Raw genomic sequence first — 51,964 nt, forward strand, 5'->3', positions numbered from 1 at the left:
GGTTTATTATATTTCAGTTATTTTTAGGTTGTACTGTTTTTTTAAAAATCCATTTTTATAAGTTATTATTTCGTTTTGTAGGGTCGATTCAGAACCTCCATTGAAGAAGCGTGGTCCTAAACCTGGTTTTAAACGAAGTCGACCTGTTAGGTGTGAAAATTTGTTTCTATTTAATTCGCAAAAAGACATAGCATTCTGTACTTGTTGTTTTATATAGAATCTTTTTTCTTGGGAAACATACCATATCTGGTTATTATATTGTAATTTGATAATAGATTATTTTTGTCAGGATTTACAATTACTTTGTCAGGAATTCTATTTTTTCTATCAGAAATTAGCTTATTATTCTGTGATAAATCATATATATGCAAATTAGCTTGTCTTGAATTTGATTATTTTATTTTGATAATGGTTTATGTTTGTCAGGATTTAGGTTTTTTTGGTCAGAAATTAATTTCTTTTTGTCAGTATTTAAATTATATCAGTAAGGAATAATATTTTTTCAATCCGAAATAAGATTACTTTTATCAGTAATAAATATATATGTGACACATTACATTAGTTAGGAATAATAATTTTTTCATCAGGAATAAAATTATTTTGGTTAGAAATGAGTTTATTTTTGGTCAGGAAAAAGATATTTATGCTCAGAAATAAGATTACTAATTTCAGGAATAACATAACTATTATCATGAATAAGAATGTTTTATATAGCTCTCAATTTTAATGTCATTTTTTACTTTTCAATTTTTCAGTTCTCTTACTGAAGATGATATTTCAGACTAAGAGCTTGGTAATAAATCTGGTCCCAATCATCTTTGTCAAATTCTGGAAGATTTAAGTGATAAGCAAAAGAAGGATTTAAGAGACATTGGTTTTGGTGGATTGCTTCATATGAATTTGAAGGATAATATTAGCCATCAGTTGTACGGTTATTTAGTAACTCATTATAATCCCAAGGCAAGAAATGTGATAGTTGGTAAAAAGGAACATGCTATTCATATTGATAGTTCTGATATTGCTGATGTTTTGGGTATTCCTTATACTGATCTAGCTGTGAAAGAGATTTCAAAAAAAAGAAAGGATTTAATCCTGATGACAATTTGAAGTTAGAGTGGAGGAAGTTTTTGTGTTTGGATATAGTAGATGAATCGGAAAAAGGAAATGACTCTGAAACTAACAAGAAAAAGAAGAGGAAAACTGGTGATGAATCTGAAAAAGGTTTTCAAAGAGCAGTTCAAAGTAAGAAGAAGAAGACATATGTCAATTTTCTTACTTATCAAACATTGTTTGAGAAATATAGAGAGGGAGGTTATGAATTCAAGAGACTCTTTGTTATGTTTGCTGTATCTAATTTTTTGGCTCCAATTGGTGACAAGTCCCCAAAGTTTAACATCATCAAGTCTTTGGAAGATGTACGTTTCATAAAGACTTACAACTGGGCTGGTTATGTGATGGATTGGTTATGTGATTCAATAGCAGACTTTCAGGCTTTTGTTTTGAAGAAGAAAGCAGGAGAGGTATTGAAAACTAAATCAAAACAAGTAAATGGCTGTCTGGTTGCATTTGTAATTGCTTTTTTGCAAAAGTTTGAGTTTGGGACCACTTTAGATAGGAAGCCATTTGTAATGAATTGGTCTTGTGAAAGTCTGAATGAGAGGATTAAAGCCGTTGCTGAAAATATCGATTACGGTACTGTGAAATTGTATCCTCAGACATTACCATTACAGTATGCTGGGAAAAGTGAACAGGAGCTTCTAAAATCTTTTTAGTTGGATAACATTGAGTTAAACTTGAAGATATTGGTGATGAAGATTCTGGTGAAAATAAGGAAGTTCAGGGTGTACAATCTGCTACCATTGATTTGAAAGTTGAAGATGACAAAGCTAGATATGTAATGTACAGGATTCCTAAAGAGTACCCCACTGATGATGAGATTGATAAAATGGATATTGATGTAAGTTTAAAATCTCATCTTTTTATTAATTTCGTAAAGTTTTTTCTTCAAGAATTCATATTGAATAAGCTGCTGTTATGTACTAACTCTTTTTGTCAGGAATTAAGTGATTAATATAGAATAGAATATAATATGAGTGAGGATTAATTGCAGTAAGATATTAGTTTAGTTTTATCAGGAGTAAGAAATTTAATATCAGGAAATAAATTATCTCAATCAACATTAATATTGTCACTCAGAAATTAGATTACTTATATTAGGAATATGATAATATGGTCAGGAATGAAATTATTTTAATCAGGAAATAAGTTATATCTCAATTAGGAACAACATTATTTTAGTCAGAAATTAGATTACTTTTATCAGGAATAACACAATGTTAGTCAGGAATATGATAATTTTAGTCAAGAATGAATTCTTTTAGTCAGGAAATAATTTATTTCATTCAGGAATAATATTGTTTTAGTCAGAAATTATATTAATTTTATCAGGAATTAGAATGTTGTAATTCCCTTGTAGGTAGGATATTTTATTATATTTTACTCATTCACTCTTTATTCTTTTTTTTTTATTAGGCTGTGAAGAAGAAAATGATGAAATTTGGTCGTGACTTGAAGATCGTATCAGAGAACCAAATTCACTTTGTTATTGATTTGAAGGATGAAGCAATAAAAACTTCACAAGAATCTCAATATCAAGGAGAAGATGATGTATATTCCAATCCTCAATTCTTAGCAAAAATTGATGAAATAGTGTTAGCTGCTATGCAGAGCAAAAAGTTGGCCACTGATTTGGATAATATTGATCTTAAGCTTAAGCCTGATGAAATTGTAAGTTTAATTACCATTGTCATCATTTTATATATGAAATTAATTTAAGATTTGTGTTTGACATTAATATTTATTTTACATAGGTGAATAATGTTATTGCTGATCGTAATTTAGAGAAAGACCAAAGTCAAGATATACCTAAAAGAGATAATTTAGAGGATGCTAATAAAGTAAAAGAATTCAATGTAGAAGAAGAAACTGATATACCTGAAAGTGATATGCCTGAAGATATACCAGAGAAAAATACAGATGAAGGCAACTTCTTGACTGGTGTAGAAGCTGGTGCTGTATATTCTGAACCTGGCACAGCACCATCAGAAAATATGGTTAGCTTAGTTAGTGGGGAGGGTGTTCTTGGTTCTACAACCATGGTTGGTCATGAGCTGGTTATAGGATCATTAGAAACTTCAACATCACCTCCTAGAACACCAAGGAAAGCCAAGGGACTCAATGAATTTTATTCTGCTAGTTTGAATGATAATCAGGCTAGGGTGTGCAAGAAGGTAAGAGTTTTTCCACGGGAGCTGATTCTATGCCAAAGTTTCAATTAATTACTCCTACTCCTCCTTCTCCTCAATCATCTTTACTACCATACCAAGAACAAAATGCTGAAGTTACTGAAGAAGAAGTTCTAATAACTAATGAAAAAGAAAGAAAAAATGACAAGGATGATGACATCACATCTAAGGTCTAATATCTGTATTTTATTTGAATAATTTATTAAAATAATTATTGTATTTAAATTTGATATTTTATATAAATAAATATATATATTTTTTATTTCTGTTATACATATGTTTTCAGGTTTTTACTAAATCTGATGATGTAATACATAGTAAAGTTACAGAAGAACATCATTTACCTATCGATGAGGTGCATCAGGTAATTTTTTATGTTATTTTTTTTCATGAATTAAAGTATTTTGGTCATAAATTAGATTTATTTTGTCATGAATAAAATTCATTTTATCATAAATTTGTTTGTTTCTTATTGTCAGGAATTAGATTTTTTTTTTCATTTATTATATAAGTTTTGTCAGCAATTTAAATATTTTTGTCATGAATTAAAATATGCCTGAAAGCAATAGGGTTAGAAATTAGATTAAATATATCAGGAATAAGAATATTTTAGGAAGGTATTAGACCAGTTTGGGCAGGAATTAAATTATTTTTGTTAGGAACTAAATTATTTCAATCAGGAATAAAGTTGTTCTTGTCAGATATTAGAAATTAACTTATTTTTAAAATTAATTATAATTCCTGATTAAAGTATTCTTATTACAATACGTTTTTTATCAGGAAAAAGATGTATTCATTCAGCTATATATTAGATTACCTATATCTGTAATAAGAATTTTTGATTCACGATTCATATTATATTTATATAGGTTATTATTGTTTGGATTTAGATTACTTTTGTTTGATTTTAATACATTTTATTTTTCTTCCAGAAAGCTCAGCCTAGAGATACAACTACAGTTTTAGATTTAATGAGAAGTAAATATGTTGCAAAGGAGTCTGTTGCAAAGGAATCTATTCCAAATGCAGTTTTAGAATCTCCTACTTCTCCTAATGCTGAATTAATTCTAATAGATAAAACTCCTACTCCTCTTATTGCTGCTGATTCGTCTCAAGATGAGCTCATGGAAATAGGAACTTAGCCTCCTAAAACACACATTCAGTTAATTGATGTAGACAAAATTCCTACTGGTGCAAATGATCCACCTGAAACTACCTTTATTGTTGCTGATAAATATGCTAAAAAAAGGGTTGAGAGATGGCAATATTTAAGAGATAAACAGCAGTTGGAATTGCAGGCTAATTTGGAAGCAGCTGGTGATTCAGATTGGGTATATCCGCCTATTGATAAGATTCCGATTCAAAATCGAGAAATTTTTGTCTCTAGGAGTTTGCAGGAAAATAAGCCTCTGTATCTAAAAAATTTAGGTGAGCATGAAAGATATATGTGTGACTTCCTCTTTTTTAGGCAATATGACGAGGAGAAAGAGTTAGATCCTACAGGAGAAGACGAGGGAGTTAAGTCGCGTAACAACAGCCGGTATGTGGAAGATACTGGTACTGTTATCTGTCAATTTGCCGCTGAAGATATTTCCCAAAGCGATACTATTTTGGTAAAACAGTAGTTCTGTTCACTGCGTCCCTCTGTCTGGGTTAATAGTGTTATTCATGATGCTTGGGCTTCTCTGCTGAATATTGAAGAGAGCAAAATAACTGACAGAGATATTTTTCAGTACAAAAGATTTGTTTTTCATACTGGAGTTGCTGTAAGTTTTTTATTTTTCTTTACTTATTATCATTTGAATTTTTATGTATATATCATAATATATTTTTTAATTTTTTGTATTGTAGGAGACTATACAGAGATATATAACAAAGAGAGAAAAATATAAAAAAGAAGTGAAGTACATCAAAGAACAGGAAAAAATTTTGAATTCTTTGGAAAATGATCTAGAAGAATATGCAAAGTTTAGGGATCAGTTGACAAAAAAGGAGCTTGATTTAGAATTGAAAAAACATGATTCTCATGATGTTTATGTTTCCATTGATAAGTGGGTTAAACGATTTCCAACGCTCAACATAGCTGAAGTAGAGCTGGTAAGTTTTTAACTTTATTTCTTGTTTTACTTAGGTAATATATTTTTATTTTCAGGTACTAGCTTTTATAGTCAGGTATTAATTTATATTTGTCATGTATAACAATATTTTGCCATGGAATACTCCATCTTTTTCTTGGAAGACGAGCACAGAAAATTATGATTGTGGGCTTTTTGCATTAATGTGTATGCAAAAGTACACTGGACTAGATGGAGGACTTCTTGATTTAAAACTTGTAAGTGTTTATTTTTTTTTTTGATATTTGTTGTGATTAATATTAATTATTTTTTAGTGTTCTTATTTTTGTATTTTTGTATAAATTTCCAGAAGCAAAATCGGAAGTTGTATAGATGCAAAGTAGCTTATGATTTGGTTAACAGAGAAGACAATTTTTTGAGCAAGAAATTGTGGAATGATTGCATTGCCTTTTCTAATACCAAAGACAATTTTCAAAGCTCAGCCTACAAGGAAGAAGCTTGAGGCTCAATATCAGAAGCAAAAGGCTTCTATAGAGAAAGAAAAATAGAGGAGATACAAGATGGAGCAGCAAAAACTAAAGGAAATGGAAGAACAGCAAAACATTGGCAATAGTTAGATAATTTTATTTTGTATATATATTTCCTTTTTGTAGTTAAATATTAGGTTTGTTTTGGTTGATAAATTTTGTTTTTACAGTTATTTATATATGTATATATTTTTTTTCTTTAATATTATCAGTCAGGCATACATGCTTGTTTTTGCATAAGTTAGATTAATTTTATCAGGAAAAACAAAAGACAGTTAGGACATAGTATTAAAAAAATAAAAGATTTTTATTAGGGAATAAATCATATTAGTCAGGAATAGCATGATTTTTTTTTCAGAAATTAGAATAATTCTGTCAGGAATAATAAAATTTATCAAAACTTAATTTTGATTATAAATATAAAATATCAAAATCAAAATATACCTGAAGAAAATATAATATTTTTTACAAATATTTTTAATGAATAAAAATTATTTGATGAATGTCTCAATATTAAATGAGTTGTGGATTTGGAGTTTTTGTACCAAACTCATTTGGATCTCTAGTTGATGTACTTCTTCTTTCAAAATGTCCTCTAATTCTTTTGTTTTTATTTGGCCTTCCTTTTGTTTTTGGTCGTTTTGGATCTTTTACAGCATCCCTTCTCTCTTGTTCTTCATCAAGCTCACGAATTTTTTCTTCATTTGTTTGGAACACTTTTCTTACAGATTTGTACATTTGTTCCAAAGCAACGTCACATAATTTTGTTACTTCTTCGTTCCCTTGACATATTGTTACAAGGTTGTAGAAATTCTTTGTTATTGATTGCCTCCAAGGAGTGTTTATTAATGAATGATTCGTAGTTGCATTTCCTAAAAAAAAAAAAAGATTACTACATTTTTGTCATAAGATAATATTAGTCAGGAATAAATATATAAATATTAGGAATAATATTGTAATTGTCAGTAAATACAATAATATATCAGGAATAAAATTATAATGTCAGGAATAAGATATGTTTGGTCAGGAATAACAATATTGTTTTCTCCTTGGGCCATAACTGTTTTTGCATCATGAAAAGTTATAAAAATCTGAAAATTTAATATATTTCATTATGAAAAAGTCATACAAATTTAACTAAAGTCATGAAAAGTCATATAAAACTGAAAAAAGAATTTAATTGCAACTTCAAAAAGTCATACAAATCTGAAAAAACTGAAAAAGTCATATCATTTCAAAGTAATTTATTGCATCATGAAAAAGTCATAAAAAATAGACAAAAGTCAAAATTTCTTCTGTTAAATTACATGTTAATTATTGTTGTTCATACATAACTGTTTTCTATTTAAAGGCTGTTTAAATCAAGTTTTTCCTATAAAAAGACTTAAATTAACAACCTCTATTGTTTCTATATAAGGTTGACTCTTATATCATTAAATTTGCATTAAGTTATATTTTTGTTCTTTTATACAATCTTGAAGACAATGGCTGATTTCTATGAAAATTTGGCAAAATGTTCTGTTAAGTTTAGATCAACTTATCGGCTTAGTTTGGTAAATACATTAAACTTTATACTTATACATTTGTTTTGTGTCTTAGTAAATATTTAATGTTTTCATCCTTTTGTGTGTGTGTGTGTGTTTTTTTTTTTTTTTTTTAATTTCAGCCACTTCCTGCAGATTGGAAAGGTTTTCTTTTAAAATTCAGAGGTCCAGTTAGAGTCTACGTGGGAATAATGGCAGATTTTGGGAGGTTAGAGTGTTAAGCGTACCACAAAATATAGGAACCTGTGGTGGTTGTTTTATTGATGACGCATGGACAAGCTTTGTATCATCCAATAATATTGTTGAAGGAGAAAGACTAGATGTTTATCATGATAATGATTCAAATTTTTACATTAGAGTTTTTAATGCTAATGGTAATGAGAGGGTTCCTACTGAAGCAGAAAATGGTATTAATGTATAAGTTTTTTTCTTAAGATTATGTTTGTAATAAATAAGTTTATATTTATCAGAAATAATAGTATTTGTATCAGGTATAAGATTATGTTTGTCAGTAATAATATAATATTTGTCAGGAATAAGTTCTTATAATTAGGAATAATAATACTTTTATTTTATATTAAATTAACAAATAGTAAATTTTTAAAAAATAAAGTATGTACGTACCTGATTCATTCTCATCCCATATCATTGATTTAGCAAGCTTTGTCCAACTTTCAGAATTTATCTCTCTGGTATAGCATGTATGCTGTACATTTGCATTATCTTAAGGATGTGAAAGCATAGCAATCTGGTTTCTGTGAAGCACATACAAGAACACAGAAACTCATTGTTTTGACAGTGATATATGACTTGATAAGTGTGCTTATAATCTTCTTCAAGAGAAACATCAAAGAATTTGACATAATGCATTAAAGTTGGCTTTTCTCTTGCATATGCTCCTAGACTTGTGTCAAATTCCAACTTAAAATCCTTGTATAAGTTTAGAGTATAAACTTCAGCAGCATGTTTTAATATTTTTGTTGTTGTTTTTGGTTTCTCAGTAGTGCATCTGAAGTTGTCACTCTTTTCATTGCTTCTCCATCTTCTCACAGTAGCTTCAAATATGTGAAAGAACTCCAAAAGTTTAGTGGTTCTATTTGCCTTAAATGAAATTGCTCTGTTTGTTACTTATACTCTTTGAGATGAAAGAATTCTAGCAGAGAAAATATCCTTGGTCAATGCTGTGCACCATTTTTCTCGTAGCCCGAATAACCTATCAAACCATTCTTTTTTTTTTTTCTAATCCATGCTTTTGAACCATCTTGTTCCAGCAATCTTCAAATTCAGATTCTGAATCACAGCCACTTAAGCACTTGTGAAACATATTCTTGAATTCAAGATTGTTTTTTAGAGTTCCAAAGTGTGATACAAAATTCTTTTGCAAATGCCATAGACACAGTCTATGTCTTGAATTTGGATACACCTGCAATAATAATAGAACAATTTGATTATTTTCTTCACTTTTTAACATTTTTATATCAGAAATATGATTATTATGATCAGGAATTAAATTACATTGATCAAGAATTAGCAATTTTTAGTCATGAATTAGAGAATCTAAGTCAGGTGTTGTATTTTTGAAAGGGATTTTAACATCTAAGTTAGATATTAGCATTTTATAGTCAGATATTAGATAATTCATGTCAGGTATTAATCTATTTTTGTCAGTCATAACAATATTTTAGTCAGGAATTAAATATTCTCAGACTTAGAGTTTTGGATTTAACATTTTTAAGTTTAACATAATATAAACTTTACAATATTTAGTCAGGTTTTAAATAGTTTTTTTTAATCAGGTTTAACATAATATAGGTTAGGAATAAGATAATATTAGTTGGTACAATTAAAAAACTTATATCATCTAAAAAAACTTAGACCCCTAAAAAAATTTAAACCACTAAAAGCATCTTCTGACTGATTTAATTGGTGACCTTCCAGAAAGAGACACGTGTGCGAGGAGAATTGGAAAGCGAAAAGCTTTTTTTATAGGGGTAAGTGAGAGGTCGTCTCCCGCCCTTTTCATTTCATACTCTGTTCTTCTATTAAACCCTCATTCTCTCTCGAATTTTTTGTGCGATTGTAGGGAATATTTCAAGCATCCAACACTTGAGCCCCACTGTGATCATACACTTAAGCATGGTGGCGTCCAAAGGGAAGGAAGTTAGAGCAAAAGAGTCGCTAACAAGTTTTAGGAACTTGTAAACCGTTCACAGGGTGAAGGTTACACCCCTTAACGATCCATGAGATCGTCAACTCCAATAGGTCTTGAACCAAATAGGGTTCGGGGATGAAGGTACAAATCCAACCTAAAAGAGATTGAACCTGCCCTAAAAAGGCCTCTACTTCATTCTTCTCGTATTCATGTACGCTTTCTGACTAACATACAATCAACAGATTAACCCTAAACCTGTTTATCTATGTTGGTTAAATTTAATGCACAAGCAAAACTATTATTGGCGATCACTTGAATTATAATCATATTAACCCTAAACAAGATTATTAATTATCTTATTAAGCGTGATTACAAGTACAAATTCCCTTTAAACCTGCAAGAGAGGGCGTGATCAAGCAATAACAATAAATAAACATCAAGCAACATGATAATCAATCATCATAATCATAACAATTATAATCATGATAATAATAAAGCTTAAATATAATAGAAAGATCCGAGACATGATACTAACAAGATTAATAACAAATCCTAGCATGTCACTAAGCATTAAAGATCAAAGCTTTAAACCTAACATGATATTAGAAAAGAGTAAAAGGCACCCTAAACATGATACTAGAAAGCAATAATAACATCCTAACATGATACTAGGAATTAAACAAATTTAAACATGCTTTCTACAAGAATAGAGCAATAAGATCACATACTTTGATGCCTCGTACCTCTTTCTAATAACAAAATACACGCGTTAGTAACTTCAAGGAAAAGTATAAATCAAACAATCAAACTAAATAATTGAGAAGTTTAGACTGGATTTGGGACCAAACCCTCAGAAATTATAACCTTTCACGTATAGGGCGAAGGTAACTTCGAACTTGGCTAGGTGTTTCTAGATCTCGTGTATGCAGAATTCTGTTTGTGAAAAGCTAGAGTGATGAGAGCTTAGAGAGAATTGAGAATTAATTGTGGACTGTAGATGAGAATTCCTAATCGTTGATTGTAGATCAATAAAAACTGAGGTTCAGGACCCTATTTATAAGAAAACAGTCTGGAAATAGGTAGAATTTGATAAGGAATAAAACTCCACGATGTCGCCGCAAAACCAAACTTGTCACGTGGCGACAAGGCTTGTCGCGTAGCGACAGGCCTGTCGTTTGGCGACAGCCTGGTTTCCTACGCACTTTCAAACACGGAGTCCACTTATCAATCAAAATTGACTCGTAAAGTCCGTATGAAAACTGAAATCGTATTTTTCATAAAATAATATTTTATTCCAAGTAAAACTTATCAAAATATAATTATTAATTCTAATTTTATTAGGACTTAAGAGAACCTTCTAGAGAATTCTAGAAGACTATAATTAGTTCTAATAACTTTAGGAATAATAATTAACATTGGGCCCTCCCCTAGATCATCGGGCCGCATGTAAAGATCAACCGGGCCCAGTTTAGTATTTTGGCCATAACTTCCTCATTATTCATCGGAATTAGGCTTATAATATATCGTTGGAAAGCTCTTTGCAAGCCCCATCCAACTATACTATTATTGGACCCTTGTCGTGGACCAAACTAAACTAGATTGGCTGTTTTCATAAAATAGAGTTGTTTTTCGAAAACAGAAAGAAAGAATTTTTAATAAAAACTAACCGCAACACCTAATCTTTCACACTTTCACTTTATTCGATTATCATTCGACGCAAAAGGTATTCATCACTGGGTTTGGTTTTGGGGAGACACATTTGGGTGTCTACAGAAGCCCCCACTTTGACTGAGTTTGGAGAAACACATGTTTCGAAAACAAAAGTCAAAGTATCGATAGGGACGGAGAATGATTCAGAACGTTCTGCGATCCTAAATCATTCTTGTAACGCCAATACCTGCAAACTAGCGTTAGTTAAATAGATAAAAGAGTTAAGAAACGCGTATCTTGCACCGTCGAGCACACGTCTCTGGAGTAACCGATTTTTGTTGTTGCATTGTTGTTGTGACAACCTTCCACAAACTAGGGAAAGCCATCTTGCCGTTTTGATGTTGTGGTCGTGCTTCGTAGCCGTTGATGTTCACTCGTCTCTGAAGAAAAGAGCTTCTTTTTTTAGGGATGTTCACTCGTCTCTAAACAAAGGAGCTTCTTTTTGAGGAATGTTCACTCGTCTCTGAACAATGGAGAATTTAGAGGGATGTTCACTTGTCTCTGAACAATGGATCTTTTAGAGGGATGTTCACTCGTCTCTGAACAATGGAGCTTTGATAGGATGCCCACGCATCTTTGAGCAAAAGAGCTTTGATAGGATGCCCACGCATCTTTGAGCAAAAGAGCTTGAATAGGATGCCCACTCGTCTCTGAGAAAAGAGCTTGAAATGATATGCCCACGCGTCTCTGAATAAAGAGCTTTGAATGATATGCCCACGCGTCTCTGAGCAAAAGAGCTTTTTGATATGTCCACGCGTCTCTAAACAAAAACTTTGAATGATATGCCCACGCGTCTCTGAGCAAAAGAGCTTTTTGATATGTCCACGCGTCTCTGAATAAAGAGCTTTGAATGATATGCCCACGCGTCTCTGAGAAAAAGAGCTTTGATGATACTTGAATGTTTGTTGCGATAATATTCCAAAGAAAACTCCCGAAGACCAACGCTTGTCGATCTTTAAAGCTCGCTTGAACTTTTCTTCCGCTATGCCAGTACGTCGGCGCTTTGCTGCTTGTGAATCATTATGTCGGTGCCTCTGTTGTTTATGAACCAATATGTCGGTGTCTTGCGATGAACCAATGTTTAGGCGCTTTAAGCTAAGTGAGACGATCTTTCGTCAGGTCGATCACTTATTGCGATTGTAATCAAGCCGACTACTTAATCATGTCAAATTGCTTATAGGGGCTAACTGGCGTACCAAGGAACCCGAAGTTGCTGAAAGAGGTTGAAATAATTGCTCTGAGTGGTTGAGCATTCTGGCGCCGCGGCAATGCCTCTGGCGCCGCGATTTGGCTCTGTCTCCAGACGCTGGGATCTAGCACCAGGCGCTAAAATCTGTTGCCAGACGCTAGATGTTGTCGTCTGGCGCTGGAGTAGGGTCTTCCCTATTCTGCTCTTGCTGCCGCTGGGATGCACCTGTATTTATCTTTGACTATAGGACTTTGCTAATTTCATTAATTATTTTAGGGTTGACCTAAGGTTTGATGTCGCTTGACTCATTGACTTGACACGACTCGAGGTATAAACTTGACTCGCTGTGATTGACTCGAGGTTGACTCGACTCGAAGTGAAATGACACGTGTGACTCATGACCCGTGTGTGCATTGTATTGTGATTGTGCGACTCAAAAAATGCAAAAAAGCAAAAAATTTCCGTCATTTTTTGTAAAGGGTACCGAATTTCTCCCGAAAAAGAAAGACACAAAAAAGAAAGAAGTTTTTGATGGTGCATGTTGAATGAGCTTAGTCAAATGTATGCGCCCACGTTGTATCTCATAGTACAAGGATTGTAACATCTTAGACTATCCTACTTGACTTGATAATGAAAGTATTTAGGTAACTTAGGCACGGAGGTTAAGTGATTCATACTTTGTGATGCAATGATGATTATGATTGATGAGTGATGTTGATATGAAAAGGCATGCTTCAGCATTGTGTTAAGATTTCATGACAAAGGGTTCCTAAAGGTAGGATTATTTGGTCATGTATCTGTGATGTGTGTGATAGTGACACTAAATTTAGGCCGCAAGGGCTAAGTGTGTGGAAAAATATATTGAAAAGAGTCAAATGGCAGTAATAATAATGTAAGGATCAAGCCCCCAAGTCTAGCTCTAAATGGAAAAGAATGAGCATTGGAAATTCCTTGATATGATCAATTATGAATGTAAATATGAATGCATTTTTATTACGGCCGCACCCCAATGTGAGGTTGCCTACGTATCCGTTAGGAATCAGGCCAAATGTAGCTCTAGCCGAACCTCACACAAGTATGTGTATACCTCAAAGAGGTCTTTTAAGGGTTGTAACGTGGTTAGGATAAAGGTTGAAGAAGAAAGGGATAAAGGCTCAAGACCCTACATAATCCCCCAAGGTGTGCAACCTTGCTTTTGAATCTTTGTATTATTATGCTTGAGGTTTCTCACTTTTGAGCTCTTTCTTTTTTTATTTTTGCTCTCTTTTTTTTTTGCTTTTGCATTTTTTTTTTAATTTGAACCTTTTTTAATAAGTGTGGGCAATCCCGATCATGCGGTCTATCACTCACTTGGCATTCATGTTTCTCAGACACGGTACCTAGAACTCGATAAGAGACGCAATCTGAGACATGTTCATATCAAAGACGTGTTCATATCAAAGACATTGGAACACTTGCCCTTTCGCCACTTGTATTGTTTTTGCTATTTTAATTTTTTGATTCACTCAAGCTTTTGAATTTGCATAAGTTACACACCATCCCATCCCAAGGTTAGGTAGATTTGGGTTGAAGAAAGAAAGGTCAATCGTTAGATGAGGCTCAAAGTTGTTTATCAAGAAAGGATTGCATATTTGAAGGGTAAAAGATTATATGATATGGCTACAAGAGGTGCCTGAAATCATTGATATACCTCATGCTTAGTTTGACATGGATTTTTTTTTTTTTTTAAAATGCAATGCAATGCGATGATCATATGTAAGGAAATAAATGCTCATTTTATTAAAAGGGGAAGAAATAATGATCCTACAAAATAAATCTAAGGAGAATAAAACGGTGCCTATGCTAGACTTATTGGGGAAAGGAATAAAAAAGAAATAGAAAAAGAGGTCACGAAATCTTGTCGTTGAAGCTCGCCTCTTATCTTGTGCCTTATCATCACTCGATCTTCTTGCCAACTGGAGGTATAGGAAGCTTGTTATTGTCGATCAAATATTGGATTGCTTCCTTTAGCTTCCAACAGCTCTTGGTAGTATGACCCTTACCTTGATGGTACTTGCAGCGTACATTTGGTTCCAACTAGGCAATCTCTTCTCAAGTGGGGGATCTTGAATGGGTCCAATAAGAGTAATGAGTTTCTTTGCATGGAGTCGATCGAAAGTATCATCGTAGCTAATTCCAATAGGGGTGAAATCCTTCCTTATTTGCTTTCTAAATCCTCGATTATCCATGGCTAAGATTTTATTAAGGTCGAAAGTACCAACACTGTTGCTAGAGTAGGTGTTTTCGGAAGAAGAAGGATAATCGTTCTTCTTTCCTTTACAGCCACTGTTGTTATCGTTACTAATCCGGGCCTTCTTGTCGCGCGGAGGAACATGAAGGAGACTTGAATCAATGAGGTCTTGAACACGATCTTTGAGAGCGAGACATACTTCGGTGGTGTGACCACGACCTTTATGGTATCGGCAATAAGATTTTGGGTCCCAATTGGGATACCTTTTTTAGGCGGAGGGTCTTGACTGGGACCAATGGGGCGAATGAGACCTTGATCGTGGAGACAGTCAAAAGCTTCATTGTAAGTCATTCCTATTAGTGTGTATTCTTCAATGGTCCATTTTGCCCGTGGCTTAGGAGCATTGAGTTCTTCATTAGATCCTTGGTGAGAATTTTGTTCAACAACCATCATCCGATTTTCTAATCCTTCTACCACATTCAAGAGCATGGCAATGACATCTTGCAGTTTTCGAACGTCTTCTTTTTGACTTGACGAGTCTTCCCTGATATTATCTAAGAAAATACTTTCATCCTCCTCAATCACGACCACTTCATCAAGAGAGGTTATATAAGCTGTCTCGATCATGGGCTTACCTACAGGTGTGATAAGGAGTGAAGGATCGAAGGATGTTTTATCTTCTGCGATGGCTAGAATCTCAAAAGTTTTATTGTCATCGATCAGATCTTGAATAGCTTCTTTGAGTTTCCAACACTCCTCAGTGTCGTGACCCTTTCCTTGGTGATATTTGCAGTGCTTATTAGGATCCCACTTGGGTGGCCTGGCCTCTGGAACTGGATCTTTGATAGGCCCTATGGGCATGACTAGTCCTTTGTGGTGTAATTTTTCGAAAGCTGTTTCATAACTCATACCAAGTGGAGTGAACACTCTTTTCGACCTTTGGGTTCGTGGTTTGGAGGTGATCGTAGCATGTACTTCATTAATGGGAGAGGAAGAAGAAGGATGGTCGTTCTTCTTTCCTCTCGCATTATTATCTTTCAGAAGGTCATCTTCAATGTCAATGCCTATATTATACACATCCTTGAAAGTATTCAATCTGTGTTGATATTTTAAGTGCTTTGCATATTTTTCTTGAAGATTCTTGATGAACATCCTCACAGATTCTTTCTCGGTAGGAACCTTGACCATATTAGCAAAAGTTTCCCTCCATTTGTTGAAGAAAGGAGTGAACCCTTCGTTTTCTTTTTGTTTTAACATCTCAAGTTGTCTGTGGTCTGTTTCGTCTTGAATGTTGCACTTATATCTATCTATGAAAGCGTTTACAATTGACTCCCAAGTAGAGGTTTTCTCTTTATCAAGAGAAAAGTACCATTGTTGACAAACAGTTTCTAAAGATAGAGAAAACACAGAATGAAAAGCTTTCTTATCTATTCCCTTAATATTCATTACAGTTTCAAAGGCTCTTAAATGAAAATAAGGGTTATCCATTGCCTTGAATTTTGTGATGTCGTTGGCATTGAATTTCTGCAGAAGAAGATCCTTGTCCACCGAGACCCCTTGTGAGCTAATGCCCTGGAATCTATAGTCATTGGATAATCTGCTCAAACTTTCCTGGATAAGCTCCATTTGCTATTGTCTCACAGGGTCATTGATTTGAAGAGTCAGATTCTTCAACATTTCACCCATGTTAGCCACTTGTCCCTTGAGTTCGTTGACTTCTTCTTGACTTGCCATTATCTTCTTAGCTTTCCTTTTTTGACCGAATGGCTTATCAAAAAGTGAGACTTGAACGAAAGTGTTGTCCTTGATTAATCGTCTTTCTCTCCTTGACCAAGTACTGTGGAAAGGGAAATTAAGGGATATTCATTGTTAATTATTTGACTCAACTCTATTCAACATGCAATAGATGGAAGAAAGTAGGAAGAATGAATATTGTGATATGGGGAAAGCATGTAGAGAATGGAAAGATGATGTAGATGGAGAGATATGAAAAAATTAGGAATATAATGTACCCCCAACTCAAATGACGGAAAAAACCAACTCATGCATGAACCTAAGACATGGTCATGGTGACTATATAAAGTGTGTGCTAACACTAGTGAATGCATGTGACATGTTAAGGCTCTTGTGTATAACCATGGGACTAAGTGCCTAGACTCAATTAAGGACTTAAATATGGCTAAAGCCATTAACAAATTGGTTAAACTGATTAGCAGACGGTTTAATTAGACTCGTCGTGATGACTCGAGTAAGAATCTGGACTGTAGCCGGAACAACAGAACTGTCGCCACAGTTTGAAGCTTGTCGCCAAACGACAAATTTGTTGTCAGGCGACAAACAATAAACTGCGGCACCACAGCCCAAACTTCTGCGCCATTGCTGGAACATTAACTTGGGACTGTTTCCAGTAAGTTTACTCTAAGGGGACATGCCTACAGTCGTACTAAGTCAGATTGATTACTTTATTAGTCTTTAATTAGTCAAATTAATTAATTAATTAGTTAGACAAAGTCCTTTTTAGTCATTAATTAGTTTATTTAGACTTAAACACAAGTCAAACAAATGGTTAGCACATATAGGGTATGCACAAGCAAAGAATGCACAAATAGTTCAAATAGTCACAATATGATGCAATGAGTTTGCAACCTAACCATGGCTCTAGTTCTCTAAAGTTCAAGGATATGGGTTAGTCAAAGAGGGTCCATGGATATGAGTCCGGATGCATCGCGCGGAAGTCTTACCTTTGGAAGGGTTGGCGCGTATGGATGGGACCCCGCAAGTTAAAAAACTTGCTTCCACGGTTTGGTGGATTCACAAACTCGGATGTACCCATTGTTTCCAGGAGCGTTCGATTGGGTAGATGGAGCGTGAACCCCCAGAGGGTTATGTCCGTATGTAAAACACATATGGGTTTCAGAAAAGAGAGAAAAACTCAATCAGGAAGTAGAATCGAGCCAACAATGCTAGAAATAGTCAAAACAAGAAGGCAGAGTTCTGGCTCGGTATTGGAAGAACTTGGCGCCAGACTACAGGGACTGTCGCCGCAAAAGTACTCCTGTCACCAAGCGACATAACTGTCGCCAGGCGACAGAAGCACTTTACAGGCGACAAGCCCTGTTTTCTAGACGCTAGTTCCTACATGCCTCAGCAGGTATCTACGTTCTTAGAATTTTCCAGATTTCGCAGTATTATTTCAATTCTAGTTGTGAAAGATATTTCTCAAGTTTCCTACGTGTAAAAATCCTATGCTTTTGACTAATTTCGGATGGTCTATCCAATGAGGACCTTTTTTATGCATATGACAATAATGCTTATCAAAATTACGCACATGAAATACTTAGAACTTTAAACCTGCAAAACTATTATTGGCGATCACTTGAATTATAATCATATTAACCCTAAACAAGATTATTAATTATCTTATTAAGCGTGATTACAAGTACTTCCCTTTAAACCTGCAAGAGAGGGCGTGATCAAGCAATAACAATAAATAAACATCAAGCAACATGATAATCAATCATCATAATCATAACAATTATAATCATGATAATAATAAAGCTTAAATATAATAGCAAGATCCTAGACATGATACTAACAAGATTAATAACAAATCCTAGCATGTCACTAAGCATTAAAGATCAAAGCTTTAAACCTAACATGATATTAGAAAAGAGTAAAAGGCACCCTAAACATGATACTAGAAAGCAATAATAACATCCTAACATGATACTAGGAATTAAACAAATTTAAACATGCTTTCTACAAGAATAGAGCAATAAGATCACATACTTTGATGCCTCGTACCTCTTTCTAATAACAAAATACACGCGTTAGTAACTTCAAGGAAAAGTATAAATCAAACAATCAAACTAAATAATTGAAAAGTTTAGACTGGATTTGGGACCAAACCCTCAGAAATAATATTCTTTCACGTCTAGGGCGAAGGTAACTTCGAACTTGGCTAGGTGTTTCTAGATCTCGTGTATGCAGAATTGTGTTTGTGAAAAGCTAGAGTGATGAGAGCTTAGAGAGAATTGAGAATTAATTGTGGACTGTAGATGAGAATTCCTGATCGTTGATTGTAGATCAATAAAAACGGAGGTTCAGGACCCTATTTATAAGAAAACAGTCTGGAAATAGGTAGAATTTGATAAGGAATAAAACTCCACGCTGTCGCCGCAAAACCAAACTTGTCACGTGGCGACAAGGCTTGTCGCGTAGCGACAGGCCTGTTGTTTGGCGACAGCCTGGTTTCCTACGCATTTTCAAACACGGAGTCCACTTATCAATCAAAATTGACTCGTAAAGTCCGTATGAAAACTGAAATCGTATTTTTCATAAAATAATATTTTATTCCAAGTAAAACTTATCAAAATATAATTATTAATTCTAATTTTATTAGGACTTAAGAGAACCTTCTAGAGAATGCTAGAAGACTATAATTAATTCTAATAACTTTAGGAATAATAATTAACATTGGGCCCTCCCCTAGATCATCGGGCCGCATGTAAAGATCAACCGGGCCCAGTTTAGTATTTTGGCCATAACTTCCTCATTATTCATCGGAATTGGGCTTATAATATATCGTTGGAAAGCTCTTTGCAAGCCCCATCCAACTATACTATTATTGGACCCTTGTCGTGGACCAAACTAAACTTGATTGGCTGTTTTCATAAAATAGAGTTGTTTTTCGAAAACAGAAAGAAAGATTTTTTAATAAAAACTAACCGCAACACCTGATCTTTCACACTTTCACTTTATTCGATTATCATTTGACGCAAAAGGTATTCATCACTGGGTTTGGTGTTGGGGAGACACATTTGGGTGTCTACAGCGATCTAGGTTGATCAAGGAAATAATTCTAACTTGATTCTTCAACAAAATTAAGGCAAATTTTTTTATCTTAAATTATGGTTGTTTTTGAATTAGTAGCAATAAAATTTTAGGGTTTAAACTTTTTTTTTAGAATTACTGTTCGATTGTTTGAATTTGGGTGTTAAATAAGTTTGTATATGTCTGGATTATGTTTATTTGTTTGGTAATTGATTCATTAACGTGTATTTGTTTGAAATATGTATGTTTGGTGATTGTAGGAGATAATGGATGGTCTAGAGGATGCACACCCTTTGTTATCGTTGGAGGATATCCTTGCTGTCCATGTTTTTCCTAGACTTAATCCAGCATGGAGATATTCAGCAGCGAATGTTTGTAGGAGGTGGAGGAGAGTGATTCGGTTCGGGTTAGAGGAAACCAACCCTGTTCTGGGCATGGAGCATATAATGGTTCTCCATGTTTTCTCTAAACTAAACTTTTTTAAGCAAAAAATTGCCTCTTTGGTCTATCAAGATTGGAGGAGGATGATAGTTGACTGTGCATTTATCCCTTGGCGCCATTACAACCAAACCAATAGCTACCACACATGGGTTATTGATGATCTTGTCAACAATGAAGGGAAGGATTTCTGGGCTTATATCAATGAGGATTGGTCACCTTATTGTGATGGTTTCCCTCTGTTGTTTGGGGAGAACTAGGTTGTAAGTTGGGGTTGGACGGGGTAGTTTTTGGTGGTTGTTAAGCTGTAGGGTAGTAATTATATTTTGGGTTGATTTGGATGTACATAGTGATGACATTGTGGAGTGTATCAGTTTTTGCTTTGAGCTAGGAAGTAATGTTGTTGTCAAAGGATAGTGTGACATTGTGAGGTTGTTTTTTGTAACACTTTGTCACATCCTTGACAACTATTTTGGAAATTAATTGAAATGTAGATAAATTTCAATGAAATTGTCTTGATTATGTATTTGTTTTTTACTTTCCTTCATATTCTTAACTATACTGTACATTATTGTGAATGTTGTTCTTGTTTTGCTCTTTATTAGGTATGGATATGGATGTTTCACTATGCATAATGCTATACCATGATGTGAATACTTAGAGTTTTGCATTTAACATTTTTAAGTCAGAAATAAGATTATTTTAATCAGGAATTAGATATTATTAGCCAGGAATTAGCATGCTATAGTCAGATATTAGATAATTCATCTAAGGTATTGGTGTATTTTAGTCAGGCATAACATTCTAAAAGTCAGAAATTAGCAAGTTTTAGTCAGATATTAGATAACTTATATCAGATATTATTAGATATTAAATAGTCAATTCATGATGTGAATAGTTACAGTTTTGCATTTAATATATTAAGCCAGAAATAAGATTATTATAATCAAGAATTAGATATTATTAGCCAGGAATTAGCATACTATAGTCAGATATTAGATAATACATTTAAGGTATTGGTGTATTTTAGTCAGGCATAACATTCTAAAAGTCAGAAATTAGCAAGTTTTAGTCAGATATTGGATAACTTATATCAAATATTGGTCTATGTTTATTAGGCATAAAAATATTAAATAGTCAATTCATGATGTGAATACTTAGTTTTGCATTTAACATTTTTAAGTCAGAAATAAGATTATAATAATCAGGAATTAGATATTATTAGCCAGGAATTAGCATGCTTTAGACAGATATTAGATAATTCATCTCAGGTATTGGTGTATTTTAGTCATGTATAACAATCTAAAAGTCAGGAATTAGCAAGTGTTAGTTAGATATTAAATAACTTATATTAGGTATTGGCCTATGTTTATCAGGCATAAAAATATTAAATAGTCTTAGAGTTTACTTATAGTGGCTGTGATTATTTAGTGTTTTGGATAAAGATATTTAAAATAAAGATATTTACTTAAGAGTTTTGGATAAAGATCACAAAAATGTAAGAATAAGAAATTGAAAAATATTTTAAAAGTACTTTTTTTTAAATATTTTTAATTTGTCTATAAAACCACTATTTGCTCACATATTTTGCATGTTTGTGTTCTTGTATATTCTCTCTCCTAAAATAAATTTTTTTTTTCTTTATTACTGAAATATGGAAAACAATTCTCAGTCTTCTACTTCATCAAACGATCCACTCGAAAATTTTATTGACAACTTTGAAAAGAGATTAAATGATCTATTTGAAAGAAGAGATAGAGTGAAGGATGGATTGATGAAGTCTATGAAAAAGTGGAAAAGAATGAAATCGAAGAACTGAGGAAGAGAAAGAGGGCGTAGGAAAAATTCCAGGAAGAGCAAAACAAAAAAAAAAAAAGAGGAAGATCAACAAAAGAAGGAACAGAAAGAAGAAAAAGAAGATCAAAAGAAAAAACAAGTTTAAAATCTCAAGAAGAAGATTAAGATTCTAGGGTTTTTTTTCCCTCTCTGTCTCTCTTAAGTTCTAAGCTCAATCAATATCGTTAAAATGTATGAAAAAAAATGATATGTAATAATTAAAATTTCCAATATATTATATTTTATGATATATTTCTTCATTTCGCTGAATTGATTATCAAATATATGAAATATGTAGCCTATACATTACTTAGTATTTATTTAGTATCGTACTTTAATTTTATTTTGTTTTGTTAGTGTATATTTTTTTGAGTTTAAATTGGTATGTTTGATTCATGAATTACATTATTTTAGTCATGTATTGGTTTTTTTTTTCAGGTATTAAATTATGATAGTCAGGCTTAAATAGTTTTTGCTGAAAAATTAGTATATTTTAGTCAGGAATTAGATTTAAATTCTCATGTAATGGTTTATTTTTGTCAGAAATTAAATTAGACTAAATTCCTTATATTACAATATTTTATATTAGGGCTAAATATAATACGTGGACAAATTAACAGTCAGGAAATGATGAATTGATTGATTGAGAATAAAATTACTTGGGGAAGCGCGTAAAAATGATTGATTTAATTTAATTGAGTATTATAAAAATCATTTTTTCCAAAAAATCTATCCACCCTTTCATATTTCTCTTATGTACTTTAAAAAAACCATCCATCTCCAAAGCTTCAACAAAGGCGATTTAGTATTTTCTTATTCAATTTCTATTCGAATTCAACAAAATTGCAAGGTACATTGTTTTCTCTATTATTTTTATTGTTTTATTATTGAAATTAAGTTGAAAATATTATTGGTATTGTAGGGTTTAGAGTGCTATGTTGATCATCAGTTTTTTTGTGTAGTCATACAAAAACTGTTATAATGTGTGGAATATATGTATTTTGTTAGTTCTGATCGAATTTTCAGCTTTGTTACTCAAGTAATTTGATGCTTAGAATTGGTTGATGTTCATTGTTAGTATTTTTTAAAACAGAGTATTTTTTGGTTTGAATTATTTTAAATTGTGGTTGTGTTAACACCATGATTATTGGGTGTTTTGTTAGGGTGAATGGACCCAGTAGACGACCCTCACTACATGGCTGCTCTAGAGGATGCCCCACATGCTTTATCTGTTCCTGAAATCTTATGCATGTATATCTTTCCTAAGTGCACCCCTCGAGCCTAAGCGATGTGCAATTGCGTGTGTAAGCATTGGAATGATCTGTGGTTTTGGAAAGCCTGGATTCCTGATGTTGTTAGAGCTAGACAGGCCAGTGAAAGGTGGTGGATTGCAACTGATATTATGAGGCATAATGGGTATGGCTTTCATAATTCAATGGTTCAGGATTGGGCTAAGTTTCTAGATGGTTTGCGAAGGCTATTTAGGGATGAGGAAGACATGTGGAGTAAGAAAAGGAAGAGGGAGGAAGCTATTCAACTTGGTGGGCAGCAGAAGAAGATTAGGCTAGAGTAGTGATGTAGATAGTGCTAGGTTAATTACCCTGTTAGTTGGTTTTTTCTTAACTAGAGGGCAATCTTTTGTATAGTAACTGACTCTAAGTAATTAATGCATGGAATTTTTTGCTCTTGTCATAGTTTAGTGTGAAATTGTTCTTTTGCTTTTGTAAGGCAATGTCACCAGTATGACAAAGTATTAATGTACTTATTTGACAATCATTAATGAAATGAAGAAATTGAAGTACTGATTTTGACTTAATTTTGGTTTTGGTTTATATTCTGTATCTTTTTATTGTTTATTCTTTTTTGTTGCATAATGCTGGTGAATGGAAAAACACCCCTCAATTAGACTATGTTATATTATTTTTCTCATGAAATAAATTACCTCAACCAGGAATAAAATTCTTTCAGTCATAAATTATATGAATATAATAAGGAATAAGTACATTTTAGTCAGGAATTATTAATCAGGAATAATATTATTTATTTCAGGATTATTATCCTTTTAGTCAGGTATTAGATTATTTAGGGCAGGAGTTAAATTATATTTGTCAGAATTTATTTTTGTTGTAGTTTTGTTAAAGATTATAATATTTAAGTCAGATATTAGATAATTCTTGTCAGGTATTAATCTATTTTTGTCAGCTATAACTATATTTTAGTCAGTAATTAAATAGTTTTAGAGTTTATTTAGATTGGTTGTGAATAATTAGAGTTTTGGATTTAACATTTTTAAATAAGAATTAGATATTATTAGTCAGATATAATTTCTTTTATGTTAGGCATTGGTCAATTTTAGTTTGTAAGTAAATACATTTTAAATTGATAATAAGATAGTGTCATTCAGGTATTAGATTACTTTTGTCAGGATATAAAACTTTATTATCAGGAATAAGATTGCCTTCATCATGATTAAAAAGTTTGAAGTCAGGAATTAATAAATTTAAATCTATCATTAATATCTTAGTCAGTTATTGCATTATTTTTCACAGGAATTATATTATTTTTGTCAGGAATTAACCTACATTAAATTATATAATACAAATCATATAGTAAATTATACAACACAAATATTATGAAGCTAAAACCGCTTACCTCTGGTATGGCGTTGCTCATTGCAAGATCTTGATCAGTGAAAATTGATTTTGGTTCAATTCCACACATTGACTTTTTGAAAATTGAAAGCAACCAAACAAATGTTTCAGTCTTTTCATCAGTTATGAATGCACATCCAAACATTGTTGTTCTCCAGTGATTGTTTATACCAACAAATGGAGCACATATCAACCCATATTTGTTTGTTCTGTATGTTGTATCGAAGATTAAAACATCACCATAAGCTTTGAAATCTTCAAGCATTTTAGAGTCACGCCAAAAATAGCTCACAACATTATTTTCTTCTCCAAATTTCAGTCTATAAAAGAATGAAGGATCTTGATCTGCTCTTTCTTGAAGGGTGTCTAATACATTTTGCATGTCTCCACCTTCAACCATACTCATTTTCACCCCTGATACATAGTTAAGGTGATCTCTCTTAAAATAACCTACACATTCTTCTCCTCTAGCTTCATTGCTTATATAATTATAAGCATCCATTGGTTGAATACCACTCTCAATCATGCTCTCAATTAGCTCACCCATTGGAGCTGATATTTGCCTTTCTAATCTTAGATGATATCGTTGAACTGTTATTACCAATTCATGATTATGTTCCAACTCATGTGTAAGAACAGCAAATCTACCTTCGTCATTTTTCTTGAAACGAATATGAGCTTTGCATCCAGTTCTTGTCTCATTTACTTCCCTTTCTTTTCTCTTTCTTTCATCAGTTTTACCCAATATGAGTATTTCTACTGAATTTTGTTCACCTACAATCTTCATTTTACCCTTTGTCTGTCCTTCCTTAGAACATCTAAAATAAAACTCATACAGTAAATCATTATTATCTCTTCTCTTTGTTGATTTTCTGACGCTGAAACCAACAGATCTTGAATGAGCTTTGTATAAAAAATATCCATCATTATAGTCTGATACTGTATAACCTGCTAAACATCTACTTATGTTTTCATCCTTGTCATATTTGTAATAATCTGCAGCAAAAGTAAATATAAATTATACAAATGTCAAGAATTAAAATATTTTTGGTGTAAGAAATTATAAAATTTCAGTCAGGAATTAGAATATTTAACTCAAGAAATATATCACTTCAGATAGTTTGTAAGGAATTAAAGATATACAGTCAAAAATTAGATTTTACATATCAGGAATTATAGCTATACTGTCAGGAATTTATTTTCAGCAATAACATCATTATAATTACAGAGCATTTAATTATTAGTTGGTTGAGTAGGTGAAATATTTAATATAGTTGGTTGAGGGTCATTTATTCTTACCCTAAACGCATTGTTCTTCATTTATCTTTTAGTCAGGAATTACATTATATATGTCAGGTATTACTCTGTTTTTGTAAGCATTAAAATATTTTTCTCAGGAATTAAACTGTTTTTTGAAAGTCAAAGTCTCAGGAATTTGCATGTTTTAATGAGGAATTAAACAATTTATGTTAGGTATTACTCAGGAATCTAATTATTTTTCATCGGGTTTAAGATAATATTGCTCATCCATTGGTATGCTTTACTCAGGACTTAGATTATTTTAACACTGCATAAATCTTCTAATATTTATAATTTTCAAACAAACATACCTATTATATTTGCAGCATCTTCATCTCTTTCTTCATCATCTCTTTCTTGATTGGTGTTCTCTTCTATAATTACATTATCTGCTGCATTCATTCATTATAAGTCGAAATTTACAACAATCTGAAAAGAAATTAGCCTTGGTTGCAAATTATAAGTCGAAATTAACTCGAAATTAAATACGATCTAAAATTAAATTAACATTGCATGCAAATTATAAGTCGAAATTTATTGTATGCAAATTTAAATTGCATCCAAAATTGAATTAATTCTTTGCAAAAATTTATAAACTCGAAGTTGATTATGAACTAAATATGATCTGAAATTAAGTATAATCTGAAATTAAATACAATCTGAAATTAAATACGATCTGAAATTATGAAATTAAATTGAAATAAATTGTACCTTTTTCAGCAGTAATTGAGCTCGAAATTGATTCTATAGGTGAATCAGATTCTTCTTCAATTATCATTCTGTTGTTTGATTTCTCCATTTTTGTGATTTGAATTTTCTGAAATTTGAAGATTTGAATGCTCTGAAATTTGAGTAAATGAAGGAGTTCTTAGTTTCGTGAAATTTGACGGCGCTCGAAATTTGAGGAAAATGATAAATGATAAAAAATTCACACATTTTATAAAATTGGGCGCGGGCTTTGGTCGGGTATCTCAGGCCCGCGCCCTTTTGATTAAGAGCCCGGTCTCACGTGAGTCTAGTCTCACACAAAACGCTTTTTTTATTTATATTTTTCTATGGTCCCCTACAGTGGGATTTGGCCCGTATGTGGTCTGGTTCAAGGTGTTTTCTGGTTATTGAGAGTATTCAAGTTTTTATACTTGTTGGTTTTATTCGAATTACACATGTCCAAGGCTAGGTATAGAACAAAGAGCATGGCACACTTATGGGATAGATGAGTTAATTGAGTAAAAGTTCATATTGATATTCAAGGTTGAGTTGACAAAGGTTATTTCCAGATTACAATGTGTAATGTAGTTTCGAACTACATTGTTTAATTGATCTAGTAATGTTTATTATTATATTATTCTTTGTATTATGATATGTAGTGATTACCCAGCTTTTTGCTGACGTGTGTGTGTTATTTTGTTATGCTACTTGTGTTTGTGGCTATGTCTTTTTATTATGGTGGCCCTGCGACGATCTATTTTGGAATTTGTCCTTAATGGTGAGCAGTCAAGATTGTGTAAGTAGGTTTATCAAGTGATCGTAGCTAAAGGAGTTCAAGTGTTTCGATTAGTACGTTATAACCAGTTTATAAAGTTGTAAAAATAGCTCACCTAGTTTATTGAGTTGTAATTATTGGGATTTAGTAAGCCTTAACACTTGAAAAGTTGTTGAGTGTGGCGGTAATACCTCCGATTTAAGTGTATGTTTCCGCCATTTTATTTAAAGGTTGTTTATTTTTCCTTTAATTCTTGCTTATTATTAGTTAGTAAATCGGGGGTGTTACACATACATTCTATAATGATTAATTAAAATAATACGATATAACTTTTTATCACCTGTTAAACATTAAATAGCAAAACAAAATCACTAACAAACATAAATGTTGGTATAACGAAATTAATATTGAATTGTACATACCTTTGATCATATTATCTTTGATTTATTAAAATAAACACGTATTGATGATTATTTATTGGTTAATAATCTTATATATCATTTCCTAATAATTTCAACACTTTATTAATTAATAAATATCTATCAACTTTCACTATAATTTTGTTAGTACACACGTATATATAATTGTCATATTTTTAAAGAACTATTAAATTTTCTTATACATATAAAGTAGTGATTAGCAAGTGTGAAATCAAATTCATTGCAATATTGAGAAATAGAAGAAATACTAAATTATTTATGCGATGACTATTTGGTGGTGAAAATATTGAGTTTTAAATTACTCTATGTTATGTTTTATATAAGACAAATTGGACAAATGCTCATATAATATTTTCTAATGCAAAGGAAGTGAAATCAAAGTTTGAATTAGTTCAAAGAAAGTCAAACATACACGAAAAATTATTAAACATTTTAAAATTTCTTTGGGATCTAAATGCCATATTGTCAATTGATTTCATTTTTTCTTCCTTGAATACATTTTAAAGTTTTAAGAGGCATGACACTTATTAAACAACATGCAAGAAAAAAAAAATCCAATTTGCTAACCATGGTATAATTTGAATTAACTATAAATATTTTTAGATAACCTAACAAATTACCACCTTTAATTTATTTATTACTTTTTTAATACAAGTAACCACATGGAACAATTTTTGACAATTCTCTCAAATTATGCACCATTAACTTTATATTTATATACTATGTCACAAAGATAAGAGATTCATATGTATACAATATTACAAATCATTACCAAATTAAAATCAATTTACTGAACTCACAAAAAGTCCTAGAGCTTCATCAAAATTTAGGCAAAAATTTATCATATGAAATTCAAATAAAAAATCTCGAAAGTAAGACAAGATAAGTTGAATTCCTTGAAGAAACCAATTATTTTATATTTAATCTAAAAATCTATAAAAAAAAAATAAAATAATGGATGGGAGTAGGAGGACTAACCATGGGTTATTAGAAGCTTACAAACTTCAGCGTTGAACTAAAATCACTTCCTAGAATTGAGTGACTTTTTTTTTATCTTTTCCGTTTTCACTTATTCTTTGGAAATTGAACTCAACATATAGCTCCTTTCATCTAGAGAGAAAGAAAGTATATATTCTACGAGTATTAGTTTTTGGGTTGGTGGCTGGGTGGAAAACATCTAATTTATAACGGTTATAAACTTTTTTTTTTTCTCTTAATTGTTCTGGGAAAATTGATTAATTACAAATGTTATGAATGTATCATTAAGATTTATCATATCCTACTTTACAATATAAATGCAGCATATCATGTATGATTTATTACCATATTTAGTGACTCTCTAACTGTACCATTATTTGAATAATGCATTAGTATTAAAGTTTGCAATAATTTTATTATTTATTACCATCTACTCTATCCACCCTATAGTATAGAGCTTCTTTGCACTTTCATGGTCAAACTTTCAAACCATTTGACAATATTTCATCAAGATATACAAATAAAAAACATAATTATTTCAATGTGTAGTTTTATTATACTCCGTATATGTTTTCATGAATATTGTTAATACATAATTAAAAAAAATAATTGATAGTCAAAAATACGTCTTGAAAATAGCGCAAATAAAAATGGGATATATATTACGAGTACTAGTTCTACGAATTTTTTCTTATTTTACTTTGACCATATCTATTACTTATATGTAAAATAAAAGATGCTACGTACGGAGTACTAATTAATTTATGCTCAATTAATATCAATTCAATATAAACTCACATGTTAAGTTCCCATCTCAATTACGTTGATCTAATATTTAATTTTTATTATATATTCTTTATTGTTGTATATGTGTGACAAAACCTAGATGAACTTGATATTGTCATTCTTCGTGTCACATAAGTGAGGATATTATTTCGACTAATGAAAAGGAGAATTTTTTTTGGTAGAAATTGAGATTAGATTAGAAAAACATAAAGTGCGACAATTTTTTTTTTCATTTTGTATTGAAAAAGGAGAATTACGTGTTAATTTGGAATGAAAAATATACAAATGCCACATAAGTAGAGTTAACGAAAAAGATTTAAATAATTCAAGTGTAGAATTAAGGAAAAATATTTAAATAAATTCAAGTGTCATGTAGGTTGAAAACAACAAATAATAATTTTGGATTTAAATTATTGAAAAAAAAAGGTATTTTGATATTAAGAATTTTATCCAAATACTATCCAATGAATTAAGAAAAAAAGTTTTTATGAATTATTTAATTTATAATAAACTCACGTGCAACATATTAAAACAAGAGTTGAATCTACTACTAGTATTAATTGAAATTATATTAAATCAAATGTGCACGGGCTTATATCTAGTAATAATAAATTCAAATCATATTAAAACAAAAGCAAACCCATCATTGTGCATCAAACGTGCATGCTAACAAATAGCTCAATACAAAGAATGTTTCCATATCAAATATGGGTCTAATCATAAAAAAAAAAAAAAAAAAAAAAAAAAAAAAAAAAAAAAAACAAATGTCTTAACTCTCAATTAAAAAAAAAAATAGTTCAACTGAAAGAAGAAAACCTGAAGAAATTTGACTAGCTAGTATAGTTTAGCTAGAAAAAAGGATATCAAACTCTGAAATCAAATCATCTCTGATCTTGGACATGTTCATTATAAGTTGCAGATGTTTGGACAAACATTCTTGAACCACCAAAAACTTATCAACCATCGTTGTAATCGTGACAACTCGAGGATTATCATCATGAATTATTATGCGGCCTAGATTGTATGCCTCTGTATAACCTTCAATGAGCAAGTCATTCACATTGTTGAAACAATCAATCAAAGTCGTATAAGAACAATAGTTATCCTTCTTGACCTTCATCCAAGCAAGCCTTAAATTATGAGGTATCATTGAACTCACACCCAGTGTTTGCATTGTTGATGTTGCCGCGTAACACAAGTTGTGAAATGCCTTGGAAAATGTCCTTACTGATTCTCTTAGGAAGTATGTGTCGCGGCTATCAGTCAATGTCTCTAGCTTGATGTGAAACATAAGGTAGTGCCTGTCGACTATTGAAGTATTAATCAAACATTTCAGCACAATCATCTAAGTAGGGTTTCATCTGTAGTAACTCCTCGAGGGACGCTTCCTTCAGGAATGTCTTCACTAGGCTAGTGTGGAGTAAATCAACTGCATTGCTAGCATTACTTTGATCTTCGAAATAAGAAATAAAAGCTGATGCTCTAGCGCGTTTCCTTGATTTTTCAATATCAACACTCTCAGATCTATACGCTTCATTTGTTCCTTCAAACACCTCTGAAAAGCTCCTGATAATCAGCTGCATGAAACAAAAAACAAAGAACTTTAGTTGAAGAGTTGATCATAATACTAGATCAGATAAGGCGTAGAAAATTAATTATAAGGTAGTTTTTCACAAAAAGTGCTTAAAAGTACAATATATATAGAGCTATACATAGAAGTTTCTTACTTTAGCAAGGACTAGCCGAGCACTCAAATTTCCTGCTTTCGCGGCTTTGAATATATATCCACCCATTTGATTGATCACTTGGAATTGAAGCATAAGTTGGTCTAAATCACCACTGTAAGAGATTTGACAAGAGTAGTAAAATTTTAAGTACAAGTTCTAATCTAGTTTAGGCTCAAAATAAAACAAAATAAAAGTCACAAATTTCAAGATAAAAATAAGAATAATGCAATTAATGCAGAATGGAATTGCATATATACATACCTTCCCCAAGAAATTACTGGGTTTGGTTCAAGAGAATCAGGAAAATAAGATCTTGGCAAGTCTCCAAAAACCGCGGATTTTAGAACGCATTCTTCTTGAGAAAGTTTCGAAAATTCCTTGCAGCTGTTCAAAGATTTCATATATATAGGTGTGTAATTCTAACTAAAAAGTCATTACAAATATCATCAATTGTTGGTACCATCAAGAACAAAGTGAGACTTGTATATATATGCTATGAAGTTCATAAATCTCCATCATTGTCACTATAATGAGTATATAACTTCACAAAGAAAGAAATTGAAACCAAGAGAACAACTTAGCTTATTTATTCATGTTGTGCTTGCCAAAAAAAAAAAAAAAAAAAAAAAAAAAAAAAAAAAAAAAAAAAAATCCTAGTGAAAACAAAATGTACTAGCAGCACCAACTCGACAATAATAAGTATAGCTAAATAATTGGTAAAATTAAAATAAGTTAATGGCTCTTACGTGAAAGATGAATTATATACTTCAAATCCACCGTTTGTTGGTGTTGCAGCCACACAAACCATGATTAATTTCCAAATATCCCGAGGCAACTTCGAAATTATTGCTGACATTAAGGGCAAGTAGTGTTACTATAATCAAAATTATAGCATGCAGTTACTGATTTACATATATAAAACATTGGTAGAAAATTAATTATGTAGTAGTTTATAACTTACAATTAACATGCATCAACCGTATCAATTATCTATTAAACTTACTAAGAAAAAAGAAGGAAATAGCAAAATTTACGGGAAGGAAGAATCTATAGGTTTATCTAATATATTAATTTTAATTGATTGCATTAATCAATCTCTAGCCATCTTAGATACGAAGTATATTCTATCATTATTTGGTATTGATCGAAGATTATTGAGCTTGACAATGCCTAAAATAATTATAAAAAACAAAAATGATGATAAAATTGATAAGATGGACTCTATACTTTTATAGTTAGTTCAATCAATGACTAAGAAAAAACAAGCACGAACAATAATTTTCAAATAATGGGCAACTAAATAAGACTTCAGACAAGTGTTTTTTTTCCAAATTTACTTCTCATTCCTTTTCCACTTTCACTTCTAGTGTACGAAGAAGAAAGAGACATTTCAATACAAAATATATATATTTGTATGTACTGTATGTCTGTATGTAGTAATTAATAGCTAGCTAGTACAATAGTAAATTGGCATAAACATGCACATAATAGTTGGAAAATTGCAAGTTATTAAGTAACTAGTAAATCCATTTCCAATATTGAACATTTGATGAAATAACTAGGTCATTAACAATTTTACTTTAAAATTGAAATGAATAAGTGATAACGACTTGAATGGTATTTAATACTTCATGCGTAAATTATAATTAAAGATGACAATATTGATAAAAAAAACAATTTAGTAATCTACCTTGTCCTTGCACTTAACCTCCTATTAAGGGTTTTCATAGTTTTATATTTTTTCCAATTTGCTTCTGATCTTGATAAAGCTACTCTTTTAACCTTTTTTTGGCACCTCGTCCTATTTTTGGTTGGAAATTTCACTCCAAAATTACTACAGTTTATTTCATGTTTCATTTCTTCTTAATGATCAATAGAGTCATGGAAGGTATTTGGGATGAAATAAATTATAACATAAAATCAATGAGATATAAAAAAAAAAAGTATACTTAAGACAATAACCCTAAATTGATAATTTCATTTACTCCCTCCTTTTATTATATATATATATATATATATATATATATATATATATATATATATATATATATATATATATCTTCCAACTTAGTGCAACAATGAAATGAAGGAGTTAAAGCCTGTCTCTTATTTACTATTTGGGTAAGCTAGAGAGAAAGTTGTATGTTTAGAGACATTGGTATTAATAAATAACATTGTGTGGATTATGTGGTGGGGGTAAAGTTGGCTAAAAGTTAGAATTTCTTTATCATACGAACAAGAAACAAAAATAAGAAGATAGAAATATATATATATATATATATATATATATATATATATATATATATATATATATATATATATATATATATATATATATATATATATATATATATATATATATAGAAAGTAGGAAGATGAAAAAAAAAAAAAAAAAAAAAAAAAAAAAAAAAAAAAAAAAAAAAAATTAGAGAGAGTAAAAACAAAACAAAAAAAAAAAAAAAAAAAAAAAAAAAAAAAAAAAAAAAAACCCTAATTTGAAAAGAGGAGTTCGTGTAACTTGCATTACCAAATAATTTAATCTACTATGTATATACTTATATGATCGATAGATCGATTGATCTTTATTAGAATTAATTATTCTACTGGTGCAAGGATTATTAACATGTGTATTTTAGGAAATAAATGAATAGAAGATTCTATTTATGATTTGTTACTTCTATTTGTAATTATACAGGGTAATTCAAATTATTCAAATTATTATATATAATGCATATATACTTGAATGTTATGTTTATGTTTTTATTATTATTATTTTTTTGAATGTGTAATATATGTCCTTTACTTTTTAAATTGTTTTGGCGAATTTCTAATTCCTCTTCTCTTTTCCCTGCATTTCTTAATTCGACTTAAGCTACATCTGAGAAGAGGAGATTGAAGATATAGGGTAGCTAGGGATAATGAGTATCAAAGTGCAATAAAAGAGGGGATGTAATAACTAATAGTTCATTTTTATATAGATCTTCTCTAATATTTTATGATAAATATCGGGTATGGATTGCGTCACAAAATAAGTATCGGTATGGAAAGGAACAAGTACAGGGAAAACAAACATTAGTATCGGGCTTTATTTTATGTTCGTCTTTATTAATTAATCCCTCTTTGAATCATTATTTCTTTTCGTGCCCAGTGATTGTTATAGCTACTTTACATAAATTATTGCCTTTAAAGGGGGCCAATAAAATTAAGAATCATCTTAAACTTAAATTTCGCCACAAGAAATTAAAAGAAAATACATCAAAATAACATAGAAAAAAAAGATCATTGAATTGCAACATACCATAACTAGCTCAACTTAACGAGTGTTATTCCCAAGTTTGAAGACATGAAGTTATTATTTACCCCTAATTACTTAATTAGAAACACTATTTTTATTAACCAAAGAGGTTTTTATTAAAACAATGCATGAGTAAATTTGATTGTTTTTTCTCTTATTCAGATTATAACCTCCCCTTGAAGGACTTTTTTTATATGTGCGCGGGCATGGAGGTGAGTAACAAATCCTAATATAATTGTCCCTTGGATTTGATTATTTTGGACATTCTAAAAAAAAAAAAAGGTTTAAGAAACTTATTAATTTAGCTAGTTTTTGTTTTGACCGATTCTTGTTATTAAGATAAATGGTTATTGCTTAGATACTTTCATTGAGTAAGTTGTGTCCAAATATCAATTAAAAAAAAAAAAAAAGAATTATTATTATTATTTTTTTGACAAGTAAGAATGCCTTTAGATAGCCTTTTTTTTTGTGCTCTACCCGGTTCACCCTTTAGGCTAATCCGGATTTTGGAATCAGTTCTAGATGGTTAGGTTTCAATTCCCTCCCAATTGTTGTTGCGGGGGATCGATTAGATAGCCAATTTGTGATCTTATGGCATATACACATGTAATGTTATATGATTAACAATATGTGTAGCATAAGCCTAACATTTTATTATTCAGATAAAAATCGAAATTCAATCCAATCCAAGTCGAATTATTAATTCGGATCGGATTCAAACTTTAAATCGAATCGGATTGGATTGAAATTATTTAAAATTTCAAATTTTCGGATTGAATCGGATCGGATCGGATCAAACTTATCTTGTTTGAATAAAAAAAATCGAATAAATTGAAATGAAACCACAAATAAGGATTGTTTGATTTATATTAATCGTGTAAAATTAGGTTGATAATTACATTAATCTAAATTATGTAAAACTATGTTTTCAATAATTATATTAATCGTGTACAACTATGTTTAAGATTAAATTTTTTATATGCATTTTTACTTTAATAATCATTTTAGGCCCTAAAAATTTGCAATGTATTAAATTCATGTTTTCGGATCGGATCCAAATGACTGAATTCTAATTCGGATTGAATTGATGAGAAATTCGGATCGGATTGGATTTGAAAGTTAAGAATCGAATTTTATTTTGAATCGGATTAAATTTGGCCTAAATCCAAACCGAAAACTGAATAGACACCCCTACTATTTTAGGCGTTTCCAATTGATTTTTACAATCCTTTCTTATAATATATAATATTCCAACTTTTCCCTATATGCTCGTCATTTATTTTATAACCAATGAAAATAATTTTTTTAAAATATTTAATTTATCCAATATTATTTTTACATATTTCAAGACTTCCTTTTAATTAAACTAATTAGTATGTGGCCCGGACGTTGCACCGGGTTGCTACTTTAATTGAACCTTGTGATTATATGTATTTAATTTAACTTTTTTTGGGTCTTTTTTTTCTCTTTTTTTATTAGTCTTTGTGATTTGCAATTATATATTTATAATATGGTTGCTAATTGATTTAAATGTTAAATAATCATTTTTTTAATTACAATTAATATAAGTTTTAGCACACAATGAGGAAAGCACGTTTTAGACATTTTCTTTCTCTTTTTTTTTTATAAGACCCCATTCTAGACAAATTATTTTGGTTATTTTTATCATCTAGAACGAGTAAAATTGAATTAAGACAGTAAAAATTACTCAAGTCTAAAATTGTATTATCAAGGATTCAATTTATTTTAATTCCTACTAGTACTAATTTTGGTATATATTATGAAAACCTGAAGCCTCAAATTTTATAAAACATTGTAAGAGTTGTAACTCATCAACTAAAATTTACAAAAATAAATAAACAATTTATAAGTCTAACTGTTTTTTAATGAAAAAAAAAAAACCTAAAATCATTAAATTGTACCCATTAACAAAAACAAACATTATTGAAATTTTAATTTGAACCTTCACAAAAGTATTTGATGAGACAGCTTAAAAAAATTACCACCACTAGGCCGAGCGCACATATTCAAAACCACCCTTACTATTTCACAAATAAATAAAAATAAAAAATAAAATTTAGGATTTACCACAAGTTGGAAGATCAGCAACTTCATGAGTAGGGAGAACAGCAACTTCACGATTAAAGAGTTTATCAAAAAAATTCTTCATTTTTTTTCTATATTTTCTTGATGTTGAGAATGTGGTTATTCAACAATACACTTCCTTTTATATCAGGAAAAAATAATTGATTTTTTCTTTTCAGCTTTGAGTGATGGGCTGCAAAAATTTGTAACAGCAAAAATCTATAATTTGGCTCATAAATGTTAAGACCCTAATTTTGTTTTATATTAGTGACTGTTTGGGAATACCATATTATTGGAAATAATATTGTACATCCCTTTGTATATAGCATCCATAAGGTTCTTATACTGTCCTGATAATACTTGTTCACTTTAAATTACTAAAAATAATTTCAAATCAGTTCCGTAAAATTAATTCCAACTCAGTAAAAATCAGCAGCTTTATAAAAGAAATACAATAGAAAACCAGTAAAAAAATTAATTTTAGTTCAGTAAAATTAATTTTAGTTCAGTAAAATTAATTTTAGTTTAGTAGAAAATAAATTAAGTTCAGCAAAAATAATTTCACTTTAGCAAAATTAAGGTGAAGTAAACATGATCTAACACGAGTATAATATAATTATATAAGTTGAAAAAATAATTAAAGAGATTTTTTATTTTATTTTTTTCAAAATTGTTATGAGCCCACCACATATTTCTTGAGGAGGTGTATGTGAGTCGGATGGTAATATGGTATCCCATTGTATCAAATATTTATTACTTTTATTTATGTAATCTTTTTTTCCATCTAATATAACATGCCAGATCATTTACAAATTATTGATTATGAGATATTATGTTTTTGATATTTTCCAAAATCAGTGATCATGAAATATTATATGACTGGTTACCAAATTTGTTGATAGCAAGATATTACATTCCACATTCCTAATCTTTTTTTACCATATTGGTTGATACTTTGAATTAAGCCTGTTTACATATCAGATATCACATTTTGGATCGGATATCCGAATACTCAGATATTAGAAACTGATATCCAAATCCGATTCGAAAATTTCGGATATCCGATCCGATATTCGAATATTCAAAAATTTTGGATGGGATGCTTCAGATATTCATTATCCAATATTAAGTATAATTGATTATGATTACTTTCTAAATTTCGCTAGTTTTTCCGTTTTTTATCGTTGTACAACATATTTTAACAAAATGATAATTTTTTTTTTTTTTGCAATAAAATTTATCATAAAATATATTAAGAATATTATAATAAGTTAATAATACAGAGAATGAGGGATAGCTCAAGTGGTTAAAGCTCAAAAAAAAAAAAAAAAAAAAAGTCAATTTTATATAAATAAGTTTTTGAAAAAAAAAAAAAAAACTCATCAAAGCGGTGAAACAAAGGAAAATTGAATGTATGACGCGTCTAATCATGAAATTTCATATGATATATCTTTAAGACTTTTCTTGGATTAAAGTATTAAATTTCGATGGTCAAGTAAGAAGCATATATAATACTCACGCTATCTATCCCACAATAAGGGTTTGTATTCCTTTTTTGAGTCTCTCAAAATATGTTTTCCATTTGAAATTATTTTGCTTTAATCATAAAATTATTTTTATCAAAATACGATCATTACATAGTAAAATTTTTGCCCATATTATATAAGGAAAATACACTTTATTAATCCCAATTTTGGCCAATTTACTTTAAATAATCCCAATTATCGATTATTTTACAATAATCTCAACTTTCACCTCCGTTTTCTTTTAACAATCCCAAAAACCTGCTATGAAGGTTATTTTTTTAAAAAAAAAATAATTAAGATGCCACTTGTCACACATTTATTGGCCCAATAAAATAAAAACAAAAAAAATCAAAAATTGAACCACTCATACACTGACACGTGGCCAGTTTCGGGGGTGTGGCTGGGAGGGAGAGTCGTTTCCGGTTGGCGTGGCTAGATAAGTGGGTGGTTTAGGGTTGCAGCAGGAGGTGGAAGTGGCTGTTGGGACTGAAGAAGGTGGCTGCCAGATTTTTTATTTCTTTTTTTTAAAAAAAAAAATTGAACCACTCATACACTGACACGTGTCAAACAACCTACAATAATAGGAGGTTGACTTTTGTTCACCGGTTTAGGATTGAAGAAAGAAAACCAAGGTGAAGTTGGGATTATTGTACAATAATCGATAGTTGAAATTATTTAAAATAAATTGATAAAAGTTGGGATTATTAAAGTGTATTTTTCCTACTATTATTTATTTATTTTTATAAGACCTAAAATTAATTTTGAAAAAAAAATTTCTTTATTTAAAATAGATCTGTTAAATGAAATGTCACATTTTTTTTCATTGCAAAAAATCAACACAATAATCCAAACTTCATTAATTATTATTTTATTTTATTTTTCACCCTTATTGGTTTCTTAGTGGATGTCGAGATTCCCAGCCTTCCAAGTTATTTTAAAGTGTTGTTTGGTTGATAAATAAAAACATGAAAATTTGAAATTCTTAAGAATTGAAATTGTTTGGAGTTGTTTGGTTGACAAATTCATGGGAAATAGAAATTCTCATGAATTCCCACTTCCCATAAAGTGGAGGAAGTAAATTATCTAGGGGGGACCTAGGTAAGTGGAACTTCCTATGGGAATTTCCACTTCCCTTAGGTAACCCAATGCTTTTTAGAATTTCTTAGAAAGTTCAATTTCATGGAAAATCAAATTTCCTATATTCAACCAAACAAGCCAATTTACATCCTAAAATGTGTTGCTTATCTTCTTCAACTTCTTCACAAAACTTGCAAAGCTCCAAGATTGAAATAATAAGCCCTTTGGAAGAGCCAAAAACTCATTGGTGAAGGTTTTCCATTTGGAAGTTACTTAGACAACGGGGTTGTGGTGGGTTTGAACCTTTGAGGTGAGTATGGATATCAGAGTGGGTGGTGGGGCGGAGATGGATATTAGCTTGTATTCAGCGGGGCGGGTATGGATATGGGTATTGTACCTGCCATGGGCGGTGGAGCGAGGATAGGTATAAGATTTTTCAACACGGATGGGTATGGAGGTATCATCCTCCACATTCGACTCGCCTCATTGTCATTCCTAAGTCATGTTAGTATGTAATTGTCGGAATTGTGTCAATTCATAGTATCTGGATCTCTAGTTTTTTACAATTTACAACACATTTATATAGTCTAAGTTCATGTCCTTCGATGAAGTAATGGGTACCTCCAAGTTTTACTCCCTCTATTTGCATTTGTGTATAAGCAAAGAGATACCTTTGATGGACAAAACGTAGTTTGAGCTCATGATAGATAGTATGATACATTGATAAAAGAAAGAATTTCTAAAAACAGCAACTCAGAAGTCTAAAAGACTAAACTTACAAAAATCTGGTAAAGCTTAAATTCAAAGAATACAAAGAATCACAAGCTGCAGCTTAAATTCACTATTAGCATGCTACAGAATTAGCTGTGTGCCACAGACCAAAAATCATCCAAGTAAGATAGAAATGAAAATAATACAGTTCGAAATACTTTTTTATAGATATCTGTTGTTTGAGCTCATGATAGTATAGATAAGCAACAGAAGAATTTCTAACAACAGCCACTCAATAGTCTCAAAGACATACAAAATCTTACTGGTTAGTTCTCTGTTATCTCAAAACTAGAGAGAAGCTATACCTTTATGCAAAACTGGAAATAACAGGATAGTAGTACATCCAGACAGTAGTAATAAGTTATGCTTGCTGATAATGATGCAACTTATACAGCAGGACCTTTCCCGCCGCATTCCCTGCAGCCATGAAACCACCAGCAGGGCTAAAATCCAAACATCTTGGATAGTGTAGCGTTTTGTTTGCAGGAGGCCAATTAGAAAAGACAGTAAATGAAGGGATGTGAACCAGCTTTAGGCTGCTCTTCTGCATAGTTGAACAGATGGCTAATATCTGGGCATCATGGTTGAACTTCATGAAACTTGCTTCGGTTCTGAGATGCTCAAGTGTTTTGACTGGTTTTCTCTTGCCACCCAAAAACTCCTCCCCGTTGTAAACATTAACTATTCCACTTGATGATCCAGCTGCAAAAAGATTCCCTACTGATGCAGTACAAAGAGCAGTGCCATTAATGGAGCCCTCATCCACACCCTTATGGAGACAAGTTCTCGTTCGTAAATCCCAGTGGTAGACATGTCCATCACCACCGGAACTCAACAACTGCTGCCCATCATCAGTAAAGGCTAATGAACGAGCTGTACCATTCATCTTAAGAGTGCCAATCAGTTCCTTTGTTTTAGCTGACACCAACAAGATGTAACCTTCATTACCCAAAAAGGCTATAGTACGAGAATCAGGTGATACCTCAAAAACTTCTAAGCTTTTTTCCTCTCTACCAGTCAGTGGCCCAATCTTATCCACATTTCCCTTGGATATGTCGACACTGTAAAAGAACTTTCTTCTCCCAGAAACAATAACTTGAGAGCCATCAGGTAAGAAAGATGCATTTCTAATAGGGCAATCTTCAATGAAGATAGAATCCATCATTTTATTCCTCTTGCCATCAATCTGAAAAAACCTCAGCTTTCTGTCTAATCCAGCAGCAAGGAGTAGCTGATGATTTCTGTGAAACTGGACTGAGTTAATTGGGCCATTAGAAGGGTCTTCTGCATTTGCATCTACCAATCTTGAGTACTCGAGGATTCCAGGCAAAAGCCTCCCTCCTCTCTTCACCACAAGCTCTTCATTAGTTTGAAGAATATCATCAACATTTTTATACCCTGAAGCAACCACCGCCCCATTTTCTACCTCTGATTCCTCATCAGAATCATATGTTCTGACCTTCGCATCAAGATTGGCCCAATCTGTGCCAGGGTTCAGCTTTGCATGGTGAGCCCTCAACCTTGACACATACACAGAACCAGATATAACAGTCTCATCTTCTTCCTTCCTCAGCTTCCTAAGCCTATTAACCTTCGAAATATTAACAACAGTCTCCTCTTCATCATCCATCCAGGCAGGCTTCCTTTGCTTATCACCATCTTCATCAACAGTTTCCACTTGATAACCCCCATCTTCTCCATTAACTAATACATCTTTATTACCAGAGCGGTCCAAGACAAACAATGCAGAGTCATCCACATCCAACCCACCTTTTTCGTCTTCGTCTTCATCTTCATCTTCATCTTCCTTTCCAAATTCAACAGGGGAATGAAGAGAACCAAACAAAAAATTCCCCAATTTCTGCATTTCCAATTCTTCCTCAGCAAGCATTTTCTTTTCCTCCGTGTCATTCCTCTTCTTTCTCTTTTTATGAGTTACAGCAGCTTCAACATCAGAACCCTCTTTCTCCAAACTTTCCTCCCTGCCTTCCAACAAGGAAGGCTCCTCACCCTCATCACCGATCCGCTTACTCTTCTTCTTCACTTTATTCTTAATAACAGCATTTTGAGAAATCAAACTCATCTCTACTACGCTTAAACGTAAAATCCCAGCTGCTAATCAAACCAAATCAATAACACCAACATTAACCTAACACGCCTCTAGAAAAGCTTGCAAAAATACCACCAGTAAAATAACACAATCTAAAGAAAAGAATCATATAATCAACATAGAACCTCATATAAATTCATGCTCATAGCCTAATAGTACGATTAATTCAGGAAATAAGACCCTTCTCCACTATACAAAATTTGCAACTTCTTCACTAGAATTATGCCCAAAAGAACATAAATTTTTATAGCAAAACCCAATTCTTATCAAATTCAAGCATATGAACATTTATAACCAAATACCAATCCAATAAAGATACAATAACAAATCAACCCCAATTAAACAGATGGTAATTGACAGCTTTACATATAGAATCCTAATTCAGAATTCAATATCAACGAATTAAACCCATCAAAGTATTGACATACATTTCAGCTAAACCTGAGAAAAAGAATACACTTTCACAAAACCCACAAAATTTAATCGATAAAAAACCAAAATAGAGTATAACATAGTTCAAAACTAAGAGGAGAATTAGAAAGCATATAGATACCTGAAAGGGTGGAATGAACGACGAAAACGGTGTCGCGTTGGTGGTTGCCTGAGCACTACAATACTGAAGAAGGGAAGAGGAGGGGATCAATTAATTGGTAGTGGTAAAGGGGAGAAACGCCGCTGTCGAATGAAGAGAGGCAGAGAAGAGCGGCGAAGAGAGAAAGCGAGGAACAGAAAGGTTTTCGCAGGTTAGCTACCTTGTGGCTGGTGCAATCGATTGACTGGAGTGGGAAGGTTTAACTGAGTTGGTTCGAGTTGGTCGGGTTATATTTGTGCGATGAGTCATTTGTTTTAAAAGTACTAAACTTATTTGTCGGGAATTTGTTTAGTGTTACAGTTTGACCATACACGCATGTCGATATACGACTTTAACCATTCATTAATCCAACTATATGTTAGTAAAATCATAGGAAATTTTATAGTAATATAAAAGTATACATTATAACGAATCCAATAATGTCTAATACAATAACATTTATATATTAGTAAAATAATCAAGTCAAAATCATAAGTCAAACTGTAACACTTATTAAAACACGGAGGGAGTATTGGGTTTGTTACGAAGATCAATTACTATATCAATATTTCTATGTAGGTTATGACAATTTGGATTGAATCAATTTGGGTTTAGAGATTTATTCTCTTGACCTAAATTAAGGTGTACGAATTTGATTTCAATTGCTAATGTGGTAACTCCGTTTATGAGGTTCTTAACACTTTGAAGTGTGTTTACAATTATAAAATATTGATATTTAGAAATTATCGATCACGAGAGTAGCTTAATTAATTAGAACTTCCCTTTTGAATCTAAGAGATCTTGGGATCAATTCTCATCACCCGTCCTTGTGGCTCTTCAAACATCAAAAAAAAAAAAAAAAATAAAAAAAAAATAAAAAAATAAAAAATAAAAAAATAAAAAAAAAAATTAGTAATGAGTAGACGGAAATTAAAAGTTATAATCTAAATATTTTGCTTTAATCCATCTTTGACAAAAATTAATAACAAATTTCTTAAAATTAGTTAAAGTATTAAAAGTTATAATCGTTCGTTTGGCAGTGGTTTTTACTTTTTTTTTTAAAAAAAAAATCATATGATATAATGAATGAAAAATTAGTCAAACTTATTAAAATCATGATAATTTTGAAAACTAACAACCAAAAAGTGGAAACACCTTCTGTTTTTTGTTTTTAGTTTTCAAAAAAACAGAAAACTGAAAACAAAAAACGATATCTATGACAAATATAAGGGCTTGTTCTGATTGACTGAACTGAATTGAACTTATTGGAGCTGAACTGAACTGAATTGAATATTTTATAAGAGAAGGAAATTAGGAACTGAACTGAAGTTATTAGAACTGAACTGAACTGAAAATATTCTGAAGATAACAGGCCTTAAGTAACAATTTTTTTAAAATTAGTTAATGTGAACAAGTACTGAACATGTCATGTATTTTTTAAATTGAGTTGAGTAATCATAACTTCATAAGTCAGTTTTATCAAGTGTATAATTTCTTAGAAGATACGTACTTTATAATATTGCCAAATAGTTGTTCACAAACAAGCAAATTACTGGTACTAAATTTTTTTTTATCCAAACTAGAGGTCGAAAACTAACCCGACCAAACTAAACCCAACCTAACTGAAAGTGACTAGATTTAAATTTTGATTTGTATGGGCACAATAATTTAACATGACTCAAACTCAAACTACACCCGACCCAACTAGACCCAACCAAACCTAACCCAGTGACCTGAATTGACACCTCTATAAAACGGCATAAGCAAACAGAGAATAAAACACATTTACAACAGCTGATTCTGAGAACTCTTACAAGCATTATGGTTTAGGCCCGTTTAGCATTGTTAGTTTTTCTAATGAGGGCAAGATCTGATTAGCTTTCATTAAAACAGACTGCATGCCTGTTTAATAACTGTCATGAATTTGAAAATAACAATCTTTTTGCGACCTCTGAATAACAGCCATATCTGATAAACTGAACAATAACGCAGTCAAACCATTTGTGCTAATAATACTATGGAAAATCAAATGACTGAAATACTAAGATTGGCAATTATTTAAAGCATGGAAATGAGTCGGATCATTGTGAACATTGTTGGAACAGCATAAGCTACGAAACCAACATCATTTCTAGAAATGATCATAGTCAAAAGCCAATAGACTTATCATAATCATGTACAATCAATGTAATCAACAGAAAATCAATCAAAAATGATTTGAAAAGAATGACTATCACAACAATGCTGCATTGCTGCCAAATAAGCAGCTTCTGCCAGGACCCAACTTGATACTAAGCCATATTTCTTAAGCACAAGTGCAGCAACAATATTAGCTTACGGAGCTGCAACCAAATCAGCGATGAACAATGGTGTGATAACAAGCAAGGATAAACAATTTATACCAACATCAAAATTATGAATCTCACAACAATTGAGTTACTCATTCTGCCCAATCCAATGAATAATGAAGCTAAAGAAATGATCGTAAAACATCAAAAGCTTTGGTAATCAACCACATGCCCACACCCAAGTTCTGTATAAAACATTGATCATTGTAGTTCTAAAGGGCAGGAGAATTCCAATTACAATATGTCGAATATGATAAACTACAAAATGTACGCCAAAATCCCCAAAGCTACAAAACAAAGATGATATGCCATTGTATCAACTTTAGCATATCATCAGAATCAAAAGATATCTCATGATACAAGCTTAATGCAAATTGAAACATCACGTAACTATTCATTACAGAGTGTAAAAACCGAGATCGCCTTCCAAGGATAATGATTACGGAAAATGACTTGATCCAGTGTCAAAATTATAACAAGAGGGCAATGAAGTAATCAGATCAGTACCTAAACTAGCTCAATGTAGGCCATTGGAGCATTGTCCCCTCTCCTTGGTAGGGTCCTGATGATCCTTGTGTATCCTCCATTTCTATCTCCATACCTTTCTGGCACTTCAGCAAACAAGGCATGAACAATCTGCTTCTCATATATAAACCCAAGCGCTTGCCTTCTTTTGTGAAGTGAGCCCTCTTTAGCTAAGGTAATCATTTTGTCTACATACTTCCTCACAGCACTTGCTCTTGCTCTTGTAGTCTTAATACGTCCATGCTTAAGAAGTTGAGTTGTAAGGCCTCGAAGAAGCGCACGACGCTGATCCGGAGGCCTGCTAAGTTTAGGCACTTTTCTTCCATGTCTCATGGCAAAAAATCGACCTCCATTATCAATGATTCTAAAAAGACTGTCAAAGCCCATGTTCTCTGACAAAGAAGACAGCTATAGTAAGCATGCAACTCAAGGTTGAAATGGAAAATTGGAGCAACAAAAATGACATCTCATTCGAGTAATGGCCTGTGGCCAGATTAAAGTCAATCCAACAAATTGTTATGTTGTCAAACCCTTATCCATTTTACAGATCAAGAGCACAATATACTCTAGGCTCAAAGTCCACGATACATTATCAGTGTAGGCTAACACAGGTATGACAAATCACAATTCATCAGCCTATAAGCCTCCTTTTAATTAAAGAAACTAAAGCAGTCTCTTAGAACCAACTGCTACTGCTTATATTCATTAACCAGAAATTTTCAGTTATGAATTCACAGCTATTACATTATTGCACTTTGAAGACTACACTGAGAATTCCAGATTGCTATACGCGTATAAGCTTTGCAAAATAGGGGAACCACACACAACCCTGGTCTGTAGTCCAATTCAATTATTTTTTTGAAACCATCCTATCCAAAAACTAGCTACCTTGAAGGAAGCTTCCCAAATCACGAATTAGTTGATAGTAAAAGGAAACTGCAAGTACTATATTTATTTACCCTTGATAACAAGTTCCAGTCATATGCAACAAAATTCTCTTGTCAGCTGAATTGAGATTATAAATGAGCAGTACAGTTACATAAATGTTAAGGAAAAATGGGGAGTCTGAAACAACAAAGAATGTCCTATTGTGGAGAACTGGTCATTCATTTGATCTTTTTAGTACAAACTACGGTGTAATCATATCAACAACCCTGTAACCTATTTGTCTAATTTGCTTCAAATGACTATGAATCAATGAGAAATTATAGGTGACAATTAAGACCACAACATCAAAATGAAAGATTTTTATCACCAAAAACCGAAGACATTTATTAAATCATGCAACTTAATGTGGCTAAAGCAGAAGCTTATTTATGTTTCACATTCACAAAAGATTCCATAGGTAGCTAAGTAATTGTTTCAGATCAAACAAAAGAAAACTGAAAAATCCGCCAAACTAAATTCTAATTGTCCAAAAGGAATAGAGATGATACCTGATCCAGAGGGGAATGATGAGAGAAGAGGGCAGAGTGCAGTGAGGCCACTGTATTGTGGTAGAAGAGGCTTAGAACTGCGCAGTGATAATCCCACTCTTCGTGGTTTTGAGGACTTAGTATTACAGGCAGCCGAAATGGGGAGCTTGCTGAACATGGGAGCCGAAGGAACCGAAGGCAAGGCTGACTTAAGAGTAGCCATACTCCATGTTGTTGACGATGAACAAGCCATCTACCTGCAATATTATATAAGGAATACACAATTTACCAATCATACAATGCTACCACAACAAACACACATATCAATCACAAGATTCACAACTCAAATTCCAACACCCAATTCACCAATTACAAAAACAAATGCAGAAAAAACAACAGCTACATCCTACAAGTACATGTAAATTCATTACCATTACCCCGCTTATTACCACCTACCAACGGGCCGTAATTGATTGAATGAACAAAGTCATTACAAGTTCAACATTTACAATAAAAACTTTCACATGCCCAATTTCCAACAATCATTCAAGTTCAAAAACAGAAATTTAACCAATTTATTCAAATTTGGCACCAAAATTCTAGCAAATAACCCACTATTGGACAAAAACACAAAAGAAAACGTCACTTAAGCATTTCATCAAACAGATAACAAGCACACAAAAAGAACAATTCTTTAAGTAATGACTACAATGTAATTTCAAAATGGGCATTAATTTTTAACCAGAAACCATAATTCTGTGCACAAATTCATGTATATAGCAAATAAATTAGCAATTTTGAATGAATAAGTAGAAGAATAAGAGGGAATTTTACCAAGTAGAATGGTACACTGGAGAAGATAGCTGAAGCCAAAATGAAACAGGATAAGGGAGGAGAGAGAAAATGTGAAAGTTTAGCCTTTGGCTCGCCAAAGTTAAGGGATAGAAAATTGCAATAGACCCAACAGATATCCTGTGTTCAACTCCACCTTTAAACAATGGGGCAGTCCACGCAGTGGCGGATCCAGAATTAATATTTAACAGGGTCAAAATGCATTTGATAAATATTTATGGGGTCCTTCGGTTAAAAATATAGGTAATTTTTATATATAAAAACAAATTAAAAGGATTTTTTTTTTTTAAAATATTCAAGTGGGGTCAAGGGACCCCACTAAATGCCCCTCAATCCGCCACTGAGTCCACGCAATGGCGGATCCAGAATTTTATATATGGTGGGTCACAATTCACCACTATCTAGTATCCATCGATCATATACACTGTTGCACCATTTAAAAAAAAATACTAGGATTAACTCTGTTATACTTCCTCCGTTTTTTTTTTAGTTGACACCGTTTGACTTTTACACTATTCACACAATACATTTTGACTCGCTTTTGTGGTTTATAGATACGATAAAACATATTCATGTAGGATCTTGTTTGAATCGTTTCAATGTATATTTTATTAATATCCACTTTTTATATTTTTACAATGTTGATAATTAGAGATATTAATCGTTAAAAACATGCGTAAGCAAGCGTGATAATAGAAAGGTGTCAACTAAAAAAAAAGGAAGTATATATTACTCCCTCCGATCATTTTTATTATTTATTTATATTTAGCATTATTCGCAATGATAAAGTAATACTCCCTCCGTTTCAATATGATAGTCTCGTATGGAATCAATCACATAAAATAAGAAAAGAATAATACTTGGAATCTAACATTAAAGTACAAAAGTTGTTCATAATTAATTTGCCTTATTTAAATTTTTTTGATTTTTTTCTAGAAAGTATTAGCCATAATTGCATAATTCAATGGTGAGATTTCCTTACTTAGAGCCATGGTATCAATCAACAATTAATTAACTTAACCAATTAGAATTTAATATGTATAAAATAGGAAATAAAAACTAAGTTTAAAATGGAATATATTCAATATGGGTAGATCTTTTTTAAACGCCTAAACTAGTAAATGGGACTAACTTAATGAAACGGAGGGAGTACAATAGTTGAAGGGTCTGTTAACATTTACTGAACTGAGCTGAACTAAACTGATTGGAGCAGAATTGAACTGAACTGAGTTGAAATGAATATTTTATGAGAAAAGGAAATTATGAGCTGAACTGAACTAAACTAAATAAAACTGATTGGAGCTGAACTGAACTGAAATGAACTTAACTGATTGGAGCTGAACTGAACTGATTGGAGCTGAACTAAACTGAAATTAAGTTGAAGTGAACAGACCCAAAGTGTATTAATCTATCTACTACCTCCACTTATTGTTATCTGCAACTTAAGAGTATTACGAGTATTATAATTATGTCTAATTTGTCAATTACTATCGTGTATTAATATCATTTTGAAAATTACTACCGCGAATTAAAAAACTTGTTAATTACTACTGTAAAAAATTTTAAAATTTTGATTTTACTACCAGATACCACTTAAGCCATTTATGACGTCATTTTTTCCATTAACCCGTGTTTAACCCTTGGTTAACCATTTAAATGACCTAAAAAAAAATCCCCCGCCCTAAACCATGGTTGGTTACTCTAGTTAACTAATCTTCCTCCTTCCTCATTGTTAAACACCCTCCAAGCTTCTTGCTCCAAATTCACACTAATTCTTCTTATATATCCTCCAAGTGCTCCAAGTGAACATGTAATTCGCCTCTAATAAATTCGTCTTTAGGGTATTCGAATTTTAGGGTTAAATGATTATGATTTTGGTTAATTAACATAGGGAATTTGTATATTTCTTCGAATTAAGCTATTAATTAAAAATACTGTGTGATTTTTCTTTGAATTAAGCTATCAACGAATTCTAACGTAGAATTATATATTGTTTCTTTTCAATCCTCCTACTTCAGTGATCCCCCCTTTTCCTTCATTGCTTGAATTTTTTAATCAATTTTGCAAAGTAAATGATTCGTTACAGAGTCGTACAAGATTCGTGACACCAATTTGTAGAGTGGTGTTCTTTAAGGAGGTTGAAGTTTAGAAGGTTAAAGTTTAGAAGGTTAAAGTGAAGTTATGAGAGAGAAAGAAAGGAAAAGGGGTTTTAGTTTAGCTGGGGTAATCATGAGTTAGGGGAATTTTATTTTTTAATTTTTTTTGGTCGTTTAAATGCTTAACTAATGGTTAAACGTGGATTAAGAGAAAAATGAAGTCATAAATGGTCAGAAATGGAGTCCGGTAGTAAAATCAAAATTTTAAACATTTTTACGGTAGTAATTCACAACTTTTTAAATTTGTGGTAGCTAATAATTTTCAAAATGACATTAATACGCGGTAGTAATTGGCAAATTTTCCTATAATTAAAGCAAGTAATAATTAACTAAGGACCGGAGGTAGTATAATGTAATTTAACATTTTTTTTCTTAACTTTTCATAAAAACACTTTAAAACAACATCCTTGTAATTTTAGCCCATCTTTATTTTAAAGTTTTATACCATAGGAGTATTATATACCGTTTTATGTGCTTCGTAAAAGGAAACATAGAATTTAAAAAAAGGAAATTTTTCCAATTACTACCGCATATTAATGTTTTTTTGTCAATTTTTACCGTGAATTAAAAAACTTGCAAATTACTACCGCAAAAAAATTAAAATTTGCTATTACTACCACACTCCACTTTAGGCCAATTATGATGTCGCCTTTCCCCCTTAACCCACGGTAAACCCTAGTTATGCAATTAAAGAAAAGAAAAATCCCTCCTAACCTAAGGTTACTCAATTTACCCAACCCACATCTCATAGCTTCCCTTTGACCCTTTGACCTACAACCTCCATTACACAATACTATGCACTTTAATTTTACCCTTCTAATTTAACCTTCTTCCTAAATTTTCTTTAGTCCAACACTTCATAATGAAAGCCTTCACACTTGCATTTTTATCCTATCGAACTTGACAAATCACATATTATGCTTAATTGATAACTTAATTCAAAGAAAAATACAAAAATCCTATGTTAATCAACAAAAATCACAATCCATAAACCCTAAATTGCAAAAATCCTAAAATTCAAAAACCCTAGAATTCGAAAACAAATTTGTTTGAGGTGAATTAAACATTTGTCTAGAGTAATTGAAGAATACATGGGAGGAATTAGTGTCAATTTGGGGCAAGAATCTTGAAGGGACTTTAACAATGGTGAAGGAGGAAGATCAATGAGAGAGAAAGAAAGGAAAAGGGGGTTTTAGTTAGGTTAGTTTGCTACGGTAACCATGGGTTGGGGTGATTTTTTTTCTTGGGTCGTTTAAATGTTTAATTAAGGGTTAAACGTGGGTTAAGGGGATAAATGACGTCATAAATGGTCTAAAGTGGAGTCTAGTAGTAAAATAAATTTTTTAAATTTTTATGGTAGTAATTCACGAGATTTTTAATTCGCGCTAGTACTTTTCAAAATGACATTAATACGCATTAGTAATTACCAAATTTTCCTTAAAAAAATGCTCAAAATAGAATACTGCAAAAATTAATCTATACTTAGTATTTAAAAACTCAAACCATGATACACACATGTCCCCATCTTATGCTCTCTTTTACAATCCAATTTGCCAAGTGTTCAATATTCCAATCTAATGTGCCACATGTTTACTATTCTAATTCAATGTGCCAAGTATTCACTATTCCAATCAAATGTGCCACGTGTGCAATTGTCCTATCTGTTAATAATAGTCACCTTATAATAATAATACACAATATAATAATATTATTTAAAACTAATATTACTCTATTTTAAGAGATATTTGTCCATTGTATTTTGGCCCGTACAATGTACAATTGTATACATCCCAAAACCTCACGGGTCTAAGCTAAAGTATATATCATTATGTATGCTAGCAATATATTTTAAAGGAATTAAATTAAATTTCATAAATAATAATACAAACACTATTAAAAAAAAAAAAAAGAATAATACAAAAAAATCTTCTTAGTTAATTAAACAAATATATATATTAGTTAATTAAACAAAAACAAAGTAAACAAACATGGCCGCAATTTAGCTCATAAGCTTTGACCTTCTTTCCACC

At 31.6% G+C, this 51,964-nt stretch overlaps 1 protein-coding gene and 1 pseudogene across 3 annotated transcripts; both read right to left on the reverse strand.

The window, feature by feature from the left end:
* Positions 1-40,091: 40,091 nt before the first annotated feature.
* Positions 40,092-42,839, reverse strand: LOC145567339 (U3 small nucleolar RNA-associated protein 18 homolog pseudogene; annotated as a pseudogene). 2 transcript variants are annotated; one of them, XR_014095567.1, is made up of 2 exons: positions 42,621-42,839; positions 40,092-42,069 (listed from the first exon to the last, which is right to left on the reverse strand). The product of XR_014095567.1 is annotated as a U3 small nucleolar RNA-associated protein 18 homolog pseudogene, transcript variant X2 (transcript). The 2 variants fall into 2 exon arrangements; XR_014095566.1 differs by having other exon boundaries at positions 40,092-42,072.
* A 2,330-nt stretch (positions 42,840-45,169) lies between these two features.
* LOC145567340 (large ribosomal subunit protein bL17c-like) lies at positions 45,170-47,889 on the reverse strand. Its single transcript, XM_081626600.1, has 3 exons — positions 47,761-47,889; positions 46,948-47,183; positions 45,170-45,903 (listed from the first exon to the last, which is right to left on the reverse strand). Exons 2-3 carry the CDS (start codon positions 47,177-47,179, stop codon positions 45,494-45,496), a joined length of 642 nt encoding a protein of 213 aa, XP_081482726.1. The 5' UTR covers positions 47,180-47,183; positions 47,761-47,889; the 3' UTR covers positions 45,170-45,493.
* Positions 47,890-51,964: the final 4,075 nt, after the last annotated feature.

Source organism: Chenopodium album, chromosome 11 (assembly GCF_948465745.1).
Source record: "Chenopodium album chromosome 11, dcCheAlbu1.1, whole genome shotgun sequence".
Classification (NCBI taxonomy): domain Eukaryota; kingdom Viridiplantae; phylum Streptophyta; class Magnoliopsida; order Caryophyllales; family Amaranthaceae; genus Chenopodium; species Chenopodium album.

Bases quoted from the DNA above. Each gene is read 5' to 3' on its own strand.
- LOC145567340 (XM_081626600.1), bottom strand. From the start codon at position 47,179: ATGGCTTGTTCATCGTCAACAACATGGAGTATGGCTACTCTTAAGTCA. The intron at 45,904-46,947 runs GTATCATCTCTA...CTTCTTTGTCAG, and splicing joins ATCATTCCCCTCTGGATCAG to AGAACATGGGCTTTGACAGT.